The 72,089-nt window shown below is 40.0% G+C and overlaps 2 non-coding genes and 1 pseudogene across 2 annotated transcripts; 1 reads left to right on the top strand and 2 right to left on the bottom strand.

The window, feature by feature from the left end:
* Positions 1–29,409: 29,409 nt before the first annotated feature.
* Positions 29,410–30,468, bottom strand: LOC120284088 (annotated as a pseudogene).
* A 10,311-nt stretch (positions 30,469–40,779) lies between these two features.
* On the bottom strand, positions 40,780–40,886 carry LOC120250921. Its single transcript, XR_005533251.1, has one exon. It is a non-coding gene; the product is annotated as a small nucleolar RNA R71 (small nucleolar RNA).
* A 28,822-nt stretch (positions 40,887–69,708) lies between these two features.
* Positions 69,709–69,815, top strand: LOC120250865. The gene has a single exon (XR_005533197.1). It is a non-coding gene; the product is annotated as a small nucleolar RNA R71 (small nucleolar RNA).
* The last annotated feature ends 2,274 nt before the right edge of the window (positions 69,816–72,089 follow it).

The following is a 72,089-nucleotide window of genomic DNA, read 5'->3' as shown; positions in this document are numbered from 1 at the left end:
CCCTACCCTTCACGGGGTACCATTTTACTACTTGTGTGTGACCCATGCATTTGCAGAGAACACATCGTAGCGCCATTTGTTGCCCTATATGAACTAAGTGCAGTAAACAACTTTTTTCATTTAAAGCTTTAGATGGCTCTCTATTAATTGTAAAATTGATCACATGCTCATTACTTGGTTTATTGCAGCCTCTGACCCAGTTAAATTCTAGCTCATTGAGTCTCTCCCAAAGATCAAGCATAGCCATGTTTTCATGGGTCCTAGGAGCTTTGACTTCCATGAGTATTTTGCTCCAGCAAGCGAGCTAGACCCTCCTACGCAGCCATCCCTAGCAAGCGAGCAAGACGCCCATGCTTTGATGGTGCCTCTTTATCCTATTTTAAATCCATTGTGCATACTCCTTTTGTGATAAATGCACATCTATGGTTTTCTTTTGTTTTTCTTTTGATCTTTCTGTTTTAGCCTCGTGATTCACTTTTTGTGATTTGGACCCTTTTTTCTCTTGTTTTGTTGTCTTCTTTTCGCTCTTTGTACTTGCTTTCCCTATTTTGCAATGAGTTAGTGGTTTATCAACTTTTGTTTTTAGAAAAGAATATAAAGGGATTGCAAACAATTATGATATTATCTAATATAGTCTCGCCTTACTCACTCAAGAATGTTTGCCACTTTTTATGGGCTATAATGCATATTCTTCTTATCTTTTTTAAATTAACAGAATGTCAACACAAATTTTAAATATGGATCCTCTATTTCAAAAACCATATAGGATTAGATCTAAATACATGCTAAGTTGCATACCTTTCAGTGTATGTTTCATTATCCATGTCTAAAATTAGTAAAGATAATGTCACAATACTTGCAAATAATACAATAATATAATTTATAAGTTAAACTCGTCTAAAACTCATTTATAATCTCTAGATAAATTTCTAAACCCACTTAGACTTATTTAAATAGAATAAAACCAATCATATATCTTTACAAATTTAATAAAATTTATTAAAAATATTCATAACCTTTGAAAATTTTAATAAATTGATCATCAAAATAATCTCAAAAGTAAAAAAGCTGTCACTTATGTAAGCAAAAAACCATAAAATAATAAAATATATGTTAATATTAAAAATTACATATCTAATAAAATTATATAATTTAAATTATCAATATAGATCCACATGAATTTGTAAAATTGCCCTCATCAACATTAGTTATATAGACATATAATTCAACTTTCATCAATACTGATAGGGACTAATGTCAATTACAATGCAAGTGCATGTGCTGATAAAGTAGGAAAGTGTGCATGAAGCAGGTGACACACCCTTTGAGTGTGTACCACAAGTGCACGGGTTGTCGAAGTAATAAAAGTCCCTAGTGAGTGGGTAGTCGTATCCTCAGAGAATAGTGATCAGAAACACAAGAATTGCTATTTAACTATGGTGAAGATAAATCAATAGTGGTCTGAACAATATCAATGTCAAAAGAAAAGAAATAAAGAAAATAAGAAAGAGAGACGCAATAAAATGAGAGGAAAGGCAATCGATAGAAAGTGGGACACCCGGACATTGCTCACCCTAGGACTATTTCTTCAAGTGCAAGACCAATCATTATGTCTCCCAATTGATATTTAATGCATCGTGGAAATCCTTAAACACACGGTCCCAAACCTAAGGTCTACCGTGACTAACCCTATACTAAGCCCTGGCGGAGAAATCGCTCAATCTCAACACCTCACACTGTGAAAGGCTGCTTAAAGCTCTTGGGACTCCAAGTGACAAACCCTATTCCCTAATCTAGATCTAACCCTTTGGTCCAAGCGAAAGACCCCTAGTCTCAATTAAGCCCCAACACAAAGGATTATTGTAACGTTTCACTCTATCGGTTGCGCAACGAAGCCCCAGAGGAGTTCCTCTCTTAGCACTTCACTCTATTGTGACCGCAAAGAACTCTTGGAGCATGGAGGTAGAATAAATCACACCGGAAGAGAAAAAGGGACGTTCCGCTACCTCTTGACTTATCCTCTCAACCCTTTCCAATATAGCTTTTTCTACCCCTCATGGTGTGTCACTCATCCACAAGGATTACCAAGATGGATTCTCAACCCTAGTGTCACTCTAAGGGAAAATCACTTCAACAAGCATTCAAGATTGGAACTCAATTAGAACATCAATTAAAGAAAACATAATAAAAGGTCAGTGAAACAAAATCATCCTAGGGTTTATAAGTCCAAGCACCCACTAGGGGTTTAGCTCTCCATAGAGCAAGATACAATTAATAATGAAATCGAAAGTAAAAACATGTAATCCACAAGTAAAACCCCTTTGTAGTCCGTATTGATTGTCTTGCGGAGTAGCCTCGTCTTCTCCAAGGGTTCCCTCGTTAAGCCTAAGACACAGCTCGCTGAATCGATGCCGACAAAAGCTTTCTTAATAACTATCTTCTGAAGGAATACGGTGTTGAAGGCCGTAGAACCACTCCAAAAGCCTTGTCAAAGCCTTTCCAAACCCTAGCCGCGAGCGCCTCCAAAGTTGGGAAAAAGATGGGCAAAAGGTCCTTCAAAACGGTTGAAATCATGACTGAAATAGTGCTAGAATCGGGCATCCACATGGGCGTGTGGAATTTCCACACGCTTGTGTGAATCAGCAGGAAACTGATTTTATGCGGTCTGTGAACATTAACTACTATAGTAATTTGCTACAGTACTCTGATATAGTAAACTTCTACAGTACTTTGCCATAATACTCCTGAATCCATACTTTTCATCGAGGCTACATGAATGGGCACACATCCATGTGGTAGATCGCGTTGTATCTTCAATAAATGTCACATTGATAAAGGTCTTGCTAGTGTTGCACAAGTCAGAACATGCGAATGTGACTACCTTTGCACCTCTCCAAACATGTATTTGTTTGAGCACGATGGAGGTTGGCACACAATCACATATCTTTGAGCATAACTTGTGTCTCTGCATTTGTTCACGCCAAGATTCCATCAACAAAGTGCATCCACGATCTACTTTTCGCTCCTTTTTTCCACTATTGTCTCCATAACCCTATATGCACAAAAGAACACAAATACACATGTATAAGTGATAAAATATGAGAAAAGTAATGCTCAATGTAAGAAAAGAATACTTCGTATTTTTAATACACAAGCACTTATCAGCAGGTTATCGATCTATGATGAAGTAGGAAGTATTAGTGCCAATTTAGGACTCGTTAATTAACCTAAATTATGATCAAATGTGTCAAATAGAAACTAAAGTAAAAATGAAATGACAGCAAATCAAGCATGAAATGACAGCAAAACAATTATGACTTTGACAAGTAGTGGGGCCCCACCACCTTTTTCTTTTCCTCCTTCAGTAGCAGACTCGAGAGCAATTTTGTTTTCCTTTTTCCCTATAGTTTCACCTTCTCTGACCAAAAAGTTATTTTTCCCCTCTCGGATAACCATGCCATGCCACACTAGCGCGTAATAGCTTTAGGCACCAAAAAGGGTTCTTGTATTCCAGCATCCACTTTGCATCGTGCTGTCCTTAGTGGAGAATCAGGTAAAAGGATAAAACTCCCATTACATACTTTGGTGCTAGAAGTGGCTTCAAAGCATGTTGTTCCAATTTTATTTGTTGCATCTAGCCAAGTAAGTCCATCGTTTAATGCTTTCTTCTTGTTCCTGCAGTCTATGTTGCTAAGTTTGTTGCCATTGTGATGTTGACTCTAGCTTGTTGTTTATTAGCCATTTTGTGTTAGTTTTGTCTTGTTTAGCAAGTAAGTGATGTTTGTTTATATTGATATGTTTTATTTGTCAACTTGTGTAATTGCTTAGTTTTGCTTATGCTCATAAAGTGTTTGCTGCAAAGGCAAGCTAATTTTTTGTTTGATAGCAATGCCTTTGAAACTTTTTATGCCTATTGTATGGCTAGTGATCTTACAGTTGGATGTGTGGATGGAAGCTTAGCATGTGTAGTTATACTTGCCAATTGTTTCTTTCCTTTCTAGTGGTTCTAAAGCTTTGGAGCAGTAGGTGCACTACAATTGATTGACTCTTTCCTTGTAAATTTATTTTTGTCCAAAAATTTTGAATTCTTGTTGGTGGTGTTTTGCTTCCTATTATTAGGTTCTCAAGTATTCTATGCTCCCAGAATTGATTCCTTTATTAGTATTATGTCAATATACTTTTGTTTTAAGATAGGTTAAGTGCTAGTTGCTCCTTTTTAGTGTTGGAAGGTCTCAAAGATTATGGCTAAGTTCTTACCAGGTTGAGCACCATAGACACAAAATTGGCATAGTTTATGGTTCTTGATATTAATTAGCTAAGAATATTTCTCAGCAATAAGAGTTGCTTTAATGTTTTTAGGGTAGCTAAAGAAGGATTGATTTCTCTTTGAGTGTGGGTAATAGTTTTGAAACCTCTAGGTAAGTAAACCCACCTATAATTTAATATACTATTTTAAATTTTAAAAATTTAGTTATTATGTAGTTATTTATTTATTGTTTTATTTTAAAATCATTAGCTTAGTTTCCATAAAAATTTGAGATCATACGACGTATATAATTATATGCTAAGTTATAGTATCTTTGCTCAAATGAGTATCTTGGAAGAGCTTGATATTATACATTTTGTCATGTTACTCCATTTTTGCTAACTAAGCAATATTTTGTTTGCAAGTATTGACATCTACATCTTTGAACATGCAGACTTTTTTGAAACATTGAGCCAAATTTATTTCATTAGAAATATTTTTAGTCTCCAAATAAGCTATGCACTAACAAAGTCAATGGGGGTCACCATTGACCATGTCGACATGAATTCCATGAATGAAGACTATAGTTTCAAGCTGAGTCATCGATAAAATAATAACGGCTTTTGACTCGGTCCATCGAGATAAAATAAATAAATTAATAGTTTTCGAATTAGTTCATTAAGGTAAAACAAATGGACTTTGATATTCTGACTTGGGTGCCACTAAAGTAAAATAAATGGCTTTAGTGTACCGATTTGCTTCTAATGTCTACCAGGTACATCTTAAGATCCTTGTGGATGCTCAAAAGCAATGTTACATCTACAACTATCAAATATGACAAGTTTTGCAAGTGTAACTACGGCTTCATACACGGCATGTTTTGCAACTACACAAGGCAATCACAACTACGGTACTCCACACATACCAAGTTTTACACAAACAACTATGCAAATCAAGTATGACAAGTTATGTAACACATGAATAAACACAAGAACACACCAGAACTCCGTAGACATTAAAAACAAGTAGTCAAAGTATACTAAGCAACATAGTTTGACAACCTTGAACACCATGGAACGGTTATCCCCTGATGAATTCATACAACTGAGAAGAATGAGTGAATGCATTAAGGTCAAAAATCAGGACTTCCCCATTTTACAAAAATTTTCTTGTTTGAGCTTCAAAAACTTCATCGATGAGCTAACTCCACTTCGCTTGTGCCTCCAACTCGACCTTAATCCCCTTAGATGGTGTGGAGAAGCTTGATCATCGTCCTCATTAGCTCTTCCCCAGTTGAGAAGAAAACCTCCGAACCAAAAAGATTCCAATAAACCCTAGATTTGGGAGCTAAAAAGGAATTTTCGCGCTCGACACAGTCTAAGCACTGTCGTGCTTAGACCGTGCTCTTCTGTGGAGCTTCGGAGCAAATCAGCAAAGTGTTATCAAGAAAAAAACATGGGGAAAGCAGAACCTTGCTCTACTCATGCTCCGCTTGAGCAGACCCGTCCCCCTCTACTCATGCTCCGCTTGAGCAGGCCCGTGCAAGGGGCATGGTGAATGTGCTTCGCATATGAACAGGTGGTGCTTCAATTCAGAGAATATCATGGGAAGGGAGCACGACCTTGCTTCAACCGTGCTCCCCTTGAAAGCAGCCGCATGCTTGGTCAGCTTCTCAGGCTTTTTCACATAGCAATAATCACAGGGATAGAACAAAACCATGCTCTGCTGTGCTTGGCTTGGACACTTACAAAAATTTGCATTCTTTGGTTGTTTTGTCCCCGATTTCACTCCTAATTGCTTTGAACACTAAATTCATTTACCATGAACACGCATACCCACAATAGCATTGTATATATCCAAAAAGTTCTAAAAGATAAGCAAAAATATGAATTGGGAGTATGTAAAACATAATATGAATTGCACTTATCAGATACTATTTAAAACTGATAAATCTTCAATTTCTAATTAGAAACAGATTAGAAACCAACCTATATTCCATTGTTAATTTAGGAATGGAAATTTATTCCATTGCTAATCTAGAAATGGAACACAATTTCGTTTGTAATTTGTAATTAGAAATGGAATTAATCTGTTTCTAATTTTCTATTGCAAATAAGACATATTCTTGTTGTGAACATCCTGCTTTCATTAACGTGAACATTCTGAATCATATTGTTTGTTTACTTTACATGGCATTGTAGTCACCACCAAGCTTCTTGCACATTGTACGACGGTCTTTGAGCTTAATTATCTTCTATTTGCTAGTTTTCTCAATCGTTCGTCCAACAAATATATATATATATATATATATTTATCTTCTCACATCATAAAGTTATCATGGATTTACTTGTGTAATGTTGAAGATCTAACTATTACCTACATTACCATCTTGGAAACACATAAAAAAGAAACCAAAATGGGCATCATTTAAACTCTATATAAAGGGATTACTCCATTTCTCTTGTTATGCTTGCACATTGATTCAATTCCTCATAATTGGCCATGAAAATTGAATATAATCCAAGTGAATCCATTGTAAATCATGTTCACTATCTTTTAATTGGAGTAGGATAACAAATAATATCCCTTCTTTTGGAAAAAATAGTGAATTTAATCATAAATGGTCTAATGAAGAGTAGCACCTCCTAGAATATTCTTGAATCATCACCAACGCAAGGAAGCTTCATCACCGACTTCACCATCTAGAAGCAACATTGTCTTCACTGACTTAAGCTTTGCTACATTACAGATACATCTAGATCTCTCTAAGGCACCGACCTATAATCCTATAAATAGGTGCTTTCCATTGCTAACGTAACCATACAAGCAAGCTAAGTTAGCTACTAAACAAGTGAGTGAGAGTATAGGCATTTAGAGAGTGAGCAAGTGCATAGTGAGAGAATGTGAGATAGTGATAGTGAGTTTTGTAAAAGATTGAGTAATTAATAATAAAAGAATTTATTTATTTTCTCTCCAGTTAACAATTCTGGTACAAGATCCAAGTTGTCAGGTTGGTTCTATCGAATCACAGACGAGTGTCCGAGTATAGTATGAGGCGTAAGTAAAGTATCGGTATTCTGCCAAAGAGGCTTGCTGGATGTTAGGCGAGCCAGACACAACTATGGAGTTTATAGGTATGACTGGTGGTTTAAAGAAGTTAAACAATCATAATTACATAAATTGGAAGCCCTCCATAGAGTCCTATTTGCAGGGACAAGACCTATGGGAGGTTGTAGGTGGGTCCAAGATGACTCCACCAGATGTCACTATTGAAGAAGCAATGGCATCAAATGCTGCTGGTGACAATAAAGCCAAGGAGAAGAAGGATCTAGTGGTGGAAAAATCAAAAAATGAGGTTCCGCAGAAGTAACGCATCAAGGCTGATAAGATAAAGTTTGTTATTAGAACAACTATTGAAGATGAGTTGTTGGAAATATTAGAGAAGCTGGTACACCAAACATTGCACGGGGTACTCTCACTACACTTTTCTCCAAGAAGAATGATGCACACCTCCAATTACTTGAAAATGAGCTCATGACAATCTCGTAAGGAAGTATGTCGATCATTCAGTACTTCACAAAGGTAAAATCACTATGTAGTGAGATTGCTCAGGTTGCCCCTAGAGAAAAGATCAGTGAGCATCGAATGAGGAGGATAATTATTAATGGCCTTAAACCTAAATACAACGGATTTATGGCTGTTATTCGAGGCTGGCCAACTCAACCAACATCATTGGAGTTGGAGAATATGCTCCCAATTATAAAGCATTAGGCAATCAGATGACTGATGTTTCCCTTAAGCAAGAGGAGTAGGCACTATTTAGCAGTAGAAGGAAGGGACAGTTTAAACCAAAGTAGGAACCTACAACAAAAGATAGGACAACATACCAAAGAAGGCCAAAGGAAAAGATTGACTTTTCAGGGGGAGCTCACAGTAAAAAGAGTAACAACAACCGTCCATATAAAAAAGGTAACAATCAAGATGATCCCTACAACAATTGTGCGAAGAAAGGTCACTATGCAAGAGATTGCTAATACAAGAAGAAAGGCCAAGGGAATGCAGCAACATCAAGAAGCTTCAAAGGCACTAGTCATCAAAGGTATGATAGTGAAGATGAGTGGCATGTTGAAGCACCAATTGTAGTTGCAAACATCAAAATGAAGGAGCACAAAGTGGCTCTGGCAGCAGTATCAAGGAATAGGAGAATCAACTATGAGAGTGGCTGGATCATTGACTTTGGTTGCTCAAACCACATGACCAGCGATATCCAGAAGTTAGAAGACTTGGAAAAGTACAAGGGAATTGACACAACCGAATATGAGTGTAAACCGCAAGTGCACGGATGTCGAAGTAATAAATCCCAGGTGAGTGGGTATCGTATCCACAGGGAATAGTGAATAGAAACACAACGATTGCTATCTAACTATGATGAGAATAAATCGATAGTATGATGAATAAGATTGATATAAAAAGAGATAAAGGAATAAGAACAAGAGGCACAATAAAATTGAGAGGAAAGACAATCGATATAAATGGGGTACTTGGATATTGTTCCGCCTAGGACAATCGTTTCAAGTGCAAAACCACCTATTAAGCCTGCTAACTAATGCATTAATGAGTCGTGGAAATACTTCAATACACGGTCCCAAATCTAAGGTCAACCGTGACTAACTCGATACAATGTCTCGGAGGAGAAATCGAACAATCTTAACACCTCGCACTCGGATAGAATTGCATGGAGTTCTAGGGATTCCAAGTGATAAACCCTCTTCCTAGAAATAGATGTAACCCGTTGTTCCAGGTGAGAGGTCCCTAGTCACAATTAAGCCCTAGGTGCTAAAATCACTTCAACGCTTCACTCCATTACCTCTGCAACTAAGCCCCAGCGGAAGGTCATCCCTTAACCCATTCACTCTACTATGACCGCAAAGAACTCAAGGAAATGGAATAAGGATAAATCACACTAGAGCGGAAGTGGGGCACTCTGCTATCTCTTGACTCGCCCTCTCAACCGTCTCCAATCTAGCTTTGTCTAACTCTTGTTGTGTGTCACTCATTCACAAGGGTTACCAAGGTGAACACATAACCCTAGTATCACTCTAAGGGAGTATTCATTGAATCAAATATTCAAGATTGGAACTCAATTAAAGCATCAATTAATGAAAGCATAATAAAAGGTTTAATGAAACAAATATATCCTAGGGTTCACAAATCCAAATACCCACTAGGGGGTTTAGCTCTCCATGGAGCTAGTTACAATAAACAATGAAATCGAATATAAAAACAAGTAATCCATAGAAAAACTCCCTCAGTAGTCTTGTCGATGGTCTTGTGGAGTGGCCTCATCTCCTCCGATGGTCCCCTTGTCTGGCCTAGGGCACACCTCGTCGGATCGGTGCTGACGAAAGCTCCCCCAACAGCAGTCTTACAAATGGAGCACGGTGTCAAAGCTGAAGAACCACTCCAAAAGCCTTTCCAAAACCTCTCAAAACACTAGCCGGCGCCCTCTTCAAAGTTGGGAAAAAGATGGAGAAAAGAATACTGAAATTAGGGCTGAAATCGGCTTTAAATAGGGCTGGAATCAGGCATCCACATGGGCATATGGATGTTCCACACGCCCCTGTTGAATTTCTACACGGGCGTGTGGAATTTCCACATGCCCGTGTGAATTCTCTAGAATTGTGATTTGCTACAGTAACCTGATCCACACGTTTATGCTGTAGACGTGTTGTTTCTTCAATAAACAGGTTCGTTGGTGAAGATCTTTCTATCATTGCACAAGTTGGGATACGCAAATGTCACTACCTTCGTTCCCCTCCAACTCATTGTAATAGCTTGAATACATGGAGGTTGGCACATATTCACGTATCTTAGAGCCCCACTTGTGTCTTTCTGTTTTTTGCTTCCAAGATTCGACCAAATAGTGCGTTCACGATCTACTTTTGGCTTCTTTTCTTAATACTTAGCTTCACAACCATACATGCGCAAAAGAACACAAATACACATGTATTAGTACTTAAACCTGATAAAAGTCATGCTCATCGTATGGAAATAATACTTCGCATTCTTAACACTCAAGCATTTATCAAATTCCCCCACACTTAAACATTTTCTTATGCTCAAGCAAATATAAAACATTGAAGTATAGAAGAAGGAAATATTGAAGGTGCGTGGCCTTAGGTTCACCAAAGCATGCAAGGAGAGCATTCTACAAGTAAGGGAAATTTCAACACTAAATACGAAAAATCAATGCTCTAGCTAAAAACTCAAATATAAAAGGACAACAAACCCGAGATCATGTAAGTGTGTGTAAACTCACTCAAGTAAACCCAAAGTATACTCCTCAATGTTCCAAGTATAAGCGACTTATTTAACTACAAAACAGAAAAAAAAAACAAAAAGATGGTAATAGGTTCACACATCCTCTAAGGTAGCCCTTTCCGAAGTGGCCACTAAGGTGTCTTTCACAATTTCGAGGTGGTACCTATTTCTACCGGGGTGGTAGCTTTCACTCATCCCATGAGATAGCTCTTTCTCTCATTAGGGCATAACTAGTATCCAACTTATAAGAGTAGCTTCATACTTCATAGGTGGAGTTTCATGAGAGAGTGGTGCACAAATATTCATCAGACAAAAATTCCTAGAAATTCAAGTAAAAACTAGAGCATGAGAACATTCAATGTTAAAATTTCTCCTAAACTCAAGAATACAAGTGTTGCAACTAAGGTGAACCACCATTGGCTACGTGAGCATGTATATCAATCATAATTCATACAAAGGACATGTGCAATGTGAACTCCCCCACAGTTAAGATGTACATTACCCTCAATGTACGCATGCAAGCACAATAAAAGTAATACAATTTAAAACACATGTGAGAGTGGGCAATTGAAACAATACTCCTCTAACTCCTAGTGGTGCATTTGATGGAGCTAAATCTTTTGGAGTGAAGTTCCAATGGGTTGTGAAGCACACACGGCCAAGTGTAAAACACCTTGACCGTGTCCATAACTAGTTCTCAATTCCCACACTGACAAGACCATCTGCACGTATACACAAGGGGGTTCAGTGAAACTCAATAAACAAAAACAACTTGAGTATATAAAAATAGAGCAATGAAATACAACTTGAGGCAAAACTAAAAGATAAACTCAGAAGGAAGATCCTTTCTGAGTATACAAGTCCAAAATAAAATGCAAAAAATAAAATGCGAAAAATAAAAACAAAGCAAAGTAAAGACGCATCAAGCGTCGGTGTCGTGCTCGGGCTTCGTTGCTGCTGCTGCTGATGATGATGCTCGTGTTGCAAAATGAATGAAGATCCGGTGAAAAAAAGACAAAGAAGAAGCTTACCGATGAAATGAGAATGAAAAACTAGAAAACGACCGAAAAACTGGAGTGAAAACCCTCTAAATCGACGGTGCGAAATCGGGAGAGTGCAAGGATGTGTTCTCTAAATGTTTTGTAGTGAAAGGATAAAGAAATGCAAATAAGTTTTAAAGAAGAACCGGTGTTCTGTACATCCACACGGGCGTGTGGAAATTACCCACGCCCGTGTGCCAGACCCACAAGGGCATCCCCATGCCCCTGTGGCTTCTCTGTACGACCTGAGAAAACTCTAAGTGTTTCACACGCCTGTGCGGGATTTCCACAAGGGCGAGGACCTTCATAGGGCCGGTTCATAGGGGAACTCGCACGCCCCTATGTATTCTCAGGATGGAAGAGATCCACACGGGCGTACGGACATTACCCACACCAGTGCATTTGTCACGAGATCATCCACAGTAGCGAGTCCACGCCCCTGTGGCTTTTCAGAAAAATTGCTAAGTCTCTGCAGGAAAACACATGCCCGTGTGAAAATTCCACACGGGTATGGACCATGACAAGGTCGCTCACAGGGGCGAGTCCATACCCCTGTGCCGTCTCTGGATGAGCTCTAAACAAAAACGCACGCTCGTACGGAAATTCCACATGGGCGTGTGTTTTCTTTGGACACTTAGAAAACTTTGCAGGCTCTGCATAAAATTCCTGAACACAGATATACACTCAGAGCCTGCCTACCAATGCAATTTTAACCAGAGAAAACATGAAAAACACACTCAAACAACCAAGATTCTTCGCCACACACAATTAGGCACATGATAACACGTAAAGCCTTATTCATGCAAATACTAACTAAAACTAGAAAAACATTAAAAACTTGGGTTGCCTCCCAAAAAGCGCTTGTTTTACGTCACTTAGCTTGATGTACCTCTTCCTTTCCTTATGGAGTCTTGAAAAGAGTATGTTCCTCCTGACAAGACATTGCAAAGCTACTTCTTTAAACCAAAAATCTACTTGTCGAGTTGGAATATTTGTTGGGGGGTCCAACCATCTTACCTTTGGCCTCAAAGGAAACAATTTGGGTTGGGAATTGTCCAAGCTTAGCACAGGTGGATTATTGGATGACTTCAATCTCCTACCCACATCTTTTTCCAAACCTAAAATCTCTTTCTTGCAATTTATGAGTTGATCAATCCCAAAGAGGGATGCTCATTCCATTACCTTAGGATTTACTTTTTCTTCAATTTCAACTTGAAAGCAATCTGTCTTCGCCGACCCTCCTTGTAGCTTTTTCTTGCTCACAAACATACTGTCAATTCAAACAATCCTCACATTGAATGAAAGGTTCTTCTTGCATCCCCACAATGTCGACAACATCATACTCATTCCACCCAACTTCTTCATTGTCGATCACTACCACTTCATCTCTATAAGGAACTTGAATTGCTTGCTCAAATTCTTGTTGTTCCTCTGAGAGTGTGTCAAGTATCCCTCCTATTTGATGCTCAAGGTTAGGAGACTTCATGACACCTTAGTGTGGTCTCCATATTTTGGATGCAGATATCGGATGCTTCAATAAAGTTAGCTAATGCTCTTTGCAAGTAAAGTGCATCCTCTCCGAGTATCTCACCCTTTTGACATTCCTCTTGAGGTGCTTCCCAATATTGTCCATCACTATTCCACAAGAAGTTTGGGTAGCCCTTTTCAGTTGGATGATTAGTGTTGCAACAACGAATGCTCTGTTGTTGTGAAGGAATAATTCTATCAACTTGTTCACTCAGAGCTTCAACTAGAGAATACAAAGCAATGAGTGGATCAATCATCATTTAAACTCCATGCAAGAAAAAGTAAGACATAACAAAAGAAAACAAATGAGAATGATGGAAGAATAAGAAAGTGTGAAATAGAATGAATGATAAATAGCTAAAATAGCAAAGTGCAAAGTGTCTCTAAAATGACTATTCCAATGCAACGACGCCAAAAACTTGACACGAGTGAATATGCATGTAAACCATAAGTGCACGGGTGTCGAAGTAATAAATCCCAGGTGAGTGGGTATCGTATCCATAGGGAATAGTGAATAGAAACACAATGATAGCTATCTAACTATGATGAGAATAAATCGATATTATGATGAATGAGATTGATATAAAAAGAAATAAAAAGAATAAAAATGAGAGGCACAATAAAATTGAGAGGAAAGACAATCGATATAAATGGGGTACTTGGATATTGTTCCGCTTAGGACAATCATTTCAAGTGCAAAACCGAATATTAAGCCTCCCAACTAATGCATTAATGAGTCATGGAAATCCTTCAATACACGGTGCCAAATCTAAAGTCAACCGTGACTAACTCTATACCATGTTTCGGAGGCAAAATCGAACAATCTCAACACCTTGCACTCTGATAGAATCGCATGGAGTTCTAGGGATTCCAAGTGATAAACCCTCTTCCTAAAAATAGACATAACCCTTTGGTCCAGGTGAGAGGTCCCTAGTCACAATTAAGCCCTAGGTGCTAAAATCACTTCAACGCTTCACTCCGTTGCCTCTACAATTAAGCCCTAGCAGAAGGTCATCCCTTAGCGCATTCACTCTACTATGACCGCAAACAACTCAAGGAAATGGAGGTAGGAAAGGGGACGCTCCGCTACCTTTCAACTCACCCTCTCAACCCTCTCCAATCTAGCTTTGTCTAACTCTTGTGGTGTGTCACTCACTCACAAGGGTTACCAAGGTGAACTCTCAACCCAAGTGTCACTCTAAGGGAGTATTCATTCAATTAAACATTCAATATTGGAACTCAATTAAAGAATCAATTAATGAATGCATAATAAAAGGTTTAATAAAACGAATACATCCTAGGGTTCACAAATCCAAGTACCTACTAGGGGGTTTAGCTCTCCATGGAGCTAGTTACAATCAACAATGAAATCGTATGTAAAAACAAGTAATCCATAGAAAACCCCCCTCAGTAGTCGTGTCGATGGTCTTGTGGAGTGCCCTCATCTCCTCCAAAGGTCCCTTTGTCCGGCCTAGGGCACACCTCGCCGGATCGATGCCGATGAAAGCTCCCCCAATAAGCTTGTTCCAAGTGGAGCGCGGTGTCAAAGCTGGAGAACCACTCCAAAAAACTTGCCAAAACCTCTCAAAACCCTAGCCGCCTCCCTCTTGAAAGTTGGGGAAAAGATGGACAAAAGAATGCTGAAATCGGGGTTGAAATCGGCTTTAAATATGGCTGGAATTGGGCATCCACATGGGCCTTTGGATGTTCCACACGCCCCTGTGGAATTTTCACACGCCCGTGTGAATTCTCTAGAATTCTGATTTTTGGCCAACTGTGAACAGTAACTACCATAGTAAATTGCTACAGTACCCCTGCCCCCCGCCCGGGGGCCAAAAACCCTCCCGAATCCACTTTTCATCGAGCCAACATAAACGGGCACACGTTTATGCTGTAGATCGTATCGTTTCTTCAATAAACAGGTTTGTTGGTGAAGATCTTGCTATCATTGCACAAGTTGGGATACGCAAATGTCACTACCTTCGTTCCCCTCCAACTCATTGTAATAGCTTGAATACATGGAGGTTGGCACATATTCACGTATCTTAGAGCCCCACTTGTGTCTTTCCGTTTTTTGCTTCCAAGATTCCACCAAATAGTGCGTTCACGATCTACTTTTGGCATCTTTTCTTAATACTTAGCTTCACAACCATACATGCGCAAAAGAACACAAATACACATGTATTAGTGCTTAAACCTGATAAAATTCATGCTCATCGTAAGGAAATAATACTTCGCATTCTTAACACACAAGCACTTATCAGGAATTCAAGTGATAATAACAGCTAATAACTCCAAGTTACCCATCACCCACATTGGTAAGGCAATAATCTCTCCATGATTCATTCCAAATCAAATTAAGTTGCAGGGAGTCTATCATGTTCCGGGTGTGAAGAAGAAACTATTGTCAGTTTCACAACTAACGGCACAAGAAAATTATGTACAATTCAGACCATAAGAAGTTAAGGTGTACCTTATAATCTAAATGCATCAGGCACACTAGTAATAGAAGGCCACAAATTGGAGTCTATCTGTGTGATGTCGGCGGAATCGACCTATGTGGACAAGACCCAGAAAAATGAGACATCTGATCTTTGGCAAGCACAATTGGGGCATGTTAGCTATTACAAGTTGAAGCTTATTGTTAAGAAGTCAATAGTCAAAGGCTTATCTGATATAGAAGTACGGACTGACACAGAATGTGCCAGGTACTAATTCAGTAAGGCTCACCAACTTCCTTATCAAAAATTTAAATATAGAGCCAAGGAGCCGCTGGAGCTAGTGCACTTTGATGTATTTGGCCTAATCAAACAAGCATCTATAAGTGGTGCCAAATACATGGTGACCTTTATGAAAGAAAAATGTGAAGCATTCCCCAAGTTTAAAGAGTTAAAAGGAGAAAGTGGAGTGTGAGCTTTACAAGAAGGTACGGTGCCTTCGTACCAATAATAGAAGAGAGTAAATGTCTCAAGAGTTTGGTGCTTATCTGAAGGAGCAGAAGATCTGATGACAACTAACTTGCCCCAACACTCCATAGAAAAATGGCAAAGCTGAAAGGAAGAACCGTCATATTGCAGAATTATGCCAAAGTATGCTGCATGGCAAGAGTGTGGTAGGATGGTTTTGGGCCAAATGTACGAGAACGGTAGTTCACATCATCAATTGTCTTTGATTTTGTTGTGAACACCTGCAAGTGCATGGGGTTGTCAAGTAATACCTCCTGCGCAAGCATGAGAGGGTCGTATTTGACTGCTTCCCAGTAAGTATATGGGATTGCCAAGTAATACCTCATGTAAAGACATGAGGATCGTATTCCTCAGGGTTAAGGATCTACTACTACTATTTCACCGCCTACTATCTAGCCAAACATCTTAAGCAAGGGAATTTACTCTACTAGATGCAAGAAAATACATAAGATATGGCTACACAAATTAAAGAATTAAGTAAGAGATTACAAGAACAACAATGAAATGCAAAAGCCTATGGATTTGGATCCCCTTGAGGGATCATCATGATACAAGGATGAAGAACAAAAGTAGAAAGGATGATTTGGACAGAGTGATCTCTAGATTAGATCAACCCCAATTTCTTGGTGATTGAACCCTAATCCCATACGAATGTTGATCTGAATATCTACCAAACCAATACCCCTACGATTGCATTAAAAACAAGGAAATCCAAAGACAAGGGTACACTCAACCTAAGTTTACCCTTGAAGATCAGAGGGCTACCGACATCCAATCTCTTGGCATGTCTGTACAAGAAACCCTCTTTGATTCATTCGTGATCTAATACATGTGAGTAGTTCACATCGATGTGTATAACTTGAGAAGGAACTACGGATCTCTCCATATGCAATTCTTAGCATAAAGCACAATGAATTAAATCACAAATCAACCCAAGCATTAGAATTAAACATCAATCATCCAAAATACATGATGAACCCCCCTAGGTTCACTAATATCTCGTGGCCTTGGGGGCCTAATATGACATCAAACATGTGCAAGCAAGAATGTAAAGCAAAGCACAATAAGAGTTCATAGATGACACTCACTGGGTAAAATGTAAAATAATGAAGAAGGAGGTGGAAATCTGGCCGAATAATGCTTTCCCCATCCAAGGATGGCCGGATGACACTTCCCTTAGCTAAAGGCTGCTTCCCAATCATAAGAATCCTTCCTTCTTTGGTGATGGATAACCCCTTGAGTGATGAAGCCCTTGAAACCTTCTTTAGACCTTGAACTTCGCCCCCCAAAGATCTCTTTGTTTCTTGATTCTTCTCCTCTCCCAAATGGTGACAAAAGCTCCCTTTTCCAGACATAGAAACTTGCTATATCCCTGGGTCATATGGGCCGTATGAAGACCGTATTAAGGCCAAAACACTAATGATTCACTGCATATCTGGGTCAATACAGCCTTCATGCGGCCCCGTATGGAGGCCGCATGAGTAAGGCAAAACTTTTTGTTCTGAAAAAACCTGCATGTGCTATATTAGTGGCTCCATTGAATTACTACAGTACTCTAGCTATAGTAATTTGCTGCAGTACTCCAACTACAGTAAATACGCTACAGAATTATGAAACCTGGTTTCCTTCTTTTTTTCGCCCTAATCGTGTCCTCGTGTCCTCTATGGCTTCTCTGTGACATACAAATTAAATAACACATAATTAAGCACAAAAAGCACCAATTCTTAATGAAATAAATGCTAAGCATATAAAATACTTATGATAAAACACATACATTTAGACACTTATCAAATATCTCTACACCTAAGGGTTTGCTTGTCCCCAAGCAAACAAACCATTAAAAACAAAGAGGATGATAAGTGGCTAAATGTATTACCTCAGACTCAAATGACTACAAGAATCTAAAAGCAATAGACAATGATACATAGATGTTGAGTTACAATCAAGAAGCCTGAAAGAAGGAAAGATCCTACTTCACTTTTTATATGTCTGTGCCATGTGTGTGAATCTTTTATCTTATTTGCCCTGATCTTGTCTAGCCTAATGACTCCACTCAGTATAGATCTCGATGCTCATCACTCCATATACAAAGAATACTGAGTCTTAAACTACTAAGTACTACTTCAATGAACAAGTAAGATCCTTCTAACTCTTGAACTTGAAACTAAATTCCTTTTCTTCTCAAAATGTCAAGTATGCAGTCAAAAAGATTAATAGGGTTTTTATTTTTATTTTTATTTTTATTTTTATTTTTATTTTTATAGAGTCTGACTAACGTAGACTACACAAAAATCTTTCTAGAGGATGCACATGCTATTTAGGTACAAGAGTCACCCAACTACTCGATTACAGATCTATATAGACGCATTCATAATTCACTAGTAGAGGAATACTGACATAGACTCCTTTTTCTTTTTCTCTTTTTTTTTTTCATTTTTTTCACATCATGCCTTTAGACTGCTCTACATGCCACAATACTTGGACTAGCTCAACAATACATAGAAGTTCTTAAGAGTTCATTGAAGGATAGAACTTAGCATTCTAAGACCAAGTACTCAAAGTTATGTGTTAAGCATACAAGAGAGTTAGAGTAGTTATGTTGGCTTTTCCTAGGGCATTATCAAAAGATTCAGTGCACAAGATAATACTAGAGGTGAAATAGGATTCAAGAGAGCACAAGAATATATAACTCACATCAATAATTAATCCAAGCTAGAAGAATCTTAGAAGAATGAACAAAGCCATCATAGGTAACACTAGCATGTAAACATTGGCCCTAATACATAAAATATACCCATCCCCACACCTAGTGTTGTACATTGTCCTCAATATACCTTAATCATAAAAAGCATGGTAAAATAAGCAATGAATATAATAGAGGAGGGTAAAAATGAACTTCCCCAGTTCATCTTGTGCAAGTGGCAAAATGTGACCCGAACACAAGGTGCGGTGAGCTATACATGTTGGGTCCAATTTCCATTGAATGTGGAGGGGCTCACCAAACTCTCTTAATGCCCTGCAAGGCAAAAAGGGGACATCATCATTCCCCAAAAAAATAAAATTTAAACACAGATAAATATTAGGGAGTAGTCAAGCAAACACACTAGATGAAAGAAAATAAAGTTCTACATAAAAGGTTCGTAGGGCAGGACCCTAGCCAACTCTACAGTATAGTAAACAAGTACACAAACTGACAAGTATATAACAAAACACACTAAAGTAATAAAACAAGTGTTCATGCTCAAGTGAAGAACTAGTCATCGCTGGGTATTGTAGGCAGTCTTGGTATGCTTCGAAAGTGCTCAAAACCTCCATGGTTAGTTGGTTATAGGTAAGATCATCAATTACGAACAAGTTCACCCAACAACCATGTGAGAGTAACTCCTTTACTCATTCATCCATCCCAATTGTTTCCAAGATACCCCATTCTATGTGATGAAATGTACCAAAAGGTTTGGTCTTCAAAATTTCATACTTCGCCTTATGATGAGCATGCTTAATGTGGGGTTCTTCGGGGTTGGCATTGTGCTTCTTGAATTTTTAGAGGCAAGTTTCTTGATGTTCGGCATTCCTACAACTAATACAAACCTAATAAAGTTTCAAGGAATACAAAGCAATCCAAAATGTGGTGTATAAGATGAAGAAAAAATGGATAAAATGATGGATGGTGACCATACGGCCGTATGGGCACTATTCATTTTGCAAGAGCGTCCCCATAAACATGAAAATTGAAATTTTTACATAAATTTAGGGGAAACCTCAACCATAACAATCACATTACAATAGTCAAGCCAAATGCTTGAAACATCCATAAATAAGCTCCAAGAAAGAAAGAAAAATGAAGAAAATAAAACTAGGGCATTAAAGAGCTTACAGACAAAAGCAAGAGAAAACTTGAGTTAAACCCTTGGGAAACCACTAGATCTAAGTCTCAATGAAGTGAGGAGGACATTTATGAAAAAAATGAGAAGATTTGTTTAAGAAATGAATGAGAAAGAAGAGAGAAAAATCGGTGAATAAGAATGAAAAGAATAGAGAGAAAAGGTGGTATGAAGGGATGAGTTTAAATCCCCAAAAATCGTCTCATACGGCCTCAATGCGGCCCGCATGGAGGCCGCATGAGATTGTTGTTTCTCACAGGTTCGACTCAAGCGGCCTCCTTGCGGGCCGCATTGAGGCCATATGAGTTAAGTCTTTTTCTTTGGATTGATCAATGCTATAGTACTACGAAACCTAGTTTCCTTCTTTATTTCGCCCTAATCATGTCCTCGTGTTCTTCGTGGCTTCTATGTGCCCTACAAAGTAAATAGCACACGATTAAACACAAAACGGACCTCAATTCTTAATAAAATATGTATGATAAAATACATATATTTAGACACTTATTAGTATTCCTAGGGCTCAAGGAGCTACCCTTACTTCCTCTTCGCGTGTTATTTAGCCTATAGGATTGAGTGAGTGCTCTAAACTACTAAAAAAAATTAAAAAGAACTGAGAAATGAGTCTACAGTCAAGATAAAGGGGATGAAAATCAAGGGGCGAAACTGGTCATGGATGGGGATTCCCCTGGGGATACTAAAGTCAGAAGGATGATAGGACTGTCATGCAACTAGTGGTTTTGACCAAGAGATTCCTAGGATAGATCAACCCGATGGTCACGGTAATTTACCCCTAATCCAATATCAGTATTGATACAGAATTTCTTCCAATAAAATCCTCCTATGATCGCATTAAAAGTGGGGAAAACTCTAATAGGGGCCAAAACTCAAACAGGTGTTGTGATCAAGTAACTAGGCGCATCCATACATCAAGGAATGTAGTCTTGATGAAGCCTCAGCTTGGTGGCCTTTAGTAGACTCAATCCAACCAAATATCAAGGAGACTGAGGCAATGGCAGAAGAAGAGTTACAAGACCAAGCTTAATAGGTTCCAACAAATAAAGAAGAAGAAAGTCCAAGATCATCAATGACCAAGAGTCCATGGAAGATAGGAGTTCATGGAGAAGCTAAAGAAGACTCCGCATTTTTGGTAGAAGAAATGCCTCCACCCTTAAGGAGATCATCCAGTGTAAGGCATCCCAATCCCAAGTGTGCAAATGCTGTACTAATCATTGAAGTTGAAGAACAAACATCTTATCAAGAGGCAGTTAAAAGTGATAAATGGAGGAAAGCAATGGAGGAAGAGATAGTAGCTCTCAAGAAAAATCAGACGTGGGAGTTAGTACCAATACTAGAAGAAGCAAAACCAATCTTGTGCAAGTGGGTGTATAAGGTGAAGACTCTAGTAGATGGAACAATCAAAAGGTATAAAGCTTAACTCGTGGCATGAGGATTCTCACAACAGTATGGAATAGACTATGACAAGACATTTAGTCTTATTATAAAGCTCACGACAGTACGAGTACTACTAGCTCTAACAGTAAGCAAAAATTGGAAACTTTGGCGAATGGATGTGAAGAATGCCTTCCTATATGGAGAGCTTGATCGAGATATCTACATGGAACAACCACAAGGATTTAAGAGCAAGGCTCATTTAGAGTATGTATGCAAGCTCAAAAAGGCATTTTATGGTTTGAAGAAGGCTCCAAGAGCATAGTAGTAGAAAATTGTAAACTTTTTTGTATAAAGTGGCTATAGGTTGATAGCATCAAATTCGAGGTTATTCATCAAACACGCATATAGCAAGATGGCCATAGTCCTGGTGTACGTTAACGATCTCATCTTAATCTGATATCTCATTGAAGAAATCCAGCACATTAATGACAATCATTTAGTCTGATTTCAAATGATGATGCTTGGAGAATTGAAGTATTTCCTAAGGCTTGAAGTCGAGAAGCCAAAGGAAGGTATGTTCCTCAGTCAAGAAAAATATGCAAATAATTAATTGGATACATATGGGATGCTGGAATGCAAGCCACTATCTACAGCAATTGAGCCAAATATCAAGCTTCGTGCTAGAGTAGGGAAAGACATCGAAGATTTATCGATGTATCGACAATTGGTAGGTAGCCTTATCTATCTAACTCTTACTCGACATGACTTGGCATATGATGTTGGAGGAGCAAGCCACTTGTTATAACCAGTATTTACTATAGTAGCTTGGCACTGTACCAGCCCAGCACTTTTGTAGCACGAAACCATCCTTTAAATTCTTTCTTTTCCTTCCTTCTTTCCTTTTTCTTTCTTTGATTCTTCCTTACGGCCGAGGACACCTAAACCCTAGAAAATTGCCAACGAGCTTTTTCTTCGAATCAAAGCCTCAAACTTCTTCCTCTCAATTTCCTAAGTGTGGTAAGGCTTCGATCAAAGGTTTTTCTTTTATACTTTACTCGTATTTTTCTCATTTTAAAAAATCTTTGAAACACTAGAAATACCCCGTCGATTGGGTTGTTTTAGGCTTAAATCGAAGCCCTTGATCTTGTGATTTTTTTTGTGTGGATGCTTGTCAAAATATTTTGTGATTTGGAGTTGTAAATCAGCGATAAACAATCATTTTAGGGGCGGTTTACTGTATCAATTTTTTTTGTTATTATAAGAATAACGATTACTGTAGTGTTACTGTAGCACAAAGTTTTTTGATCTTTTATTGTATTTCTTTGGTCCAAATTGAAGCCCAAGACATTAGGAATTCATTGGTAACCTAAAATCAAGTTTTCAGTCAACCCTAGGATAGATTTAGGGTTGTTTGATAGAAGTCAAACTTGGGTTTCTTCTTTGGCTAATACATTAATATTTGTTGTGTTTTGTTAAGCTTTGGGAAGGAGGTGAAGCGTTGGCTCAAGGCAAGGATCGAGTAGAAGATTAGCATTTGGGGAAATGGTATCATCAAAGTTGTGAGTGGGATTAATTGTGCATAATTCTACTAGGAGAATACCTATAATTATTCTTTATTGCGAAGTAAAGTTTTATTTTCTTCTATGCTTCAATCATGGTTTTGATTGACTTAAAATGAGTTTATTTAGTGATGTTTCATACTTGAAAAGCATTATTGTTCAAAGGAAAGGATTTTTGGATTATTACTTTATTCAAACGTTGTGCATTGATTTATGTTAAAATCTTTGGATAAGCTTGTGTTTATCATTTCCGTTGGGAATTGGCAATATTTTGCATATTGATTTTTGTCTTGGTTATGGATTCCTCATTACAAGATGCATGTTTGTATTACTTGGTTGGTGACATCCTAGTAGAATATGCCATTTTCACGGCTAGCCTGTTGAGGTGGCGTGGAAGACCGGCAGACTTATTGGTCCTATTTAGGTGGGAGTGTTGAGCCTTGACTGGATGTCCATTATGAACCTGGGGTCACCACACGGTGGACCGATGGGTCAATATTAAGGACATGAGTTCATTGACAGCTCTGAACCTAGCCGCGACCACGGTGAAGGTTTAGAGAGGTTTCTAGACCATGCTGCGTTCCTTTTGTAGTGTTATATTAAATTTGTGGTATTAACGGTGAGTATCTATTTTATGGATTTGAGACTCATATTATATAGTTGTTCTATATATATATATATATCTGTATATATAAGTGGAACTGTGATGATCCATTTGCATTATTATAAAAGTTTGGTTTGATGTTTAACTTACTTTGTAGTACAAACACTGTATTTGGTCTTTCATGGATTTGTTGTTGTAAAACCCTAGTTGGGGTAAAAAGGCTTTGTTGACATTATCTTTTGTTATATTGAATTGATAATTTCTATTATATTTATCTATCTTCTATGTTCTCAACTGTTGGTATTATTAGTAAAGCATTATTTTGATGAGTTATACCGTGTATGTTAGTATATTCATGTAGTGTTGTGCTAGGCTACTCACTGCGTGACCTAGGTTGCTCACCTCTCTTTTCTCTCCCCAGGCTTTTGCAGGCAGTAGTGAGGTATTAAAGTAGTGTGCTGGCCATCCACTGTTTGTTTTCATTCGGTATCATGTTCATGTATGTTATCCTTGAGCATATATATGCTGTAGTCGAGCATGGATCCATTAGTGTGATTGAAACTCTCAAAGCATGGTTTGTATGTTTGTCTAATCTCTTGGAAACTCCATTGTATCTGTGATTAGTGTAGTTCTTAAACTCTGTTATCAGGTCTTGCTGTTAATGCTTCCTTACGTACATGTGAATCTCCCTATTTTGTACTTATTTTAGGTTGTTGGTTTCTGGTATTTTCTCAGCCGTGCAGTGACTCGGCGGTTGAGTGGTGGGGTATCCCTCCTCGGATTGTCGCAGTGGTTAGTGCATCCTTGGGCCCGCGGGTCGGGGAGTGATAATTTTATTTGTATTAGAGCTATTGATTTAGACTAATAGTTGTACCCGGTTCTTGTCTTTGATTGTTTTCTTTAGTAACTAGAGGATCCAGTTAGAGTTGAGCATATATCATTGTTGTATGTAGGATTTGATCCTAAAAATTCTTTTGGTGTCTTATTCAGTGAAAATGCCAGTATAACGCCTACATACACGCATTGGAGAAGTTGCTCTTGCTGTTAAGCCTACTCCTACACAGCCGAGAGATGGACGACTCTGAGTGTCATCTCCACCGTCCTCTCCTTTGCTGCCTCGGCATGTTGCCTCATCGGGGTATTTACCTGCGGTAGCAGCGTTAGTGCACGCTCCCCGTGCACCTGAGCCATTACCCCAGGCCCTAGAGCTAGACTTAGCTCCGTCCCCAGAGGCGATGCAGGCTTTTAGAGCCTATTGTGATAGTCAGGATAGGTAGCCAATCTATCAACAGTTTAGAGACTTCATGAACTTTTGTAGCATGTACGGAGGGTGTGTACCGACGACGCACTCACCTACTCTAGTAGCAACTCAGATGCAGTCAGTTCCCGAGTCCCTGCAGAGGACAGTAGGTCCAGTCAGAGCATGTCCTTGTCCAAGATCCTGAACAAAGCCCGGCAGTTGGGTTATAGTTCCTTTGATAGCATAAGTGTAGCCATGGATGCCAAAGAGTGGCTAAAGAGGGTGATAGCTACTTTTGACGACATGGTTCTTAATGATGAGCTGAGGCTCAAGGTTGCCACGAGATTGCTTGAGGGTAGAGCCAGAGTTTTGTGGGACAACCTAAAGAGCCGTTCCCGTACTGTATTGACTTGCTTAGAGTTCCAGGAGGAGTTTGATGAGGAGTACTCCACCCACTTCCATAAAGATTAGAAGAGACAGGAGTTTATACAACTGATCTAAGGTGGTAGATCTATGATAGAATATAAAACAGAGTTAAAGGACTTGGCAAACTTCGTACCAGAGCTTGTGGGTTCCGAGGAGGTATTGTGTTCGAAGTTTGAGGCAGGGTTAAATCTCAACGTCCCATAGAGGATGGTAGTTAAAGGGAATTAGAGCTTTAAGGAGGTAGTGCAATTGGATTTTTTGGCTGAAAAATTGGTTCAAGAAGCCAGACAAGTTGGGAAAACTTGGCTAAGAGAAGAGGCACAAACATGGGTTAATCATCCAAGAAGAATAGAAGTGAGAGTTCATCTGCAGGTGCATTTTCCACTAGATTTTTCAGGCCTTCTCCTAGCCAGTCTAGTGGAAAGCAGAGTTTAGTACCTTATGGTAGTGTGATAGATACGCGATCAGCGGAGACTAAGCAGCAATGCTTGAATTGCCACATATTCCATAAAGGGCGGTGTCCAGAGCCACAAAGATGTTATTAGTGTGGTAAGAAGGAAATTTTGAGGATAAAATTTTCTTGAGGGGAGGGTAGAGTGTTATAACCCGAGTATTCATCGTAGCGACTTAGCATGTAATGACCCTCAAAAGCCATTCTTTAAATTCTTTCTTTTCCCTTCTTCTTTCCTTCCTCTCCATTGTTCTTCCTTGCGGTCACACCTAAACACTACAAAATTTCCCGATAAGCTTTTCCTTTGAATCAAAGCCTCAAACTTCTTCCTCTCAAGCTCTTGAGTGCGGTAAGGCTTCGATCTAAGGATTTTCTTTCGTATTTTACTCGTATTTTCCTCGTTTTAAAAAATCTTTGAAACCCTAAAAATACCACGTGGATTGAGTTGATTTTAGGCTTAAATCGAAGCCCTTGATCTTGTGATTCTTTTGTGCGGATGCTTGTCAAAATATTTTGAGATTTGGAGTTGTAAATCAGTAAGAAACCATCGTTTTAGCAGCGGCTTTACTGTAGCAATTTCTTGGTACTGTAGCAACTGATTTACTGCGGTGTTACTGTCGTACAGAAAATATTTGGTACTTTCTTTTCTTTCTTTGGTCCAAATTGAAGCTTAAGACATTAGGAATTCATTGGTAACCTAAAAATCAAGTTTTCAGTCAACCCTAGGATCAATTTAGGATTGTTTGATAGAAGACAAACTCGGGTTTCTTGTTTGGCTTTTACATTAATATTTGTTGTGTTTTATTGTGGTTTGGGAAGGAGGTGAAGTGTTGGCTCGAGTCAAGGATCGAGTAGAGGATGAACATTTGGGGAAATGATATCATCAAAGTTGTGATTGGGATTAATTATGCATAATTCTACTAGGAGAATACCTATAATTATTCTTTATTGCGAACTAAAGTTTTATTTTCTTCTATGCTTAGATCATGGTTTTGATTGACTTAAAATGAGTTTATTTAGTGATGTTTCATACTTGAAAAGCATTATTGTTCAAAGGAAAGGATTTTTGGATTATTACTTTATTCAAAAGTTGTGCGTTGATTTATGTTAAAATCTTTGGATATACTTATGTTTATAATTTCCATAAGGAAATGGCAGATATTTTGGATATTGATTTTTGTCCTGGTTATGGACTCCTCGTTGCAAGATGCATGTTTGTATTGCTTGGTTTTTGACATCCTACTGTAGTAGGTGGTTTTCACATCCAGGCTGGTGAGGTGGCGTGGAAGACCGAGAGACTTATTGGTCGTGTTCAGGTGGGAGTGTTGAGTTTTGACTGGATATTTATCGAGAAGCCGGGGTCACCACATGGTGCACTGATGGGTTAATATTAAGGACATGAGTTCATTGACAGTTCTAAACTTAGCCATGGCAACAATGAAGATTTAGAGAGGTTTCTAGACAATGTTGCGTTCCTGTTGTAGTGTTATATTAAATTTGTGGTTTTGGTGGTGAGTATCTATTTTATGGATTTGAGACTCGTATTATATAGTTGTTACATATATATATATATATATGTATATATATAAGTGGAACTGTTATGATAATTTGCTTTATTATAAAAGTTTGGTTTGATGTTTAGCTTGTTTTGTTGTACAAACCCTGTATTTGGTATTTCGTGGATTTGTTGTTGTAAAACCCTAGTTGGGCTAAAAAGGCTTTTTTGACACTATCTTTTGTTATATTGAATCGATGATTTCGGTTATATTTATCTATGTTCTATGTTCTCAACTGGTGGTATTATTAGTAAAGCATTATTTTGGTGAGTTATATAGTATATTTTGGTATATTCTTGTAGTATTGTGCTAGCCCACTCACTGAGTGACCTAGGTTGCTCAGCACTCTTTTCTCTTCCGAGGCTTTTACAGATAGTAGTACGGTATTAAAGCGGTGTGCTGGGTATCCACTATTTGTTTTCATTTAGTATCACATTCATATATGTTATCCTTGAGCATATATATGTTGTAGCCGAGTATGGATCCATTAGTGTGATTGAAACTCTCAAAGCCTGGTTTGTATGTTTGTATAATCTCTTGAAAACTTCATTGTACCTATGATCAATGCAGTTCTTGAACTTTGTTATCGGGTCTTGTGGTTGATGCTTTCCTTATGTACCCATGAATTTCCCTATTTTGTACTTATTTGAGGTTGTTGTTTTTTGGTATTTTGTCAGCCTTGCGACAATTCGACGGTTAAGTGGTGGGTATCCCTCCTTGAATTGTCACGGTGATTGTTGCATCCTGGGCCCACAGGTCAGGCGTGATACCACTACATGCAAAATCCCAGGAAGCGACACTTGGAAGCAGTTCAACAGATTCTTCGATACTTAAAAGGAAATGTGGATTACGGTATTCTATATCGCAAAGGTGAAGGATGCTAAGTAACAGGTTCTTACGACGCTGATTATGCTGGAGATTGTGATATGAGACGATTGACAATAGGTTGCATGTTCAGCATGGGATCAGGAGTAGTGTTATGGTACAACAAGAGGCAACCTAATGTATCTCTCTCCACAATAGAAGCACAATATAGAGTAGCAGCTATGCCAGCACAAGAAAGAATGCGGTTGATGCAATTGTTGAGGAATCTTCACCAACCGATTGAACAAGTAATACTTCATTGTGATAACAGGTCAGTAGTTTGTCTAGCAGAAAATCCAATGTTTCATGCTAGGACTAAGCATATTGAGGTGTACTATCATTTCCTAAGAGAAAAATTGCTGCAAGGTGAGATTCACATGAAGCTGAAGTCCACAATAGAGCAAGTTGTTGATATCTTCACTAAAGGTCTCATCACAAAGAAATTTGAAGATATACGTGCACAACTCTGAGTATTCTATAAATCAGTAATTTAGAGTAAGTCGGCACTGAGGGGGAGTGTTGAAGAGCAGCACCTCTTAGAATATTCTTGAATCATCACCAACTCAAGGAAGCTTCATCACCGACTTCACCATCAAGAATCAACATTGTCTCCACCGACTTAAGCTTTGCTACATTACAAATGCATCTAGATCTCTCTAAGGCACCGACCTATTATCCTATAAATATGTGCTTCCCATTACTGATGTAACCATACAAGCAAACTAGGTTAGCTACTAAACAAGTGAGTGACAGTGATAGACATCTAGAGAGAAAGCAAGTGCATAGTGAGAGTTAGTATTTCAAAAGATTGAGTAATTAATAATAAAAGAATTTTATATATTCTATCTCCACTCAATATGGTCTTATGACTTCCCTCAATAAAAGTATTAGTTGCGAGAGACATCTACATGAAACTACGAACTATGAGATGGTTTGCATTGAGTTTAAATCATTCATTTAGTAATCAATTTGTGACATAATATCTTATTAATTGACAAAATCACCACTAGAAATCAAAGACCACTTTTTTACACATAGAATGAGAAGCTTCGGTTTTCTTATATGGCATTAGCCGATTCAAATAACAATAAAATCATCATTTTAATTTGAGAAGCAAAAACTTTAAACACAAAAATTATTAATAAATTTATTTATTTATAATCATTGTCCAGTTAAAAAAGTGAAAATACCAAGATCATGAAGATTTACTACATTAAATTTATTCGAGCCAAAATATCACAATACCATGTACCGACTGCCACCAATTTTAAATGTAATAAAACAAGCAAAATTATTAATCAACCTCAAAGAGTAATAAGGATTAGTAATGTCTTAATTACTCGGCTGGAGGGTAAGGGTGGATGCATGCCTTGTCCATGTCCCATATCTCAAGTGATTTGGTTGTTACTTGAGCATGGTTGGCATTATTGAAAAGGAAGACTCGAACCTAACATAGATAGCTTATGTTGGGGATATCCTAGAGTTTATACATGTCGGTCCTCCTTGGTGCAAAACTCTCCACTATCAAGTGATCTACCTAATATATCAAATCCACTAGAGATTAAAAATACTGTGATAAATCGAAGTTACTTCGACAAAATCCTAACAAAAGAGGAAGCGATTCCTAAACTAGTTATTTTAAAATTTACTAATTACATAATAAGTATGAAAAACATCTATATAATTTAAAATGAAACTAAATTATTTAATACATCTATATAATGTTCCCCAACTCAAAAATGTCATGAAAAAGTTATTTTTAGAATTTTGTTTTTTCAAATTTAACAAAAATATACTATTTGTGTAAGTAGCAATACAAAAGCTTGCTCACCAGTGTTCTCACAGACAAGGTATCACCTTCAAGCACTGGCACTGTGCTTCCATACACGTGTTTCACCAAATCATTAGCCTTAGACGATCTTCATTCATGGCAAGAATTATGAATCTTAGTTATAATGGTTCACATAATATATATATATATACTATTAGGCAAACAGATTATGTATTATAATAATATAATTAATAGTTGTCAATTAATTATATAATAAAAACAAAACCTTGCATCAATCCATCATGGCAGAAGAAGATTGAAAGCCCTCCATCAACACCTTTTGCAGTGTAAATGAAAAAATATGTTAACTCAAACAAATTCTCATCTGTAAGAACAATCAGTCCAAAAGGCCCCAAAACACCTCTCTTAGCAGCACTACCGCTTGTGCTATAATTATGTCCCACATCAGCCTCCACCACCTCCACCAATGAAGAATGCTTCGGATCAAATTTTGCTAAATATCCAACTAAAAACTGAGTATGAGAAATATTAATTGTCAAACTCACTGAACTTTATCATATGCTAATAACCATAGTGGAGTAAGATTACCAAATCACCCTTCATGTCCCACACGATTAGCTTGACTGCCTTGGCTAAGATCTTCACATACTTATAATCGTATAGGATACTAACTCATTTACTTCTGAGAGAACAAATTCTTTTTTGGTGATCACTCACAACTGCTACTTGCCCGACATAGTCGCACTTTGAGGTCAGCCCTACCAAAAAGTAAACTGAGCCTAACGACTCTAGTAATAGGCTACACGTCATAGGTACATTGTGATTATGATAAATTAGGTGTAAGGTCCACTCATATGATCATAACCAACAATCCCAATTATTGACTGTCAAAGAGTAAAACCCATGTGATTGGATTGTTGTGAGTCATGTTCGAATACATCAATCCCAGTGATGTATTTATGACATATGCTCCCACTATTCTATAGTGTTCAACTAGAACTCTTAGTCAAAGTATATGTCATACAAATCCTTATGAAACTTTAACGCCTAATTAAAGATTCTCCGATTTGCGAACTATTTAAGCGTATAACTACCAAACCCTTATAGTGCTCTCCACTTTATCCCATAAAGAGTAGAAGATTTAACTTAATACACATGGACTATGATATTCAAGACTAATTATAATGCCATCACAAGATTTATTTGAACATCAAAATAAATGCCCATTAATAATAATAACAATGTATAATATAAATGAAATGCCCTAATTCAAGTATCCTCGTTGGCATTTGACGGCATAATATTAATAAATGAGACTGATTAGTCGATAGTCTGCTGGTGTCTCTATTGAATCCACCTTTAGTATTAGCACAATATTGCATAGTTGACCTGTTTCAGGTTCGTTGCATAGCTTTAAAAGTCCTCAAATAGTTTCATAATATCTGATGTGTTCTCCGCAAGTGCACGGGTCGGACACAAGTAGTAGAGTGATACCCTATGAGGGGTTGGATTGTCAAACCACAGGGACTGGACTTAACGTATTAGTTTATCTTCCGATGTTTAGTTAAACAAAGTTGGATTGAGGTTGAATTAAAAGCAAACAATAAAGGAGAGAAACGATGGTAGTGACAGGGGGATTAGGATTGAGAATTCAACAACAAAAGAGCAATGCCCTGAGATGATTCCTATGAGTTATAGCATGCTGACCCATCCCAAAGCCTACTAGGTACATTCTATGGTTCAAGTGCGTGCTCAAGAGCAATGTTGCATCTATGGTTCTCAAATATACCAAGTTTTGCTAAGATAACTAGATTACATAAGAACCTATGTAAATTAAACACATCAAGTTATGCAATCACAAGATTAACACAAGAAACCAAAAGAACTCCGTAAACATTAAAATCAAGTAGTCAAAGCATAGAAAACAACATAGTTCACATCCCGGGGCATCATGGATGGTTCGCCGCTCATGGATGGGTACATTGAGGAAAACAAAGATGAAGAACTAGAGAAAGAAGACATGACTCCCTCCTCCTCAATATAATCTTTCTCGCCGAGCGCCGTATGCTAACCCCACTTCTCTTATGCCTCCAAATCATCCTTAATCCCTGTAGAAGGTATGGTGAAGCCTAATCTTTGCTCTCTTCAAAGTTCTCCCATTGGAGATTAGAATCTCCAAACAAAGATGAGAGCAAACCCTAGAAATTGGAGTTAAAAAGGGCTATCTTCGAGCTCGACACGGGCTAAACACGATCTTGCTTAGACTATATTTCCATAGTAGGGTTTTGGGTGAATCAGCTAAGTGCTCACCTGGAATCTTCAGTGGGTGGAAGAACAGTCTTGCTTAGACTGTTTTCCACTTGAGCGTGATGGTGCTAAGGGCATCTAGTGCGTGCTTCCATTCTTGAGCCAAAAATACCTCCAGCCTGAGATTTCCATGGGAGGAGCACAAGCGTGCCCCCACTATGTTTGGCCTAGTGACACCCACCTGCAAACTTTATCACTTCGTCGTCATAAGGTTAGGATATTTAGGGGCACAGAGCACTACTGTGCTCTGCCCGTGCTGAGCTTGAACACTTAGCAATTTCTCCAATCTTCACTCATTTGGTATCTTGATTCACTCCTAATTGCTTCGAGCTCCCTAATTCCTGCATCATTAACAAATATACCCAGAATAGCACCGAATGTATATAAAGATGTGCTAAAAGGTAAGTACAAGCATGAATTGAGGGCAAGAAAACATGATTTGAGTTACACTCATCAATATCCTCACACACAATGGACCGGTATTTTTGGAAATAGAAAATTGGGAAAAGCCATCGAGACCTGGTGTTTTAGCTACTCCCAAATTAAAAATTGTTGTTTTCATTTTCTTCAATGTGAAAAGGGCTTCTAGTCCTGAGAGGTTAGATGCTGGGTTTGTGTTTAGAAGGATGGCCAATTACATTTGAAAAGGTTTTGTCTTTTGGTGCCGAGTTAAGCCCTAAGAAAGTTAGAAAAACTCCATTCCAATTAAGTTAGCTTCCTGGCATATACATGAGATAAAATTATGTTTTCGGTGACTGATGGCCACCATATGAAAAAACTTGGTATATTGGTCTCCATCCTTGGGCCATGTTAGTCTTAATCACTGTTTCTAATAGAGTTCCTCTTACCTAACTAAGGAAAACAACTATATTTTAATGTCCGCCTCACGACTTAGTTCTTCAGTGGAAAGCTGGAGAGTCTCTTTAATGTCATTAAGACTCACCAAGTTATGAAGAAGGAAGAGTTTTTTGCAATATGATGGAGCCAAAACTTATCTAGCCCAATCTCATAACTGTCCCTTGAGATGGATTAATTTCTTAGAAAGGACAAAGGCTTTGCGTCCTGTTAAAGAGGTTTCATTCCACAAGCCTAAATTAGGTCTTTAAATCCTTCAGGCGTACACCATGTTCGATCAAATTTGAAGAGACGGGCATTGAAATTGTCATTACTAGATTCTAGGTTAACTAGGGCATGATTCAATCCAAGTTGAGGAAGGAATGTTTAGATCACTTAAGGGAAACAAGTTTTTCATTTTGTATTCACCAGAAAGTAATCCAAATAGACCTAAGAATGATGTACATACCTGTTAGTCCAAGTCAAGTGTCTGCCATGAGTAGGTGGTTCATAGAAATTTTAATTATGAAGGAGTTCTTGTGCACACCAGATGTCATCTAAACTTAGGACACATCTAATTTTGTCATGGATCAAGAATATTACGTTAAAATCACCGCAAATAACCCATGGAAAATGGGTTTGGCCACTACTTTATCGAATCTCTTCCCAAAACTTCGCCTTAAGATTATGAGAGTTCAGTCCATATACTATCGTCATAAATAAATTCAACTATCTTAAAGGATGGTAAGCTCAACAGTCAAGAAGTATATGCCCGAGTTGATCACCTTCGCCTTGACAAGTATACTATCCCATCTAATGATCATTCTGCCTGAAGAATCTAGAAATGAAACAAAACAATACTCATCCAAATGTGTCCCACTCATAGACCTCCAAACGAACTAGTTAAGATTAGACAACTTTGATTCTTAGATATAGTTGATATCTGGCCTGTGGAGTTTCAAAAAATCTTTAATGAAAAACTATTTTTATGGCCTTCCTAAGCCCTGTACATTCCATGAGATTATGTTCATAAAAAAAAGAATGAAATGTCATGTAAGTGGACTGTTTACATGGTCTCTGTTACACCCTTTCCTGGGGCAATATGGGCAGCTTTGATAAGGTGCAAAATGCATCAAGCATGTATTCTTGTGCTACAAGGAATCATCCATAACTATCCCACATGCCTCAAAATACATGTCTAATAGAATATCTGATTAGTCAGAAATTAAAAGAGGGTAGAGTTAATACCTTCTGATGATTAGCTGGCGGATCCTTTTTTCTTAGTTGACTGAGGTGTTGGTGGAGCCAACAAGATAAATTTCTCATTCCATTTTGATGAAGTGATAAGTGATTGTGTATTAGTAATATGAAGTATTCTTTTTTTACAATGAGAATTACTTTTATTTGATTTTATCACTTATACATGTGTATTCATGTTATTTTGTGCATGTAGGATTGTGGAGTCAAGTATGGAAGATAAAAGCCAAATTAGATTGTGAATGCACTTTGTTGATGAAATCTTAGAGTGAACAAATGTGAAGACACAAGTTGTGCTCAAAGACATATGAGTGTGTGTAAACCTCCGTTGTGCTCGAGTGAACATACAAATTGGAGGGGCACAAAGGCAGTCACACTCATGTGATCTAACTTGTGCAATGCTAGCAAGATTGTCGTCAAATGTGATTTTAGTGAAATGCAACACGATCTATCACATGGATGTGTGCGCATTCATGTGGACTCGATGAAAGTGTGGATTTGAGAGTATTTTGGCAGAGTATTATAGCAGGTCACTATAGCAAATCACTGTAGCAGTTACTGCTCATAGGACTCTGAAAAATCGATTCCTATAGATTCACACGGGGTTGTGAAAATTCCACATGGCCGTATGGATGCTCGATTTCAGCCTATTTAAGTCGCGACTTCAGCCCGTTTTGAGAATCCTTTTTCCCACCCTTTGGCCCATCTTTTCTCATCTTTGTAAGCACCCGCGGCTAGGGTTTGGAGAGGCTTTGGCAAGGGTTTTGGAGTAGTTCTTCAGCCTTCAACACCTCATTCATTCAGAAGATAGTTATTGGGGGAGCTTTCATCGGCATCGATTCGACAAGGTGTACCCTAGACTTTACGAGGGAACCTTTGGAGAAGAAGCGGCTACTCCACAATATCATCAACACAAATACCATGGGGGTTTTTGACACGACCGAATATGCGTGTAAACCGTAAGTGCAAGGGTGTCGAAGTAATAATACCCAGGTGAGAGGGTAGTCCAATCCACAGAGAATAGTGCTTAGAACCACCAAGATTGCTATTTAACTAGAATGAAAATATGTTGATAGTAATGTGAAAAGAAACTCAATACAAATGAAAATAAGAAAAGATAAAGGAAGCGCAAGTAAAATATAAGGTAGGCAATCGACAATGAATGGGGTACCCAGATATTGTTCCGCCTAGGACAATCGTTTCAAGTGCAAAACCCTCTATTATGCTTTCTAACTAATGCATTAATGAGTCATGGAGTTCCTTTAATACATGTCCTAAATCTAAGGTCAACCATGCCTAACTCTATACATGTCCCGGAGGAGAAATTAAATAACCTTTTAACCTCACACTCGTATAGAATTGCAATGAGTTCTAGGGATTCCAAGTGATAAATCCTCTTCCTATATGCACACCTAACCCTTTGGTCCAGGCGGAAGGTCCCTAGCCACAATTAAGCCCTAGACGCTAATATCACTTCAACGCTTCACTCCATTGCACTCACAACTAAGCCCCAGCAGAAGGTCATCCCTTAGCCCATTCACTCTACTATGACCACAAAGAGATCGAGGAAATGAAGGTAGAATAAATCACACCGGAGGGGAAAGTGGAAATGGGATGCTCCGCTACCTCTCGACTCACCCTCTCAACCCTCTCCAATCTAGCTTTGTCTAACTCTCGTGGTGTGTCACTCACTCACAAGGGTTACCAACAAGAACTCTCAACCCTAGTGTCACCCTAAGGGAGTATTCACTCAATCAAGCATACAAGATTGGAACACAATTAAAACATCAATTAATTGAAAGCATAATAAAAAGGTTCAATGAAATGAATACATCCCAGGGTTCACAAATATCCAAATACCCACTAGGGGTTTAGCTCTCCATTGAGCAAAATACAATAGATAATGAAATCAAAAGCAAAGAGATGCAATCCATGAATGAAAACCCCCTTGTGTTCATATCGAAGGTCATGTGGATCCGACGTGTCTTCTTCAAAGTTTGCCTCATCAAACCTAGGGCACACCTCGCCGGATCGGTGTCGACAAAAGCTCCCCCAATAGCTCTCTTTCGAAAGAAACGTGGTGTCGAAGGCCTTCAAACCTCTCTAAAGCCTTGCCAAATTCTCTCCAAACCCTACACAAAAGAACACAAATACACATGTATTAGCGCTAAAACCTGATAAAAGCAATGCTCATTGTAAGGAAAGAATAGTTCGCATTCTTAACACATAAGCACTTATCAAACTCCCCCACACTTAAGCTTTTGCTTGTCCTCAAGTAAAAATTAAAACATTAAAGCATAGACGAAGGAAATATTGGAAGTGCTTGCCCTTAGGTTCACCAAAGCATACAAAGAGAGCATTCTAGAAGTAAGGGAAATTTCAACACTAAATACGAAAAATCAATGCTCTAGCTAAAAACTTGAATCAAAAAGGAAAACAAACCCAAAATCGTGTAAGTGTGTGAACTCACTCAAGTCAACCCAAGGTATATGATAAGTGCTTGTGCAATAAGAATACAAAGTGTTCTTTCCTTGTGTTGAGCATTACTTTTCTAGGGTGTTAACGCTAATATGTGTGTATTTATGTTACTTTCATGCAATTAGAGTTGTGAGACTAAAGCATACAAAAAGAGAATTCTACAGAGAATCCACACGGGTGTGTGGAAATTCCACATGCCCGTATGAAAAATCCATAGGGGTGCTCACACGGGCGTGTGGATTCTCGATTCCTGCCCTTTAAAAGTCGATTTCAGCAGCGATTTCAGCATTCATTTCTCCATCTTTTCCCTAACTAGAGAGAGGGCGGTGGCTAGGGTTTGAAAGGTATTGGCTAGGGCTTTGGAGAGGTTCTACGGCTCCGACATCGCGCGCCATTTGGAAGAAGGTTAGTGGGAAATCTTTCTGCAGCACCGATCCGGTGAGGTGTATCCTAGGCTGGACAAAGGGACCCTTGCGATGAGTAGAGGACTCTCCACAAGACCATCACCATGACTAATAAGGGGCTTTTCTATGGATACTTTGTTTTTACATTTGATTTCATTGATTGTATCTAGCTCCATGGAGAGCTAAACCCCTAGTGGGTACTTGGGTATTTGTGAACCCTAGGATGTATTTGTTTCATTGAACCTCTTTATTATGCTTTCAATTAATTGATGTTTATTGTGAGTTCCAATCTTGGAGACTTGATTATATGATTGCTCCCCTAGAGTGACACTAGGATTGGGAGTTCTTCTTGGAAACTCTTGTGAGTGAGTGACACCATGAGAGTTAGAAAAAGCTAGATTGGAGAGGGTTGAGAGGGTGAGTCGAGAGGTAGTGGGGCGTCCTCTTTCCCCTCCGGTGTGATCTATCCTATCTCCACATTCCAAGAGTTCTTTGCGGCTATAGTAGAGTGAATGGGCTAAAGGATGACCTTCCGCTGGGGCTTAGTTGTGAGTGCAAAGCAGTGAAGCGTTGAAGTGATTTTAGCATCTAGGGCTTAATTGTGGCTAGGGATCTTTCACCTGGACAAAAGGGTTAGGTCTATACATAGGAATAGGGCTTATCATTTGGAATCCCTAGAGCTCAATGCAATTCTATGAAGTGCTAGGTTGAGAGGTTATTCAATCTTTCCTCCAGAACATGTATATAGTTAGGCATGGCTGACCTTAGATTTGGGATCATGTAATTAAGGATTTCCATGACTCATTGTTGCATCAATTAGGAAGTATAATAGAGTGTTCTTATACTTGAAATGATTTTCCTAGGCAGATCAATATCAGGGTACTCTATCTTTATCGATTGCCTTACCTTCTCCTTTACTTGTGCCTTCTATCTTGTTGTTTTATTTTCGTTATTTCATATTTTGTCACACTTATCACTATTCATCTTCCACATTAGTTAAGAAACAACTCAAGTGTCTTTATTCCCTACTTTCTGTGGATACGATACCCACTCATTTCGGATTATTACTTCGATACCCATCGACTTGCGGTTTACACTCATATACCGACGTGTCAAGTTTTTGGCGCCGTTGCCGGGGAGTAGGCGTTTAGAGATACTTTGCACTTTGTTTCTTCGCTATTCATTTATTTATTCTATTTCATATTTTCTTATTCTATCATCGTTCTGATTTCTTTTTCTTTCTTTTAGGGTGCAGCTCCAGGTTATGACCATAGGGAACCCCTCCATACTGATTGAAGGGGATCTGATAAGTGCTTGTACGATATGAATGCGAAGCATTATTTCCTTATGTTGAGCATTACTTTCCTCGGGTTTTTACAATAATATGTGTGTTTTTATGTTACTTTCGTGCATGTAGGGTTGTGAAACAAATTATGAAGGAAAGAAGCCAATGTGGATCACAATGCACCGATTTTTTGGACGAATTCTTACTAAAGTTCAAACGCGAAGATATGAGTCGGGTGCGAGATGCTAGAGTGTGTGCCAACCTCCCCGTATTTGAGTTTACACAATCATTTGGAGGGGCACAAGAGCAGTCACACTCAAGCATTCCGACTTATGCACATAGAACAAGATCTCCATCATCTTATCCGTCATTGAAGAAGCAAAGCGATCCACGGCATAAACGTGTGCCCGTTTATGTTACCTCGATGAAAAGTGGATTGGGAGTATTTTTGGCATTGTACTGTAGCAGGGCACCGCAGTAAATTACTGTAGCAAATCATTGTTCACAGCCGGCGGAAAATCTCAGAAACAGAGAATCCACACGGGCGTGTGGAAATTCCGCACGGGCGCGTGTACCGTACACGCCCGTGGAGTTGCCCGATTCCAGCCCTATTTAAAGCCGATTTCAGCCCCGATTTCAGCATTCTTTTCTCCATCTTTTCCCCAACTTGTGAGAGAGCTTCGGCTAGGGTTTCGAGGGGTATTGGCCAAGGTTTTGGAGAGGTTCTACGGCTCCGACATCATGATTCCATTACGAAGAAGGTTGGTAGGGGAGCTTCCATCGAGGCGTATCCTATACCGGACGAAGGAATCCTTGGACGACGAGTAGAGGACTTTCCACAAGACCATCGACACGACCATCGAGGGGGTTTCTTTATGGATTCATGCTTTTACATTCGATTTCTTTGATTGTACTAAGCTCCATGGAGAGCTAAACCCCTAGTGGGTACTTGGATGATTGTGAACCCTAGGATGTATTCGTTTCATTGAACTTCTTTATTATGCTTTCAATAAATTTATGTTTATTGTGAGTTCCAACCTTGAATGCTTGATTGTATGAACATTTCCCCTAGAGTGACACTAGGGTTGAGAGTTCTTGTTGGTAACCTTGTGAGTGAGTGACACACCACTAGCGTTAGACAAAGCTAGGTTGGAGAGGGTTGAGAGGGTGAGTCGAGAGGTACAGGAGCGTCCCCTTTCCCCTCCGACGTGATAGATTCTACCTCCGTTCCTTAAGCTCTTTGCAGCCATAATAGAGTGAATGGTCTAAGGGATGAACCTCCGCTGGGGCCTAGTTGCGCGTGCAATGGAGTGAAGCGTTGAGGAAATCTTAGTATCTAGGGCTTAATTGTGGCTAGGACCTTCCGCCTGGACCAAAGGGTTAGGTCTATAATTAAGAAGAGATTTATCACTTGGAATCCCTAGAGCTCATTGCAACTTTATTCGAGTGCGAGGTTGAGAGGTTATTTAATCTTTCCTCCGGGACATGAATAGAGTTAGGCATAGTTGACCTTAGATTTGGGACTATGTATGTAAGGATTTCCATGACTCACCATTGCATTAATTAGGAAGCATAATAGAGAGTTCTTGCACTTGAAACGATTATCCTAGGTGAAGCGTCATCCGAGTACCCCATCTTTATCGATTGCCTTACCTCCTCCTTACTTTTGCTCTCTTACTTGTTGCTTTTAATTGTTGAGAATTGAATCATTATCACACTTATCATTGTTGATACTCCACATAGCTAAGAATCGAATTAAGTGTCTTTACTCCCTACTCCCTGTGGATTCGACCCCGCTCACCCGGGATTATTACTTCGACAAACCCGTGCACTTGCGGGATATAAGCAAGGGGAACTTGTCAGGATCCCGAGCTTGAACGTATACTGAGAAGAAAAAGGAAAAGAACCTGTGCAAGAATAGTCTAATCTAGCTGATTTGGAAGTAGAAAAATCAGAAAACATGGCAGAACAGAATGAGCAGTAGCGGACATTATCCGATTATGCTAGACCTTCAGTATTGGGCACACAATCAAGCATTGTGCGTCCTCGATTACAGCTCAGAACTTCGAGCTGAAGCCGGCATTCATTCACATGTTGCAGCAATCCGCACAGTTTAATGGTTTGGCCGACGAGGATCTGAACAGTCATATAGAGAACTTTCTCGAGGTGTGTGATATGATGAAGATAAACTAGGTAACGGATGATGTCATCAAGTTGAGAGCCTTCCCATTTTCTTTAAATGGGAGAGCAAAGCAGTGGCTACCCTCATTACTTAGAGCCTCGATTACCACATGGGAGGAGATGGTAGAAGTTTTTCTTGCCCGATATTTCCCTCCCAGAAAATCCTCAAAGCTTAGGAATGAGATGTCATCCTTTGTACAGTTGGAATTGGAGTCTCTATTTGAAACGTGGGAAAGATTCAAGGAGCTCCTGAAAAAGTGCCCGCAACACGGATTACTGGACTGGATGATTGTTCTGACCTTTTACAATGGTCTGAATCCGAGTATAAGCCAACTTTTGGAGGCTGCAGCAGGAGGTACCTTAGGTAGTAAGACCCCCGGTGAGGCTCGTCAATTAATTGAAGAAATGGGGTTAAACAGCTACCAATGGAATGCTAGGAAGAAGAAAAAGGTGGTCTGCCTCCATGAAATAGATGCATTAACCTCATTGGCGGCTCAAGTGGAATCATTGAGTAAGAATTTAGATCTCCTAACTTCGAATAGAGTGGCGGCCATGACTACTTGCACTGGGTGTGGTGGAGGACATGCTCCCTCCGATTGCCTGATCTCTATTGGTGATGCATCTTTGGTTGAGAATGTCAATTTTGTGGGTAATGGCATGAGGAATCAAGGAAATCCATACAACAATACTTACAATCCGGGTTGGAAGAGTCATCCTAATTTCTCGTGGAGCAACCAAGGTCCACAAAAGGCCATGGGACCACCGGGTATCCAACGACAAAAGCAAGCCCCAAACATGGAAATTAGAGTTTCAGGTTTGGAGACCCGAATGAACAATTTGGAGAAGGCCTTAACTAGGTTTATGTAATCATCTTGTACAAGGTTCCAATTAGTTAAGGCTACACTTCGCAGCCACACCACCTCTTTGTATAATCTTGAAAATCAAGTATGGCAGATTGCGAAGTCCTTATCGGAAAGGCCACAAGGAAGCATGCCGAGTAACACCGAGACAAACCCTAGAGAGCATGTAAAGGCGATCACTTTGAGAAGTGGTCGTGAGGTTGAGTGTAAGTTTCTGAGTGAGAAGCCAAATGAACACGCACCCGAGGTTATAGAGGTTGAGAAGGGAGTAAGCAAAGAGAAGGAGGTGGCACCCCCACCTTTGAAGCCAAGAATCCCTTATCCCTCTAAATTAAAAAAAGACCAAGGGGATGAACAGAACAAGAAGTTCCTGAGTTTGTTCAAACAACTCCACATTAACATTCCTTTTGTTGAGGCATTGGCTCAAATGCCTAAGTATGCAAAATTCTCAAAAGACTTGTTGACCAACAAAAGGAAGTCAGACGAGAGTGCTTAAGTGATTTTAGATGTATCTTGCTAGGCAGTTTTGCAAAAGAACATGTTGAACAAGAAGAAAGACCCGGGAAGCTTCATCATTACGTGTAATATTGGCAATCTAGGTAAAGAAATGGCATTGGCGAACTCAGGGGCCAGTATCAATGTCATGCCATACACCTTCTTTCAAAAGCTAGGCTTGGGCGAGCCTAGGCCTACTCGGATGACTTTACAATTGGCGGATCGAACGGTGAGACATTCGAGGGGTATCATCGAAGATGTGCTTGTCAAGGTGGACAAGTATATATTTCCTGTAAACTTCATAGTGCTAGATGTCGATGAGGATGCGGATGTACCTTTGATACTTGGGAGGCCGTTTTTACGGACTTCTAAGGCATTGATGGACATGGACGGCGGAGAGCTAACTTTGAGAGTTGCAGATGACAAGCTCACATACCACCTTGCTGAAGCCATGCGGCATTCTCTTGATTTCGATGATACTTTGTATTTTCTAGATGCTATTGATGAGATTGTTGATGAATACATGTAGGAAATGTTCAATCCGGATCCATACGAAGGCTTGTTCAACTAAGAGGAGGACAATAAAGAAGTAATGATGCTTGTTTCGACAGAAGAATTACCATCTACCTCGGGGATCTTAAAAAAGGTGCTCCGGAAATTGAAGAGGGCTAGGAGACGCCACCGGAAACGCACCAAGGCTGTTGGAGACGTGCGTGAACCGAACAAACTGGGTGAATCATTGCTAGGCAGTCCCAAGCTCGATAATTCGTCCTCTACCCTCAAGAGATTTTGCTCATCATGTTTCCAAGCCATGGGTAAGAGGGAAACTTTCATCTATGAGCCCCGGTGTGGTAAGACAAGGTACGTCAAGCTAAGTGATGTTAAACAAGTGCTTCTTGGGAGGCAAACCAAGTGTTTATTGTTTTCTTAATTTGGTAGTTTAGTGTTGCTTGAATAAATTGTTGAGTGTTGGTGTCTTGGTGTTTTATATTTCTGCTATGATTTTATCGTGGGTTTTCAAGTTCATTGTGTGTTTTCATGTGAATTTGGTGAAGTTTTGGTCGTTTGAGCTATTTCTCATGTTTTTCATTGGTATAAATTGCATATTGGGGCAGGCTCTGAGTGTGTAAACATGTTCAGAAATTTTTTCCAGAGCCTGTAGAGTTTTCTAAGGCATCCAGAGAAAACACACGGGCGATTGTGAGCTCATCCAGAGAAGGCACAGGGGCGTGGAGTCAACCCTGTGAACGACCATGGAATCGTCGCACGCCCATTGGTAATTTTTGCACGGGCGTGTGAATTTCTGCAGAGATTGGTTGATTTTCCTGAAAGCACACAAGGGCATGGACTCGCCCCTGTGGGCAACCTTGTGAAAATCTCATGGGTGTGGTTAATTTCCGCACGTCCGTGCGAATCTCTTCAGAGAAGCTCTCTTCATCCCGAGAAGTCACAGGGGCGTGCTCTTGCCCCTGTGAGTTGGGCTTGTGAATACCCACGCCCAAGAGGAATTTCCACACGGGCGTGCGGAACACTTAGAAAATTTTCACGGATGTCCAGAGCAGCCACAGGGGCGTGCAGCTACCCCTGTGGGTCGGGCGCACGGGCGTGGTTATTTCTCATATGCCGGTGTATTTGCATTCAGAGGCAGTGAGTGTTATCCTGAGAGCACATAGGGGCGTGCCCCTACCCCTGTGAAGTTTTCCTGTGAAGGCGCACGGGCATGGGTAATTTCCTCACGCCCGTGTGGATGTGCAAAATTCCAAGAGACGCGAGTTTTTCTTTAAAAATCTTTGTGGATTCTTTTCTTCTTCATCTCCAATCACCCGAAAACCACTCATGATCAACTTCCTGGCCCTTCACCATTATTTTGGAGGATTTTTCTTAATATTTCGTGCCGATTTTCGAAGTACTATCATCTATTTCATCGGTAACCCTTCTTATCCTCTTTTCTTCGTAAATCCTATTTTTTTTGGATTGAGGATCTTGAGTTTTTGGAAGCCCTTAGGGGCGGTTTTAAGTTGATTTTTTGGAGAATTGGTGCACAACCGTGTGGTTTTCACACCTTGCAGATCCACACGGGCATGGGTAATTTCCACAGGTTCTTGTGGAATTTTGCAGTATGTTGTTTATGAGTTTATTTGATCATTTCTTAATCATTTATCACATGAATGGCTCCGCACTCGAGGAGGCAAGAAGGGAAGCGCCCTAGAGAACCTATACCCGAGTTTGTACATATTGAGTTCTTGAATCATGATCATCGGGCTCGTTTTGAATGGTTATCAAGACTTAGGTTTGGCCAATTCCGGTTCATGGACTTGAGCGTGCTGTCTAGGGTCCAGCGGGGTGATGAGTTAGTCAGCAAACTTAACACGCTGGCCCCCGTGGGAAGCTGGCGAAGATTATTGTCTATACGGGAGCCAGTTTTCTGGCCACTGACATTGGAGGTGCTGGCATCTTTTAAGTTTATGCAACAGTATGGGAATTTTGACATCACTGATGGCATACAGTTTAGAGCATTTGGACGTCAATTTGCCATGAGTGTCACGGAATTTTTGGTTCGCATGGGCTTGTATGACTAGACATACACAGAAACCGAGGAGTATAGTCACTTGCCAACAGATTACCTTGGCACCTTGAGCCCACAGCAGGCTTACCAGGTCTTGTGCGGACAGGGGTAGCATGAACTTGGAGTATCGAAGGCCACATGTCTGTCTTGACTGAGCTACAGAAATTTATTCGCTGTCATTAGCAGATCTGTGGATGCCTGAGGTGATAACACTAGTACTCTGAGCGGACAGAGTTTACTTTATCTATATTCCATGGCTAGGTCCATGCCTATTCATCTGGGGCATGTTGTGGCAGATTACATGCGATACCAGGGCCAGAACGGGAGAGTAGGAGTATTATTTGTTGGTCCCTACATTACTAGACTTATTCTCAGGATGGGTCTCGGTGATGCTCTTTGGGATACCGATCAAACAATTATTCCCTCTCCGCTTGGACTCGATACTCTCAGGATGATGGGAGTAATGCACAGATATAGGCCTGGAGCATACATTTTAGCCACTTCCACCACTGAGAGCACCGAGGGCGGCAGGGATGCAGCGGAGGGTTCCGCGCCAACGGCGACCGAGACCTCAAGGTGCCTAGGTACCCTTTTAGGAGCCTATGATCGTATAGAGAGGCTCGAGAGCACTGTGAGTGTATTACGGTCTGAGATCATCGAGATGCGGTCGATACAGTCAGCACAATATATCGATATGATGGCCCATTTCGACGTCTTACGATAACTATTGGGAAGCAGACCCCCAACCCCTCCAGCATCTCCTTCACCACCTCCACCAGCACCCTTTGATCTAGCACCAGCAGCAAGAGCAGCAGAGCTAGAGGACGACATCAATACTTGATTTTATTTTCCTCATCTTTTACTTCAGCATTTTATTTGGACTTGTATACTCAAAAAGGACTATCCTTCTGAGTTTATTTTCATTTTGTATCTCGAGTTATATTCATTGTCTTATCTTTTATATACTCGAGTTATGTTTGTTTTTATTGAGCTTCACTGAACCCCCTCGTGTATGCGTGCAAATGGTCTTGTCATCATGGGAATTGAGACTTTGTCATGGGCACGGCCAAGGTGTTTCGGCACTTGGCCGTGTGGCTTCACAACCGGTTGGAACAACACTCTCAAGGACTTAGCTCCATCAAATGCAACACTAGGAGTCAGGGGAGTATTGTTTTGATTGCTTCTCCCACATCTTAATTTAATTGATTTACATTATGAATGAGCTTGCATGTGTACATTTGGGACAATGTACAACTTAAGTGTGTGGGGGGGGAGTTTCATAGTACACGCATCTCTTTTATAGTAGTCTTGATTGATATACATGTTCACATAGCCAATGGTGGTTCACCTTAGTTGCATTGATTGTATTCTTGAGTTTAGGAGAATTTTTAACATTGGATGTTTTCATGCTCTAGTTTTTGCTTGAATTTCTAGGAATTTTTGCCCGATTGACACTTGTTGCACTACTCACTCTTTGAACTGTTTTGGAAACTCATGTTTGATGTATAAGGGACTAGTTATAGTTATTTCTTGTGTTAATTCTGAAAAAAATGGAAAAATGAAAAGAAAGAACAAAATAGTTTTGTTGTTTAGTTGTGCTTGTTGGGTGGAAAGAGCTACCACCTATGATGTATGAAGCTACTCTAATAAGTCGGATACTAGTTATGCCCTAATGAGAGAAAGAGCTATCTCATAGGATGAGTGAAAGCTACCACTCCTGTTGAAAGAGCTACCACCTCGAAAGTGTGAAAGCCACCTTAGCGGCCGCTTGGGAAAGGGCTACCTTAAAGGATGTGTGAAGCTACTACCACCTTTGAAAAATTTTGTTATTTTTTTTTGTAGATAAATAAGTTCCTTGTACTTAGAGCATTGAGGAGTATACTTTTGGTTGTTTTTAGTGAGTGCACACACTTACATAATTTTGGGTTTGCCGTCCTTTTTGATTCATGTTTTTAGCTAGAACATTGATTTTTCGTATTAAGTGTTGAAATTTCCCTTACTTGTAGAATGCTCACTTTGTATGCTTTGGTGAACCTAAGGTCAAGCACTTCCAATATTTCCTTCCTCTATCCTTTAATGCTTTAATTTCTGCTTGAGACCAAGCAAAAGCTTAAGTGTGGGGGAGTTTGATAAGTGCTTGTGCGATAAGAATACAAAGTGTTCTTTCCTTGTGTTGAGCATTACTTTTCTCGGGTTTTAACGCTAATATGTGTGTATTTATGTTACTTTCATGCAGGTAGGGTTGTGAGGCCGATTATGAGAGAAAGAAGCCAATGTGGGTCGTAATGCACCAATTTGGAGGAAATCTTGCTAAGGTTCAAATGTGAAGACATAGGTCGGGTTCGAGATGTGGGAATGTGTGCCAACTTCCTCGTATTCGAGTTAGCACAACTATTTGGAGTGGCACAAGGGCAGTCACAATCAAGCATTCCAACTTGTGCATATAGAACCAAAGCGATACACGACGTAAACGTGTGTCCGTTTGCGTTACCTCGATGAAAGCATAGATTCGGGAGTATTTCGGGCCGATACTGTAGTAGGGTACTGTACCAAAAACTGTAGAAAGAATACTGAACCAATACTGTTCACAACCGGCCAAGAAAACAGGAATACAAAGAATCCACACAGGTGTGTTGAAATTCCACACGCCCGTGTGAAAAATCCAAAGGGGCGCTCACACAGGCGTGTGGATTCTCGATTCCAGCCCTTTAAAAGCTTATTTCAATATTTTTTTCTCCATCTTTTCCCCAACTTGAGAGAAGGCGGAGGCTAGGGTTTTGTGAGGTATTGGCTAGGGCTTTGGAGAGGTTCTACGGCTCTGACATTACGCGCCATTTGGAAGAAGGTTAGTGGGAGAGCTTATGTCGGCACCGATCCGGCGAGGTGTATCCTAGGCTGGACAAAGGGACCCTTGTGACAAGTAGTGGACTCTCAACAAGACCATCACCACGACTAATGGGGAGGTTTTCTATGGATGCTTTGTTTTTACATTTGATTTCATTGATTGTATCTAGCTCCATGGAGAGCTAAACCCCTAGTTGGTACTTGGGTATTTGTGAACCCTAGGATGTATTTGTTTCATTGAACCACTTTATTATGCTTTCAATTAATTGATGTTTATTGTTAGTTCCAATCTTGTAGACTTGATTATATGATTGCTCCCCTAGAGTGACACTAGGATTGGTAGTTCTTCTTGGAAACTCTTGTGAGTGAGTGACACACCATGAGAGTTAGACAAAGCTAGATTGGAGAGGGTTGAGAGGGTGAGTCGAGAGGTAGCGGAGTGTCCCCTTTCCCCTCCGATGTGATCTATCCTATCTCCACATTCCAAGAGTTCTTTGCGGCCATAGTAGAGTGAATGGGCTAAGGGATGACCTTCCGCTGGGGCTTAGTTGTGAGTGCAACGCAGTGAAGCGTTGAAGTGATTTTAGCATCTAGGGCTTAATTGTGGCTAGGGATCTTTCACCTGGACAAAAGGGTTAGGTCTATACATAGGAATAGGGTTTATCATTTGGAATCCCTAGAGCTCAATGCAATTCTATGTGAGTGCGAGGTTGAGAGGTTATTCAATCTTTCCTCTGGGACATGTATAGAGTTAGGCATGGTTGACCTTAGATTTGGGATCATGTAATTAAGGATTTCCACGATTCATTGTTGCATCAATTAGGAAGTATAATAGAGGGTTCTTGCAATTGAAACGATTGTACTAGCCGGATCAATATCTGGGTACCATATCTCTATCGATTGCCTTACCTTCTCCTTTACTTAAGCATTCTATCTTGTTGTTTTATTTTTGTTATTTCATATTTCGCCACACTTATCACTATTCATCTTCCACATTAGTTAAGAAACAACTCAAGTGTCTTTATTCCCTACTTTCTGTCGGTACGATACCCACTCATCTGGGATTATTACTTCGACACCGTTGCACTTGCGGTTTACACGATATACAGACGTGTCAGTATACTCCTCAAAGTTCTAAGTATAAGGGACTTATATATCTACGAAAAGTAACAAAAATTTCAAAGGTGGTAGTAGCTTCACACATCCTCTAAGATAGCCCTTTCCAAAGCGGCCGGTAAAGTGGCTTTCACGCTTTTGAGGTGGTAGCTCTTTCTACAGGAGTGGTAGCTTTCAATTATCCTATGAGATAGCTCTTTCTCTCATTAGGGCATAACTAGTATCTGACTTATGAGAGTAGGTTCATACATCATAGGTGGTAGCTCTTTCCACCCAACAAGCACAACTAAATAACAAAACTATTTTGTTCTTTCTTTTCATTTTTCCATTTTTTTTTGTTTTTTTAACAATTAACAAAAGAAACAACTATAACTAGTCCCTTTAACATCAAACTTGAGTTTCCAAAAGAGTTTAATGAGCGAGTAGTGCAATAAGTGTCAATCGGGCAAAAATTTCTAGAAATTCAAGCAAGAACTAGAGCATGAAAACATTCAATGTTAAAAATTCCTCTAAGCTCAAGAATACATTCATTGCAACTAAGGTGAACCGCCATTGGCTGCGTGAGCATGTATGTCAATCAAAACTTGTGTAAAAGACATGTGCAATGTGAACTCCCCCCACACTTAAGATGTGTATTGCCCTCAATGTACACATGCAAGCACAATAAAAGTAATACAATTTAGAACACATGTGGGAGTGGGCAATTGAAACAATACTCCGCTGACTCTTAGTGGTGCGTTTGATGGAGATAAATCCTTGGGAGTTAAATTCCAATGCGTTGTAAAGCACCCACGGCCAAGTGTAAAACACATTGACCGTGTCTATGACTAATCCTTAATTTCTATACTGACAAGACCATCTACACACATGCACAAGAGGGTTCAGTGATGCTCAATAAACAAAAATAACTTGAGTATATTAAAAAAATAGTGCAATGAAGTACAACTCGAGACAAACCTAAAAGATAAACTCAGAAGGAAGATCCTTTCTAAGCACGCAAGTCCAAAATAAAATGCAAAAATAAAATGCAAAAAATAAGAACAGAGAAGATAAAGACGCCTCAAGTGTAGGTATCAATTGCTGGTGCATCTGTTGCCGCTGCTTGTGAAGATGATGCTGGTGCTGGAAAATAAATGAAGATTGGGTGAAAAAAAAGAGAAAGAGAAGCTTACCTACAAAATGAGAACGAGAGACTAGAAAATGGTCGGAAAACTCAAGTAATAACCCTTTAAAACGACGGTGAGAGGTTAGGAGAGTGCAAGGGTGTTTTCTGAGTGATTAGGAGTGTAAAGATGAAGAAAACCGAAAAGATTTTAAAGAAAACTCGGGGCTCTTGAGTTTTTTGTGCATCCACATGGGCGTGTGGAAATTATCCACGCCCGTGTGACTCCCCAGGAGAGACCTACAGGGGCAGACGCACATCCCTGTGGCTCTCTGTCCAACCGAGAAAATTCTCTAAGTGTTTCACATGCCCGTGCGACAATTCCACATGGGCGTGGATCCTGATTGAGCAATTCACAGGGACAGACACACACCCCTGTGTCTTCTAGAGATGGAGGATAAATTTTCTGCAGAGAAACACATGCCCGTGCGAAAATTCCGCAAGGGTGTGGACCATCACAAGGTTGCTCACAGGGGCGAGTCCACGCCCCTGTGCCGTCTCTGGATGAGCTCTGAACGAAAACGCACGCCAGTGTGAAAATTTCACACATGCGTGTTTTTTCTCTGAACACTTAGAAAACTTTGCAGGCTCTGCTGAAAATTCCTGAACAAAAATATACACTCAGAGCCTGCTTAACAATGCAATTTTAACCAGAGAAACATGAAAAACACGCTCAAACGACCAAGATTCTTCGCCATACACGATTAGGCACATGATAACACCACAATGTCCACAAGGAAATCATAGCAAAAGCATCTAAGAATCAAGACACCAAAACTCAAGGCCTTATTCATGCAAAGACTAACTAAAAAGTAGAAAAACATTAAAAACTTGGGTTGCCTCCCAAGTAGCGCTTGTTTTACATCACTTAGCTTGACGTATCCCTTGCTTACCTTATGGAGGCTTGAAAAAAGTGTATTCCTCCCCACTAGACATTGCATAGCTACTTCCTTTAAACCAAAAATCTACTTGCCGGGGTGGAATATTTGTTGGAGAGTCCAACCATCTTACCTTTGGCCTCCAGGGAAACAATTTGGGTTGGGAATTGTCCAAGCTTCGCATAGGTGGGTCATTGGATGGCTTCAATCTCCTACCCACGTCTTCTTCCAAACCCAAAATCTCTTTCTTGTAATTTGTGAATTGATCAATCCCAAAGAGAGGTGCTTGTTCCATTACCTTAGGATTTACTTCTTCTTGTGTATTTTTCAGCTTGAAAGGGACATGACACTAGCAAATCCTCTTGAAAATTTTCTCTCTCACAAGTACAATCTTCATTAACACACTGCAAAATCTCAAATTGGTATTCAGCTTTTTTCCTTTTCATGTTCTGCACCAATGTACTCAATTTGCCCAACTTCTTCATTGTCGTTTACTATCACATCATTTCATTAATGAACTTGAATTGCTTTCTCAAATACTTGTTGTTCCTTGGGGAGTGTGGCAAGTATCCCACCTAATTGATGCTCAAGGATTTTAAAGGAGGCTTCATGACATCTTAGTATGGTCTCAATATTTTGGACACAGACATCGGTTGCTTCCATAAAATTAGCTAATACTTTTTGCAATTTAAGTGCATCCTTTCCGAGTATCTCACCCTTTTGATATTCCTCTTGAGGTGCTTCCTAATATTGTGCAATACTATTTAACAAGAAGTTTGGGTAGCCCTTTTCAATTGGATGATTTGTGTTGCAACAAGGAATGCTCTGTTGTTGTGAAGCAATAATTCTATCAACTTGTTCACTCAGAGCTTCAACTCGAAAATACAGAGCAATGAGCGGATCAATCATTATGTAAACTCCTTGCAAGAAAAAGTAAGTCATGACAAAAGAAGACAAATGAGAATGATGGAAGAATAAGAAAGTGTGAAATAGAATGAATGATAAATAGATAAAATAGCAAAGTGCAAAGTGTCTCTAAAATGCCTATTCCCCGGCAACGGCGCCAAAAACTTGACACGACCAAATATGCGTGTAAACCGCAAGTGCACGGGTGTCGAAGTAATAATACCCAGGTTAGTGGATAGTCGAACACACAGGGAATAGTGCTTAGAACCACCAAGATTGCTATTTCACTAGAATGAAAATATGTTGATAGTGATGTGAAAACAAACTCAATGCAAATGAAAATAAGAAAAGATAAAGGAGGCGCAAGTAAATGGGAATATTGTTTCGCCTAGGACAATCATTTCAAGTGCAAAACCCTCTATTATGCTTTCAAACTAATGCATTAATGAGTCGTGGAGATCCTTTAATATATGGTCCCAAATCTAAGGTCAACCATGCCTAACTCTATACATGTCCAGGATGAGAAATTGAATAACCTCTCAACCTCGCACTCGTATAGAATTGCAATGAGTTCTAGGGATTCCAAGTGATAAATCCTCTTCCTATATGTAGACCTAACCCTTTGGTGCAGGCAGAAGGTCCCTAGCCACAATTAAACCCTAGATGCTAAAATCACTTCAACGCTTCACTCCATTGCACTCGCAACAAAGCCCCAGCGGAAGATCATCCCTTAGCCCATTCACTCTACTATAACCGCAAAGAGATCGAGGAAATGGAGGTAGAATAAATCACACCAAAGGGGAAAGGGGATGCTCCGCTACCTCTTGACTCACTCTCTCAATCCTCTCCAATCTAGCTTTGTCTAACTCTCGTGGTATGTCACTCACTCACAAAGGTTACTAACAAGAACTCTCAACCCTAGTGTCACTCTAAGGTAGTATTCACTCAATCAAGCATACAAGATTAGAACTCAATTAAAACATCAATTAATTGAAAGCGTAATAAAAAGGTTTAATGAAATGAAAACATCCTATGGTTCACAAATATCCAAGTACTCACTAGGGGTTTAGCTCTCCATGGAGCAAAATACAATAGATAATGAAATCAAAAGCAAAGAGATGCAATCCATGATTGAAAACCCCCTTGTGTTCATGTCGAAGGTCTTGTGGATCGGTCGCGTCTTCTTCAAAGCTCTCCCAATAGGGCACACCTTGCCGGATCTGTGCCGAGAAAGCTCCCCCAATAGCTCTCTTCCGAAGGAAACGCGGTGTCGAAGGCCGTCAAACCTCTCCAAACCCTAGGCACGGGCGCTTCCAAAGATGCGGAAAGATGGAAGAAAAGATAGGGGAAAAGATGGAGAAATCGGGGCTGAATCGCGGCTTTTAAAGGGTTGGTTTTGGCATCCACACGGCCTTGTAAATGTTCCACACACCGCTGTGGAAGTTCCACACAGGTGTGTGGAATTTCCACACGCCCGTGTGGATTCTCTGAATTTCTGATTTTCTGCGGGCTATGAGTAGTAACTGCTACATTGATTTGCTGCAGTACTCCTCCAAAAACACTCCCGAATCCACTTTTCATCGAGACAACATAAACACGCACACGTTTCTGCCGTAGATCACGTCGCTTCTTCAATAAACGGGTTCATTGGTGAAGATCTTGCTATCAATGCACAAGTCCTGATACGGAAATGTGGTTGCCCTTGTGCCCCTCCAAATCATTGTAATTGCATGAATACATGGAGGTTGGCACACATTCACGTATATTTGAGCCCAACTTGTGTCTTCGCGTTTGTTCCTTCCAAGATTTCATCAAATAGTGCATTCACGATCTACTTTTGGCTTCTTTTCTTAAAACATAGCCTCACAACCCTACTTGCGGAAAAGAACACAAATACACATGTATTAGCGTTTAAACCTGATAAAAGTAATGCTCATTGTAAGGAAAGAACACTTCGCATTCTTAACACACATGCACTTATCAATTTTACTTATGGATTGCATGTTTTTACTTTCAATTTCATTATTGATTGTATCTTGCTCCATGGAGAGCTAAACCCCTAGTGGGTACTTGAACTTGTAAACCCTAGGATGATATTGTTTCTTTGGCCTTTTATTATGTTTTTTTTTAATTGATGTTTCAATTATATTCCAATCTTTAATGCTTTTTGAGTTGATTTTCCCTTAAAGTGACACTAGGATTGAGAATTTATCTTAGTAACCTATGTGGATACTCCATGAGGGTTAGACTATGCTAGATTGGAGAGGGTTGAGAGGGTGAGTCAGAGGTAGCAAAATGTTCCCTTTCCCCTACGGTGTGATTTATCCTACCTCCACATTCCATGAGTTCTTTGCGGTCACAATAGAGTGAAGTGCTAAGAGACGAACTCCACTAGGGCTCAGTTGCTCAAGCAAAAGAGTGAAGCATTGAAGTAATCCTTAGTATCTGGGGCTTAATTATGACTAGGGATTTTTCGCCTGGACCAAAGGGTTAGATCTATATTAGGGAATAGGGTTTATCACTTGGAGTCCCTACAAGTTTAAGCAACCCTAGACAGTATGAGGAGTCAAGATTGAGCGATTTCTCCACCAGTGCATAGTGTAGGGTTAGTCACGGTTGACCTTAGGTTTAGGACCATGTTTTTGAGGATTTCCATGACTCATTAAGCATTAGTTGAGAAACATAATGGTTGGTCTTGCACTTGAAACAATAGTCCTAGGGTGAGCAATGTCCGGGTGCCCCAATTTCTTTTGATTACCTCTCCTACCTTTTCTTTGTGCCTCCTTCTTCATACCTTATTTCTATTTTCATTGATTTTGTTCACACCACTATCGATTCATTTTTATTCTAGTTCAATTGTAATTTTTGTGTTTCTGATCACTATTCTCTATGGATACGACTACCCACTCACTAGGGTATTATTACTTCAACAAACCCGTACACTTGCAGTTCACACGCAAAAGGGCGTTGTCAAGTTTTTAGCGCCATTGTAGGGGAATATGCATTTTGAAAACACTTTGCACTTTGACATTCTAGCTATTCATCACTTATTCTATTTCACACTTTCTTATTCTTCCATCGTTCTAATTTGTTTCCGTTTATTTAGTTGCAGCTCCTATGACCCGAGGAAACCCTTCTACATTGGTTGAAGAAAATCCAGACATTGAATAAAGAATTCGTATAAGGGGAAAAGACCTTGTGCAAGAATAGTCAAATTAAGCTGAAAATAGAAGGTGAAGGGTCTGATAACATAGTAGAAAAGAATGAGCTGTAGGATGTCGAGACATGCTATCACCTCGGTATGCTGCGCGGCTTGTGTCAGTCAAACCTCTGTAATCTCTGTTCGTAACACCCCTATAGCACTCTCAAGCCTTTCAAAGCGATCATAGGCTTGAGATGGGGAGAACATGCACACTGTCGGGGCTCCTATGCTATAGGGGATACCTCGGCCTCTATATGCTCTGGCTGAGGCTCCTGTGCTGGCTAAGACCCCTCGGCAGCGTCATTCTCTCCCTCAACTATCTCGGGGGTAGGTGTGCCCATTATATACACTCTAGGCCTATATCAGCGCACTAACCCCATCAATCTCATGGTATCCAGGCCAAGCGGTGAAGGAACAATCGTCTTCTCAGCCACACGTTTGGGGTCCAACAAACCAATGCCCATGATGTGTCTGGTAATGTACGGGCCTGAGAAGATGGCAACAACTCTGATATACTGGCCCTGGTGGAGCAGATACTCTCTAGTATGTGCCCCAAATGAATTGTCTGATGCTACATCATCGAATGTACATATAGTATGTCACGCCCCGTCTCGCGGGTCCCACTCATGACATACCGCCACGATAACCCAAGGGAGGTCCAACACTAACTCACCCCTAGATCACCGTAAGGCTAACCTGTTTCCTGTACAAAACAACTATAACAATAATAAACATTCTAGCAATCCAATATACCCAAATGCTCCTACACAACCCATCACTTTAATTTAAATCATGACAACAACCATTCACTTAGAGAGTATACATCTCATACACAACATAAAAGCTAACCAACATATATAAAAAAGTATCAAAGAAGAAAGATACATATTAATATTAGGGTTGGTAACATCCTAGTGGATCCATCAACTACATGCCAAAAATATATAAGCTTCATACACGACTTAAGAAAAATACAACTACTCGCCAAGCACTTCACGCTTCTATCCCTGCTCTGTCTGTCACACGGGGAGGGAAAAAAATAAAGAGGGGATGAGTAACTAGGTTACTCGTTGAGTGGCTAAACATGGAGCTATATCCCATACATAATATATTAAAGTAAAAGGTAAAAAAAAAATATTTCAATATACTTTGACTGTCAAGTATAAATTAAGATATAAAATTTACAACAATGAAATGCTCGATAAAACTATTTTAAATCATCACAAAATCCATATGAGTAAGAAATCCAAGTTTATACTTTGGCTTAGTAACTCATAATTCAAAAATGTATAAATCATCGATGAAAATAAACAAGTATATTTTAAATAGCCTCGAAAACCCTCCCTCGCTAACCGTGGCCGCGGTTAGGTCAGGAGCCACCAAGATGCACATATCTTGGCGTTGGCCGCTGGGAAGTTCGTGTGGTGACTCCGAACAACCCAACTATATCCAAGTCAGGGCTCTGCGCTCCCACCTGAAATGGCATAACCGGTTTGACAGTATTCCATGCCACCTCTATACAGGTCGGCCCATGGAAACCATCCACACTCTTCTGCAGCAAGTACTGTCACCATCAAAACCACCCCGTCAAGAACATGAAGGCCGTAGCCCACCATTTCCATGGATATGTTCAAGACCCCACGGGTGTTTGCATAGCAAAATCCCAAGATTTATAGCAACATAAAAAAAGTGTCCTTATTCAGGACTATATTTACAATTCATGAACAAGAGTCATTAATACGGATAAATATCATTCTGGCCCTTAGGCTTAATATACATACCAAAAAGGAAAGCAAAAAGTCTAACCATGAGATCACAAATATTCACAAATAATAGTCTCATCCCAAGAGTGAATGACTTGTTCAAAAATAATTCCAATAAACCAATTTCATCAAGAATATCATACAAAAACCTTCTTTGAAAAATATAGTTCAAATGTATCATCATCACAATGAAATCATTTTTGGTTCGCATAAGCTTTTATGAACATCCCAACAAGAACATCAAGTCCCGTGAAAAACACAAAAACTTGAAATCATATATTATAAAAGTATAGGGTTTTCTAGATCACAAATAATGTATTGAATCTTTCCAATAATCATGGAAAAAGCCAAAGTATAGTTCATCATAATTTCCAAAATCACACTGAAAATATTTCAAGAGTTTTATTGGCAACAAGGAGTTTATCCTTCAGAAATAAGCAAATTTAGTATTATAAGCATGCATGATTTATAGTCCATAATTTAGTAAATCCCACTCACAAACTTGGCGAGCTAACACCCTCCAAGGTTACTTGTCTATAATCTCTTTTCCTTTGCTTGAAGCTTCTCCTCCTAGAAGCCGTTAAACAACCAACAAAAGCAAGATTCAACAACAATTCTACAACCAATTAAAAAGAAGGAAAATGTGCTTAAAATAGGAGTAAATTGCTTCTATAGTTTTCTAAGCACTCTAATAAGAAGATATAACAAGAATGAAACCTTTAAAATCCTCAAAATCAACAAAAAGAACAAAAGGACTTAACTTTGTTCGGTGCTACAGTAACCCGAACCTAGAAGTTGAAAGATCTCTCTCATTCTCATTGAATCTTTTGATTTTACAACTCTAAAAATGATTCTAAACTTTGAATCCATGGAAAAATACAAGATTTTTACACCATATAATGAAAAATAAACTCACAAGGAAAGAGAGGAGAAAAGATGAAGAAGAAAGAAAAGAATCAAACTCACCGATTCCTCTCTAAACCCTAATCGAACTCTTCTTGATGGAAGGAGATGAAATCTCCACTTCTTCCTTTGTTTTTGGGGATCAAAAATGAGTGTTTTGAAGATAAGGAATGAAGGAAATGGGAGGAGAATGAAGAAGAAGAGAAAAAAAAGATCTCAAGAAGGCTCTAGAATCTCCAAGAAACCATATATATATGCCATGGCTCACGGGCTGCCTTGCGGGCGCAAGGGAGGCCGTGAGACCATTTTCTGAAACCCTCACGGGCTCCATGCGCCCGCATGGAGGCCGTGAGGCTCACAGCCCAGCCCAAAAACAGCCCAAAAATTGAGTATTTTTCCTGAAATCCTCACGGGCTTCCATGCGCCCGCATGAAGGCCGTGAGGCTTTCAGGTGAGCTCTTTTTAAGTGTTCTCCTCCACCTTAACCTCCCAAAAACCTTAACTAAGGTCCTAACACAAAAGAACACTCAAAATACTTAAACAACAAGTTAAACTCAAGAGGCAAAACATGAGCAAAGTAAAGAAAAGTCAGACTCCCACATCCTACCCCCCTTAAAGAAATTTCGGCCTCGAAATTTAGCATACCTTTAGTTTCAAACAACAAAGGATATTTACTCATCATTGCTTCTTCTGGTTCCCAAGTTATTTCTTCTACAACATCATTCCTCCAAAGTACTTTTACCATAGGTATGTTCTTTCTTCGAAGATTTTTTTCACTTGGTGATCCAAAAATCTTCACCCGGTTGCACCTCAAACTTCAAATCTTCTCTTAACTCCATCGGTGGTGTTTCAAGACAATGAGAAGAGTCAGGGATATACTTCTTCAACACGGAGACATGAAACACATTGTGAATCTTTTTCCAACTCGGTGGTAATTCTAATCGATAGGCTACCGGTCCAATTCTCTCTAAAAATCAAAAATGGACCTATATATCGGGGATTCAACTTTCCCCTACCTCGAAAACCGAATTACCCCTTTCCATGGAGAAATTTTTCAAAAAATACTCTATCACCAACTTCAAACTCCAAGAATCTCCTTCGATTGTTAGCATAACTCTTTTTGCCTATCTGAGCTACTTTCAATCTATCTCTAATCACTTTCACTTTCTCAATAGTTCGGTCAATTAATTCCACACTTTGAAGCTTCCTTTCTCCCACTTCATCCCAACAAAGAGAAGTCCTACACTTCCTTCCATACAAGGCTTCATATGGAGCCATACCAATGCTTGCTTGAAAGCTATTATTGTAGGCAAACTCCACCAATGCTAGGTGTTGATCCCAACTTCCTTGAAAATCTATAACACAAGCTCTTAACATGTCTTCAAGGGTCCGAATGGTTCTTTTCGATTGACCATCATGTCGAGGGATGATAAGCGATGACTAAACTTTAAAGTTGTACCTAGAGCCTCCACGAAATCTTGGCCAAAAAGCGAGAGGTAAATCTAGGGGTCTCGATCTGAAACTATCGAAACTGGTACTCCATGCAATTTCACTATCTCATCTATGTACAACTTTGCCAATTTCTCCAAGGAATACTTAGTATGCACTGCTAAGAAATGTGCTGACTTTGTCAATCTATCAACTATCACCCACACTGCATCAAAACCTCGAGTTGTTCGTGGTAAACCTACCACAAAATCCATCGTTATATGCTCCCACTTCCATTACGGGATTGGAAGAGGTTGCAACAATCTCGAAGGTCTTTGATGCTCGCCTTGACTTGTTGGCACACTAGGCACTTAGCCACAAACTCTGCTATCTCTTTCTTCATTCCTGGCCACCAATAATTCTCCTTGATTGTTCTGTACATCTTGGTACTTCCAGGATGAACTGCATAAGCTGAAGAATGAGCTTCTTCCAAAATAGCTTTCTTGAGCTCTAAATCTGCCGGAACACAAACACGTCCTCGAAACTCTAGGATTCCATCTTCTCTCGATCCCGAACTCACTAGTCTCTTCCAGTATGTAACCTCTCGCATCTCTTGTATCAACTTTTCATCGAGTACCCAAGCTCCTTAATACGATCCAACGGTGATGGTCTTACTATGAAGTCGGCTACTAATGCTCCAGATATCTTCAATGTTAAGGTCTAATCTCAAGCACTTCATTGTCTGAAAGAAGTTGCACATAGGACACCCTCAAAGAAGATCTTGAGTAGACTTCCTACTCAAAAGCATCGGCAACCACATTTGCTTTTCCCCGGATGATAGTCTATGATCAAATCATAATCCTTTATTAATTCCAACCATCGTCGCTGCCTCAAGTTCAATTCCTTCCGAGTAAAAAAAGATACTTCAAGCTTTTTATGGTCTCAGAAAAATCCGACACGCTTTCTCCAAAAAGATAATGCCTCCAAATCTTCAAAGAAAAGACCACCACGCTAACTCCAAATCATGGGTGGGATAATTCAACTCATGTCGCTTTAACTCGCCTAGAGGCATAGGGCCACCACTTTTCCCTCTTGCATCAACACACAACCCTAAACCTTGCGAGAGAAGCATCATCGTAGACTACAAACTCTTTCCCACTTTTCCGGCAAAGTAAGCATCGGAGTCGATGTCAAGCGGTCCTTCAATGTTTGAAAGCTCTTTTCACACTCATCATTCCAAGAAAAACTTCACTTCCTTACGAGTTAACTTTGATAATGGCAAGGCAATTGAAGAAAAATCCTTCCACAAATCTTCTATAATAACCCATGAAGTCCAAGAAAAACTTCGAACTTCGGTAACATTCTTCGGCCTTTCCCACTTTACAATGGCTTCAACTTTCTTTGGATCCACAAATATCCCTTCTCCTGACACCACATGTCCAAGAAATCCAACTTCATAGAGCCAAAAACTCGCACTTGGAGAATTTAGCATATAATTTCTTCTCCCGAAGAGTTTGCAAAAACAATCCTAAGATGTAGAGCATGCTCCTCATTTGAAGGTGAATAGACCAAAAATATCATCAATAAACACAATGACAAACTTGTCTAAATAAGGCCCTGAACACCACTGTTCATCAAATCCATAAAAAGCTGCAGGGAGCATTAGTCAAACCAAATGGCATCACCAAAAAAACTCATAATGGCCATAACGGGTCCGAAAAGTCTGTCTTTTGGGACATCCTCGACTTAATCTTCAACCGATGATACCCAGACCGCAAATCAATTTTAGAGAACACCTTTGCTCCCTTCAATTGATCAAATAAATCATCAATCCTTGGCAATGGGTACTTGTTCTTGATTGTCACCCGATTTAATTGCCTCGTAATCTATGCACAACCTCAAAGATCCATCCTTCTTCTTTACAAAGAGACTGGTGCACCCAATGGGTGATACACTTGGTCGAATAAAACCCTTGTCTACAAGATCTTGCAATTGAGTCTTCAATTCTCTTAGCTCTACTTTGGTGCCATCCGATAAGGTGGTATAGAAATAGGAGCCGCATCCCGGTGAGTAAATCTATAGCAAACTCCATTTCTCTATCCGGTGGTAAACTCGGTAAGTCTTCGGGAAAAAAACATCCTCGAAACTCACTCACCACCAGCATCTCTTCTAAAAGCTGGCTCCTTAACTCTTGTATCTACCACATGAGCTAAAAAATCATTGGGCAACCCTTGCCCAACAATCTTCTAGCTTCCATGGATGAAATTAAACATGAAGGCAAAGTCCTTCTCACACCCTTTAACACCACTGCGGGTCCTGAAGACACATGAAAAGAAACTTCCTTCTTGAAACAATCAATGGAAGCATGATGTCTATCCAACCAATCCATGCCAAGAATAGCATCAAAATCTTTGATCTCCAAAGGTATTAAGTCTGCCTTCAAGACAAGTCCATTAATTAGCACAGGACACTCCCTGTACACCAAACTCCTTACTACCTCTTCACCTAAAGGAGTTTGTATCACTAACTCACCACCCAAGGGGGAAAGGTCACTATTCATGTGACATGCAAATGCAGTACTAACAAAAGAACGCTCTGACCCAGAATCAATCAATGCAAAAGCATCATGCTAGAAGATGGATAGTGTACCTGCGATCACATTAGGCCTACACTCAGCCTCTTCCTCGGTCATGGCAAACACTCGGGTGTGAGCTCTGGTCTGAGGTCAATGGGCACCTGGCTGTGAAGTGTTGCTAGCGCTCCCGACTTGGTAATGGCCGGGGAAGATGCTACTGGGTTGAGAACCTCTCGAGCGGCTGGGGACGGTCCCCGAGATGATGGTGTAGATCCACCCCGTCCCAACTCGGACATCGTCGACCTCAAATGTCCGGGTTTGACCGCAATGGAAGCACTTGCGAGGTGTCTGACACTGTCCTTTATGCGGCTTTCCACAATTCTTGCACCTGTTACTAGCTTCTGGGCCTCTAACACTAGGAGTGCTATCAGAACGTGTAAGTCTCTGCTGATAACCACTCTGAGATAGTGGACGTCTAGTGGGGCCTGGAGCAGAATTGCCCTTGGAGGAACCCTCACTCCTACTCTTCTTGGATGGGTCGTCCCCGCCTCCAAGCTTCTTCTCTTAGCTATGTTCTCTCGAACTCTCTTGCCTTCTCTAACCAAGCGCTCGCCCTCAAAGTCGATTGTACCATCTCCTTAAAACTTTGCTTGCTTTGTAATCGTCATTCTTTCTCTAATACCCAAATTCAAACCAACTTCAAATTTAGAAGCGAGAGAACTTCCTCGATGAGGGTGCTAACTCGGAACAAAAATTAGCCAAATCTTTTCAATTCGCTCTCATATCTCAGAATCGTCTTATTTCCCTCGAACTAGTCTCATAAACTCATGCCTCTTTCCGATCACGGTGAAACCGGGTGTAATATTCTTCATCAAATTCACGCAGAAAAATCGACCATGTAACCCTCGCCCAAATGATCTACTCTTCAAACTTTCCCACCAAATTCGAGCTCGCCCTCCAACGACCCTAGTAGCAACCCTGAGTCTCATCTCACCACCTAAACTCATGTCATCAAAGGTAGCAATTACCCGCTTAACCCATTCTTTAGCAATCATGGCATCACTAGTGCCATCAAAAGAACCACATCCAAGTTGTCGAGCTTCTTTTTAGCGAGCTTTGGACAAAACTAAGGCTCGACTTGGTCCACCGGCCTCTCACGGGATAGAATGAACCACCTGGGGGCCTGTGGTGGTGCAGGTTCAGGTGCTGGGGTAGGTACTGGGGTAGTCTGAGCCTGTCTCCCAAAAATCCTCCAATAGTCTAAGAAGTCTTGGTACTCCTGGTGGGTAGGCTGCCTCCCCTTGGTAGCCCAATGAGACCTAAAGGCTTCTAATGCCTCGGGAGTTGGGGACGAAGCGAGCACGAGGAGTAGCTCCCTGAACCTCCGGGGCATGCACAGAAGCTGCCACTGCAGGATCATGCCTTGAACTGGCCTCCTGCCTAAGTGGCGATGGAGATGGGGGCGGGATTGGTTCTCCTCGCCTTCCACCTCTCTGAGCTCTTGGTGTAGCAAACGCTAGGAATTAACTCTTCCACGGCGAGTGCGTGAATGTTGTGCTGGCATCTTACTGAAATGAAAACATAAGACATCTTTTAGAAATCCACAATATGCACCAATGCTATATGCAGACTCTTCATGGATCCACTAGTAACATAGACAAAAAAGATCAGACTTTTGACCCAATCGAGAAACTAACTCTAGATCTAGATTATACTGTCTAAATCTACACCTAAACTCTAAACCAGGGCTCTGATACCACTAAAGTATGTCACGCCCAGTCTCGCGGGTCCCACTCATGACATACCGCCATGATAACCCAAGGGAGGTCCAACACTAACTCACCCCCTAGATCACCGTAAAGGCTAACCTCGTTTCCTGCACAAAAACAACTATAACAATAATAAACATTCTAGCAATCCAATATACCCAAATGCTCCTACACAACCCATCACTTTAATTTAAATCATGACAACAACCATTCACTTAGAGAGTATACATCTCATACACAACATAAAAGCTAACCAACATATATAAAAAGTATCAAAGAAGAAAGATACATATTAATATTAGGGTTGGTAACATCCTAGTGGATCCATCAACTACATGCCAAAAATATAAGCTTCATACACGACTTAAGAAAAATACAACTACTCCGCCAAGCACTTCACGCTTCTATCCCTGCTGTCATGTCACACCGGGGAGGGAAAAAAATAAAGAGGGGATGAGTAACTAGGTTACTCAGATGAGTGGCTAAACATGGAGCTATATCCCATACATAATATATTAAAGTAAAAGGTAAAAAAATATTTCAATATACTTTTGGTCATCAAGTATAAATTAAGATATAAAAATTTACAACAATGAAATGCTCGATAAAAACTATTTTAAATCATCACAAAATCCATATGAGTAAGAAATCCAAGTTTATACTTTGGCTTAGTAACTCATAATTCAAACATGTATAAATCATCGATGAAAATAAACAAGTATATTTTTAAATAGCCTCGAAAAACCCTCCCTCGCTAACTGCGTGGCCGCGGTTAGGTCAGGAGCCACCAAGATGCGCATATCTTGGCGTTGGCCGCTGGGAAGTTCGTGTGGTGACTCCGAACAACCCAACTATATCCAAGTCAGGGCTCTGCGCTCCCACCTGAAATGGCATAACCGGTTTGACAGTATTCCATGCCACCTCTATACAGGTCGGCCCATGGAAACCATCCACACTCTTACTGCAGCAAGTACTGTCACCATCAAAACCACCCCGTCAAGAACATGAAGGCCGTAGCCCACCATTTCCATGGATATGTTCAAGACCCCACGGGTGTTTGCATAGCAAAATCCCAAGATTTATAGCAACATAAAAAAAAGTGTCCTTATTCAGGACTATATTTACAATTCATGAACAAGAGTCATTAATACGGATAAATATCATTCTGGCCCTTAGGCTTAATATACATACCAAAAGGAAAGCAAAAGTCTAACCATGAGATCACAAATATTCACAAATAATAGTCTCATCCCAAGAGTGAATGACTTGTTCAAAATAATTCCAATAAACCAATTTCATCAAGAATATCATACAAAACCTTCTTTGAAAATATAGTTCAAATGTATCATCATCACAATGAAATCATTTTGGTTCGCATAAGCTTTTATGAACATCCCAACAAGAACATCAAGTCCCGTGAAAACACAAAACTTGAAATCATATATTATAAAGTATAGGGTTTTCTAGATCACAAATAATGTATTGAATCTTTCCAATAATCATGGAAAAAGCCAAAGTATAGTTCATCATAATTTCCAAAATCACACTGAAAATATTTCAAGAGTTTTATTGGCAACAAGGAGTTTATCCTTCAGAAATAAGCAAATTTAGTATTATAAGCATGCATGATTTATAGTCCATAATTTAGTAAATCCCACTCACAAACTTGGCGAGCTAACACCCTCCAAGGTTACTTGTCTATAATCTCTTTTTCCTTTGCTTGAAGCTTCTCCTCCTAGAAGCCGTTAAACAACCAACAAAAAGCAAGATTCAACAACAATTCTACAACCAATTAAAAAAAGAAGGAAAAATGTGCTTAAAAATAGGAGTAAATTGCTTCTATAGTTTTCTAAGCACTCTAATAAGAAGATATAACAAGAATGAAACCTTTAAAAATCCTCAAAAATCAACAAAAAAAGAACAAAAAGGACTTAACTTTGTTCGGTGCTACAGTAACCCGAACCTAGAAGTTGAAAGATCTCTCTCATTCTCATTGAATCTTTGATTTTACAACTCTAAAATGATTCTAAACTTTGAATCCATGGAAAATACAAGATTTTTACACCATATAATGAAAAATAAACTCACAAGGAAAGAGAGGAGAAAAAGATGAAGAAGAAAGAAAGAATCAAACTCACCGATTCCTCTCTAAACCCTAATCGAACTCTTCTTGATGGAAGGAGATGAAATCTCCACTTCTTCCTTTGTTTTTTTGGGGATCAAAATGAGTGTTTTGAAGATAAGGAATGAAGGAAATGGGAGGAGAATGAAGAAGAAGAGAAAAAAAAGATCTCAAGAAGGCTCTAGAATCTCCAAGAAACCATATATATATGCCATGGCTCACGGGCTGCCTTGCGGGCGCAAGGGAGGCCGTGAGACCATTTTCTGAAACCCTCACGGGCTCCATGCGCCCGCATGGAGGCCGTGAGGCTCACAGCCCAGCCCAAAAACAGCCCAAAAATTGAGTATTTTTCCTGAAATCCTCACGGGCTTCCATGCGCCCGCATGAAGGCCGTGAGGCTTTCAGGTGAGCTCTTTTTAAGTGTTCTCCTCCACCTTAACCTCCCAAAAACCTTAACTAAGGTCCGAACACAAAAGAACACTCAAAATACTTAAACAACAAGTTAAACTCAAGAGGCAAAACATGAGCAAAGTAAAGAAAAGTCAGACTCCCACATAGTAGCTCCCGCCGGCTCGGTACTCCAGTACTGTCACCACGGCCATTAACCAACCTACTCAAAATGCCGTGAAGATAACTATATGTATGTCAGGAAAGGCACGTGGCCTTGGTCACTCCTGCCTCGTACTATCCCTGGCCACATAAAGTGCTATAAGCTCTCTAAGGAGTCAACATACTGGGGTAGTCTATCGGAAGGTACTCATACTCCTCAGTGGTCGTACAAGTCTCATCATTTAGGCCCAACAGGATTGAAAACTGAGTGACGCTCATAATATACTGATGTCCAAGTATCCTGAACTGTATGGCATCAACACTGTCAAATCTAGCATAGGATCGGTTAAACTTGAACGATGACAATACCTCAAGTGTTAGTGCACGGATGGGTGGCTCCCTGATCAACAGTAACTGCCTCCAACCACCCACTGATACGAGTTCCTCAGCCTCATCAGCTAACTCATCTTGCTGCTGTATTTCCAGTAATATACTCGTGTCTAGGAAGCGAGACTGTTCGAACCTAATCTTTAATAACCTCTCATATTGGACTTGGTGCTCGGGGATAGTGAATCCCATATCCTCCGGCTCAGGGGATGGCTCACGTGGACGCTTGTCTTCTTGCTTCTTCAACCGGGGTGCCATATCTACAAAAAATTGAAGAAGAATCGATCAAAGAAGCTCACAAAGTAACATTGCAGAAATCCACACGGTCTTGTGGAAATTCCACAAACCCGTGTGGATCCACGATGCATGAAAACTGCACGGCCCTTGTGCCAAAATTTCAAAAATACAACATCAAATCGTTTCTAACTCTTTCTAAGCACGTATAGACCATCTAATCATAAAAACGAAGCAGAATTCACCATTTTAATTAGTTAAAATCAAGTATGGCGAAGAGAAGAGTGAAAGAAGGTCTACCGACAAGATGAAGATGAAAACTTTGAAAATGGCCGGAAAACTCGAGTAAAACCTCTCTGGATCGATGGTGCGAGGTCGGAAGAGTGAATGAGTGTGTTCTCTGAGCGATTGGGAGTATGGAGATGAAGAAACTTGAAGAGGTTTTAAAGGAAACCCGCGACCCTTGATGTTTTGTACATCCACACGGGCATGTGGAAATTACCCACGGCCGTGTGACTCCAAAGGAGAGCTTTACAAGGGCGAACACACGTCCCTGTGACTTCTTGGGATGATGCTTATTTTCTCTAAATGCATCCACACGGGCATGTGGAAATTTTCCATGCCCGTGTGCCCGACCCACAGGGGCACCAACACGTTCCTGTGGCTTCTCTGTCCAATTGAGAAAAATTCTAAGTGTTCCACACGCCTCTATGGAAATTTCACACAGGCCTGTGGATCTTCATAGGGGTACTCACAGAGGCATTCACACGCCCCTATGTCTTCTCCAGATGGCGAGGCCTTGTCTGCAAGAAATCACATGGGCGTGTGAAAATTACTCACGCCCGTGTGTAATGCACAGGGCCAGACACATGGGTAGACACACGCCCTTGTGTCTTCTCATGATAGAGCTCTAACCATCTAGAGAGAAACACACGCCCGTGTGGAAATTACATGCAGGCGTGTGATCGTCACAAGGTTATTCAAAGGGGTAGACACACGCCCCTGTGTCATCTCGGGATGAGCTCTAAATAAAAGCACAAGCACGTGTGGAAATTCCACATGGCCATGTGTTTTCTTTGGATGACTTAGAAAAATCTGTAGACTTTGCAAAAAATTCCTGAACATGTATATATATTCAGAGCCTACCTCTACAATGCAAGACTGACCAGAGAAGACATGGAAAACACACTCAAATGACTAAGAACTCTGCCAAAACACATTTAAGCATAAGAAAACATCAATGATCAACTTGAAAAACATAACAATTTGCATGCAAAAATCAAGACACCAACACTCAAAGCCTTATTCATGAAAGTTCTAAACTAAAAACTAGAAAAACAGTAAAGACTTGGGTTGCCTCCTAAGAAGCGCTTGTTTAACGTCACTGAGCTTGACATACCTCTTCTTACCTCACAGGGGCTCATAAATGAAGGTTTCCCTCTTGCCCATGACCTGAAAGCATGATGAACATAGTCTTTTGAAGATAGAGTGGGAGTTATCAGATTTGTTACCGCACAAGGGTTCGTCACCCTTACTCCATTTTTTTTTCTCATCCCCATTAGCCTTGGGGCGTTTCTTGTGACGTCTCCTTGCACGCTTCATCTTTCGAAGCATTTTCTTCATGATCCCCGGGGTAGATGGTACATTTTCCTCCAAAATAAACATTAAGACTTCTTCATTTTCAACTTCTTGGTTTAACAACCCTTTGTACAAGTCCGGATTCAATATTTCCTAGACATATTCATTAATTAGTTCATCGGTAGTGTCAAGAAAATAAAAAGTATCATAAAAGTCAAGAGAATGTCGCATGGCTAATGAGGCAGTATGTAAGCTTGTCGTCTTCAACCCTCAATGTCAACTCCCTACCGTCCATGTCGATAAGTGCCTTGGAAGTGCGCAAGAATGACCTCCCAAGTATTAAAGTAACATCTATATCCTTATCAACATCCAACACTACAAATTCTACAGAATATATGTACTTGTCGACCTTGACAGGCACGTCTTCAGTGATGCCCCTTGAATGTCTCACCTTTCGGTTTGCAATTTTAAAGTCATTCAAGTGGGCCTAGGCTTTCCCAAGCCTAGCTTCTGAAAGAAAAAAATATGGCATGACGTTGATACTAGCCACTAAATCTGCCAATGTCGTTTCTTCAACCATGTTACCAATGTTCCACTGAATAACAAAGCTTTCAGGGTCTTTCTTCTTGTTCAGCATATTATTTTGCAACACCGCTGAACAAGAGGCATCTAAGATCACCGATGCACTTTCCTCCAACTTCCTCTTGTTGGTCAAAATATCCTTCAAAAACTTTGCATACCAAGGCATTTGGGACAACGCCTCCACAAAAGGAATGTTGATGTGCAATTGCTTGAATCGACCCAAGAACATCTTGTATTGCTTATCATTTTGGTCATTCTTCAACCTTGAAAGATAAGGGATTCTTGGCTTGTAAGGTGGGGGGGCCATCTCCTTCTCTTTGTTTACTCTCTCCTCAACCTCCATGACCTCGGGTGCTTCAACATTGGTCTTCTCACTTGGAAGCCTACCTTTAACCTCACTACCACTTCTCAAAGTGACCGCCTTCATATGTTCTCTCCGATTATTTTCAATGTTACTAGGCAAGCTTCCTTGTGGCCTCTCCAACAACGACTTCATAATTTGACCCACTTGATTTTCTAGATTGTGTAATCACGCGGTGTGGTTGCGAAGTGTAGCTTTGACCAATTGGAACCTTGTATCCGATGATTGGATGAATCGTGTCAAAGCTTTCTCTAAGTTGGTCATTCAGGTCTCCAAGCCTGAAACTCGGTTCTCCATGTTCGGGGATTGTTGTTGTTGTTGGAAACCAAGTGGTGCTGTGGCCTTTTGTTGCCCTTGATTATTCCAAGAAAAGTTCAGATGGCTCATCCAACTAGGATTGTAGGTATTGCTATATGGATTTCCTTGGCCCCTCATCGCATTACCTAAAAAATCAACTTGTTCCATGGAGGATGTACCACCGATAGCTATCTGGCAATCGAATGGAGCATGGCCTCCTCCACATTTGTTACAATTCGTCACGGCAGCCAATCCAGGAGAAGTTAGAGTGTCTAACGTTTTGCTCAATGACTCCATTTGGGCCACCAACGATGTAACCGCATCAATCTCTTGGAGACTGCCCACTTTATTCTTCTCTCTTGCATTCCATTGGTAGCTATTCAAATCCATTTCTTCAATCAATTGTTGTGCTTCTCCGGGGGTCTTGCTACCCAAAGTACCTCTTGCTGCTGCATCATGTAACTGCCTTGTGCTAGGGTTTAACCCATTGTAAAAAGTCTGAATAATCATCCTCTCGGGGAACCCATGTTGAGGACACTTCCGTAGGAGCTCCTTGAACCTTTCCTATGTCTTAAATAGAGACTCTAATTCTATTTGCATGAAGGAGGATATTTCATTCCTAAGCTTTGCAGACTTTCCGAGAAGGAAATATCGGGCAAGAAAAGCTTCTACCATCTCCTCCAATGTGGTGATCGATGCTATAGGTAATGAATGTAGCCATTGCTTCACTCTCCCCTTCAAGGAAAATGGGAAGGCTCTCAACTTGATGGCATCATCCGTAACACCATTGCTCTTAAGCATGTCGCACACTTCCAAGAAATTCTCTATGGGACTGTTTGGATCCTCAACGGCCAAACTATAAAACTGTGCGGACTGCTGTAACATGTGGAAGAATGCCGGCTTTAGCTCAAAATTCTGAGCCATAATCGGTGCACACACAATACTAGACTGTGTGCCCAAGACTGAGGGTCTGGCATAATCTGAGAGTGTCCTCTGTTGCTCATTCTGTTCTGCTATATTATCTGATCCTTCAATTTCTACCTCAGCTAGATCTGATGGTTCTTGCATAGGTTCTTTACCCCTTATACGAAGTGGTTTTCAAGTTCAGGATCTTCTTCAACCAATGTCGAAGTGTTCCCTCAGATCATAACCTGGGCTACAACCATAGAAAGAAAAACAAATCAGAACTATGATAGAGTAAGAAAGTGTGAAATAGAATGAATGATGAATAGCTAAATAGCAAAATGCAAAGTGTTTACGAAATGCCTATTCCATGGCAACGGTACCGAAAACTTGACAACGCCCCTTGCGTATGACCTACAAGTGTATGGGTTTGTCGAAGTAATAAATCCTAGGTGAGTGGGTTATTATATCTATAGGGAATAGTGAATAGAAACACATTTATTACTACTTAACTAAGTGAAGATGAAACAATAATAGTGTGGATAAAATCAATGTGAACAAGACTAAAGAAAATAAGAAAGAGAGGCACGATAAAATGACGGGAACGACAATCGATAGAAAGTGGGGCACTCGGACATTGCTCCCCTAGGACTATTGCTTCAAGTGCAAGACCAACTATTATGTCTCCTAACTGATGCTTAACAAGTAGTGGAGATCCTAAAATACACGGTCCCAAACCTAAGGTTAACCTTGACTAACTCTACACTACGCCTCGGCTGAGAATCGCTCAGTCTCAACACCTCACACTGTGTAAAGTTACAAGAAGCTCTAGGGATTCCAAGTGATAGACCCTATTCCTATATATAGATCTAACCCTTTGGTCCAGGTAAAAGATCCCTAGTCACAATTAAGCCCCAGATACTAAGGATTACTTTAACGCTTCACTCTATTGCTCGCGCAACTAAGCTCAAGCGGAGTTTCTCTCTTAGCATTTCACTCTATTGTGACCGTAAAGAACTCTAGGGACATAGAGGTAGGATAAATCACACAGGAGAGGAAAAGTGATGCTCCGCTACCTCTTACTTACCCTCTCAACCATCTCCAATCTATCATTGCCTAACCCTCATGGTGTGTCACTCATTCACAAAGGCTACCAAGATGGACTCTCAACCCTAGTGTCACTCTAAGGGAGAAATCATTCAACAAGCATTCAATATTGGAACTCAATTAAAGACATCAATTAAGGAAAACATAATAATAGGTCAATAAAACAACAACGTCCTAAAGTTTACAAGTCCAAGTACCCACTAGGGGTGTTTAGCTCTCCATAGAACAAAATAGAATCAATAATGAAATCAAAAGTAAAAATATGTAATCTATAAGGAAACCCCCTTGGTATTTGTATCGATGGTCTTGTGGAATAACCTCGTCCCTTATAAAGGTCCCCTTGTCAAGCCTAGGGCACACCTCGCCAGATCGGTGTCGACGAAAGCTCCCCCAACAACTATATTCAAAGAGAAATGCGGTGTCAAGGCCATAGAACAACTCCCAAACCCTTGCCAAAACCCCTCTAAACCCTAGATGCAGGCCTCCCAAAAATTGGAGAAAAGATGGGAGAAGGATGAAAGATGGATCCCCAAATCGGTACAAGTTGCGGCTTTATAAATTGCTGCAATCTGGCATCCACACAGGCATGGGTAATTTTCACACGCCCGTGTGGATTTCTGGAAATCTGATTTTTTGCGGGTTGTAAACAGTAACTTCTACAGTAAATTGCTACAATGATTTGCAACAGTACTCCCCAAAATACTCCAAAATCCACACTTTTCATCGAGGCAACATAAACTGGCACACATCTATGCTGTAGATCGCATTGCTTCTTCAATAAAATGCCATATTGGTGAAGATCTTGCTAACATTGCACAAGTAGGAATACGCAAATGTGATTGCCTTTGTGTCCCTCCACACCATGTAATTGCTTGAGCGCATGTAGGTTGG

Source organism: Dioscorea cayenensis, chromosome 19, assembly GCF_009730915.1.
Source record: "Dioscorea cayenensis subsp. rotundata cultivar TDr96_F1 chromosome 19, TDr96_F1_v2_PseudoChromosome.rev07_lg8_w22 25.fasta, whole genome shotgun sequence".
Lineage (NCBI taxonomy): Eukaryota > Viridiplantae > Streptophyta > Magnoliopsida > Dioscoreales > Dioscoreaceae > Dioscorea > Dioscorea cayenensis.
The sequence above is the reverse complement of the archived record's forward strand: the minus strand, read 5'-3'. Positions and strand labels throughout refer to the sequence as shown.